The 70,495-nt window shown below is 47.3% G+C and overlaps 1 protein-coding gene and 1 pseudogene across 1 annotated transcript in view; one reads left to right on the top strand and one right to left on the bottom strand.

Annotated features, from left to right (window-relative positions):
- Positions 1 to 12,416: 12,416 nt before the first annotated feature.
- LOC149338929 (uncharacterized) lies at positions 12,417 to 29,734 on the top strand (annotated as a pseudogene).
- A 36,001-nt stretch (positions 29,735 to 65,735) lies between these two features.
- Positions 65,736 to 70,495, bottom strand: part of LOC149338927 (uncharacterized) — a 24,011-nt gene continuing 19,251 nt past the window's right edge. Inside the window, exon 2 of the mRNA XM_089547817.1 lies at positions 65,736 to 66,241. Within this exon, the coding sequence (XP_089403943.1) occupies positions 65,951 to 66,241 (291 nt within the window). The 3' untranslated portion in view covers positions 65,736 to 65,950. The remainder of the gene's footprint in view (positions 66,242 to 70,495) is intronic.

The raw sequence follows: 70,495 nt of genomic DNA, 5'->3' as shown, positions 1-70,495 counted from the left end.
AGGGCTACTATTCCCGTTGTAAGGTTTGGTTTGTTTTATGGGGTTTAACGCCCCAAAGCGACTAAGGCTATGAGAGACGCCGTAGTGGAGAGCTCCGGAAATTTCGACCACCTGGGGTTCTTTAACGTGCACCGACATCGCACAGTACACGGGCCTCTAGAATTTCTTCTCCAAAGAAATTCAACCGCCGCGGCCGGGATCGAACCCACGTCTTTGGGGTCAGCAGCCGAGCACCATAACCACTGAGCCACCGCGGCGGCAATTCCTGTTGTAAGGGTGCCTCCTAACATTGATGGGTCATCCAAGTGTCATGTAGGGGGCTTCGGCCCCACTATTTACATCATTGGCGATAAACGTTTTCACCACCACCACCTATTCGGGAGTACTCCACCACGACAACCCTTTCTCTCCTTCTTTCACTCCCACCTTCCTCCCTTAAGGCGCGGTTCGGGTGTCGACTGAAATGTCAGACAATTACGTTGACACGTTTTGGCGGGCTAGTTGGTTAAGCATCTTGAATAAACAGCGCGAACGAAGACGATTCGAAGACGATGGACGATGTCGTCCATTTTCTTGTCTTTTGTGCTCGTCTTCGTTCGCGCTCTTTATTCAAGACAGACAATTACTGCGACTTTTTGTTCCTCAAAAACCAATTTTCAATTTTCAGAACGTTATACCGCTGTCATTGTATTCTCTTACTTGCATTTTACAAATGCCTTGTAAAAACCTGCCGCAGCTTCTAGATTAACGCGTTGCAGGGCTGTCGTAATCTCGATTTTGCTTCTGCTAAATGGCTTGCACACGGCTGTTACATCTTCGTTTTAATAGCGCAGCACTCAGAGTTGCCTTAATCACGGTGTAAATTTATTTTGGTTTTGGAGGAAAAGAAATCGCGCTGTATCTGTCTCATTTCGGCGGACACTTAAACCGCGCCGTAAGGAAAGAGATTAAGGAGGAAGCGAGAGAAGGAAGGAAGAAAGAGGTGGCATAGTGGAGGGAGAGAAAACTTTATTTACACAGGAATTCGGGGCACGCCCCAGGGTCCCCGCACGACCCCACTGCACTCAAGTGTTTATGTTCCTAAGGTCCATAACACTGGCAGCACAGCCGGTGGCGATGGTCTGCACGGCCGGGTCCTCCGAGCGCAGTTCAGTTCAGTTCAGTTTTATTTCTTAAAGGCATCCTTTTCAGGGGGTGTTACATAAGGGGCGGGAATACACTTGAAACTGTAAAAAAAAACAGCAATGATTAACATTGAACATGATCTGATACACGCGCTCGAAAAACGGATGGCGAAGCGATGACGACGATGTCATATGGAAGGCCGTTCCAGTCTGAAGCTGTTCGAGAAAAGAGCGACGCAGAAAAAGTAGTAGTGTGCGATGGTGGGCGTGCAACTTGCAGTGGATGAGTGGTGCGGTGAGATATGCGTGCTGCGACTGTGATGTACGGTGCTTCATTCAGAGAAGAATAAACAAAAAGAGCGAGGCTAGCGATGCGGCGGCAAAATGAAAGGAGTGGCAATCCGGATTTCACTTTCAAAGTTGAAACACTGGTGTCGTACGAGTGTGAAGAATGAATGAACCGGACGGCATGGTTTTGAACAGATTCCAATGCAGTGATTAGATATACTTGATGTGGGTTCCAGATGGCAGATGCCTATTCTAATTTTGGTCTTACCAATTATTTGTACGCGAGCAGCTTTACCTCAGGTGGGGCAAGACGGAGGTGACGCTTCAGGAAACCTAGTGTTTTATTTGATGCTGAAATGATGTTACTGATATGAGCGCGCCATGAGAGATCAGGAGAGACGGTGATTCCCAGGTATTTATACGATTCTGTTAGCTCAATCGGTGTATTAGAAACAGAGTAATAAAAGCGATAAGGGTTACGACGACGAGAAAAAGACATGAGTTTGCATTTAGTAGGATTAAGGGACATCAACCAATTATTGCACCAATTTAATACACTGTTAAGATCTGCCTGAAGGGTGTGTTGATCATCGCGATTGTTAATGGTACGGTAAATGACACAATCATCGGCGAACATTCTAATGTTGCAGGAAACATCCATGGGCAAGTCGTTAATATATATTAAGAATAGAAGGGGACCAAGGACAGATCCTTGTGGGACACCGGATGTTACTGGGACGGACTTAGACAGGTGGCCGTTAACATAGACAGACTGAGAACGATTAGTTAGAAATTCTTCAATCCATTTTAAAATATTAGCGTGTAGGTTGAGCTGCAAAAGTTTTAGTAATAGTCGGCGGTGAGGGACCCTGTCAAAGGCTTTCGCAAAATCTAGAAAAATGGCATCGGTCTGCATGTTACGGTCGAGATTAGCATGTAAGTCATGAAGGAAGAGTGCTAGTTGGGTTTCGCATGAGAGGCCCTTGCGAAATCCGAGTTGTGAAGGATTGAAAAATTCGTTTGCGTCAAGGCAGTTGATTTGTGAGTATATGACGTGCTCCATTATTGTACACGGTACGCTAGTTAAGGAAATGGGGCGGTAATTCAAAGGTGAGTCTCTGTTACCCGATTTGTAGACAGGAACGACCTTGCCCTGTTTCCAGTCAGCTGGAATGATTCCTGAAGACAGTGACTGTGAAAAAGGAAGACATAAATAGGCTGCACAAATAGTGTTCACATTCTTCAAAAGTTTTGAATTAATTAGGTCTGTACCAGCTGCAGACGACAGTTTTATATTATGAATTATGGATGAGATGCCTTGTTCGCTAAAGGTGATAGCCGGCATGAAGGATTCCAAGTTAAAGGATGATAAGTGTGGAGGCGCGTCAAACTCGGTGGTGAAGGCAGTTGCGAATGCATTGTTAAAAGGTTGGTTGGTTTATGGGGTTTAACGTCCCAAAGCGACTAAGGCTATGAGAGACGCCGTAGTGAAGGGCTCCGGAAATTTCGACCACCTGGGGTTCTTTAACGTGCGCTGACATCGCACAGTACACGGGCCTCTAGAATTTCTCCTCCAAAAACATCTGCGAAGTCATTATCAGCAGGTTCATGCAAGTCATTCCTTAAAGTAATATGGGAACGGTGCGTAGGATTTAGGACCTGCCAAAATTGCTTTGGGTTGCTTATTAGTAGGTTTGGTAAGTCGTGGTGATAAAATGAGTGCTTGGCATCAAGAACGGAATGTAAGTATAATTTTTCGATTTCGTAATATTTTTCCCATGCGGCAGGCGTGTCGATGCGTTTGGCGGAGCGAAAAAATCGTTTCTTTTTGTTTTCTAGGCGTTTTAAGGGCCGAGTAAACCAGGGTTTATTGCGGTTAGTGTTGAAAAGTAATCGTCGGGACAAACGTATCAGTGAGACTGTTTAATTTGTTCTTGAAGATTGACCAGTTTTCATAAATTGAGCGAGTGTGAAATGCGGATTCATATTCGGGAAAAAAAGTGCTAAGATCTTCAGTTATTGCATTGTAGTTCCCTTTATCGTATAGACGTATTGTTTTTTCAGATGTCTGTTTTTTAGTAGAGTGAAATGAAAATAGAGCATGTATGACTTTGTGGTCACTGATTTCCGGAAGAAAACTGATAGATGTTAGTTTTTCGGGGCTATTGGTTAATATCAGGCCGTGTGTGGTTGCTGAGTTTTGTGTCACACGGGTTGGCTGCGACACTAATTGGGTAAGGTTAAAATTTAGACATATTTCGATAAAGTTCTTTGCCTCTGCATGGCATGTTATTTCAAAGCTAGATAAGTTCTGCCAGTCGATGTCAGGGTAGTTAAAATCAGCAAAAAGAAGGATGTAAGCATTTGAATATGTGAAAAGAAGTTTATGAATGGTATTATTGAGATGACGTGGGAAGTCAGGATTAGTCTGCGGAGGTCTATAGCAAACGCCGAGCAGTACTGTTACGGGGGCAGTGCGACAAATGAGCCATAATGATTCGATGTCGGAAGTGACGTCAACAACAGAACAAGATATATCCCTATGAATTGCAGCAAGGACACCACCCCCCGCGAATTTTTCCGATCATTTCTATAAACAATGAAATCAGGCAAATCAGTTAGGAGTTCAGCATCTGTTACATCACTTTTTAGCCAAGTTTCTGTTAATATTAGTATGTTGCTCCTGGATGACGAGATGATGTTTGATACGAGTTCACGTTTAGGAAGGAAGCTTCGGATGTTAGTGAATATTATGGAAAACGAAAGAACATTGCGGGGCGTGGTGGGTCGACGTTTTCTTGATGGTCAATGAGTAGGCAACTGCTATGCGACTTCTCTAACAGTATCAGACGATTCGTCGAAAGTGTAGCGTTTTGATCCTATATGCAGTGTTTTGAAGCGTAAAGAGTACTTGTCAGAGTGTGCTTTGGCAAATGTTAGCAATTGCTTCCATGCGTGTTGAACGGGGCGGGAAAAGTCTTCACTAATACTGTAACCGGTGTTTTTTAATTTCCGGCCATTTGATAGAAGAGCGTTTTTGTTTTTGTACGATAAGAATTTGACGATGACGGGACGAGTTCGATCGGCTGAGTGCTTGTCAAGACGATGTGCTCTTTCTATGTCGGTAGGTTCTACCTTTATACCTAGATTATTGTGACAAATATCAATAACTAGTTTTTCGAACTCAGCCCATGATTCAGTGCTATTGTCGGGGATGCCATAGAAAATAAAGTTATTCCTGCGAGATCTATTTTCTGCGTCGTCAAGGTGTGCTTCCAGTTTGTGTATCTTATTATTCATGGCTATTGCGCTTGCTTGCATTACATCCATATCTGTTCTTAAGAGATTAAGTGTTTGATAGTGTGTTTCTAGTTCAGCCATTCGTTTGTTTAAGTCTGTAATGGTTTCATCCGTCTTGCTTAGCTGGGATTCAAGCCCTGTATCTCGGAAATTAGTTGTGTCTGGCCGGCGGTTAATTTCTCTAATGCAGCCAGTGCAGCAGCCGTGTCTTCGGGACCAGGGTTAGTTTCGACGTCACCTGATAGCATTAACAAAGAATGAATTGCACAAACGCAGTCAACAGCAATGGAAATACACCACTGGGGGCTCGGGAACTGCACTAGCATATAGTTACTTGATTTTTTAGCGAAGAGGACATACGGTTTACTGACCTGCATCGCAAAAGTGAGTGGTTTAGGTGCCTGCGCCCAGGTCCTCCGTCCTCCCAGGTCTTGAGGTTCTCTAGGTCCCGCGGGGGAGGGTCCGCCGGTCAGAGGGAAATGATGTGGAGGGGTACTTTATAATTTCGACCACACGGGGATCTTTAACGTGCACTGATGTAGCACAGCACACGAACGACTTTTGCATTTCAGAAATGAAAATTGCTTTTTGAGAAAAAGAACTGGCGCAGTTTCTGTCTCATATCTCGGTGGATACCTGAACCGCGCCGTAAGGGAAGGAATGAAGGGGGAGTGAAAGAAAGAGAGAAAGAGGTGCCAAAGTGGAGGCCTTCAGAAGATTTTCGGTCACCTGGGGATCTTTAAAGTGTACTGACGTCGCACAGCACGCGGGCGCCTTTTGCGTTTCGCCTCCATCGAAAAGCGGCCGCCGCGGTCGGGTTTAAACCCTGGTACTCCGGGAGACCTAGAGCATATGGTGGCACAGTTCTGGGATAAGCTATGCCACGTCTGGAGCGCAGTCGTGTTGGAGGTGTACGCGGTTTAGCTGGCGGCGTCCGGGGGCCGTCTGCATGAGCCGCGTGTATTGGTTCACCAGGTGGGACTTGCGGAGCTCCTGGTAGGAGTTTAGCGCCCCCAGTGCCTTGAGTTTGGCATTAGAGGTAGCCACCGGGAGATACAGGGTTCGCTTAGTTGCCTAGCGGATGATGGCGTCTATTCACGCCTCGTCTTGCTTAGTAGTGCGGAGAAGCACAGCTTAAAGGATCCGGCTAGTCACGAAGGCGTAGACGAGCCGAAGCGCGTCCCTGCCCTGCAGACCGCCCCGCTTGTTGAAAACGCGGCGGATCATGCGCCCTACCTGTTCGCCTACTCTCTTGAGTTTCACAATAGTGGAGTCCGGTCTGAGTCTGTGGTGAATAAAAAGGCCCAGAATACGGAGCTCCTCCACCTATCTAAAAATATCTGCTGACAGAGAGATGTGTATTGCTGTCCTATCCTTTGGGTTCGCTGACATGCAGAAGCTCTGATTTCGCTGGAGCACATTGGAGCCCACAGTCATTAGCATACGCATCGACTATGGAAACTGCCTGCTGAAGGCGGTCCTCCATGCCCCCAAGGCACCCTTCGGTGGTCCAGATTGTAATGCCATCTGCATATAACGCGTGCTGAATGCCTTCCACCCGGGCAAGTTGTCTTGGGAGGCAGCGCGGGGGTGCGCTGCGAGCCGTCAATGAGAGTGGACGCGGTTCACGTCGGCTCCGCGAAGCGGATGTCCTACTGCCAAATCATCGATCTTCATCGCTCAACACTAGCTGAGGTGTGTCCAGCAGGTTACCAGGCACCCGTAGACACCATTTTCATCCAGGTGGGCCTGCTTTGGCGATTTTACGGGCTTGTGCCTGTCGATCACGTTGGCAAAGCTGCTAAGCTAAGGCTAGGCGACGACGCCGGGACACTGGCGCGGCACTAGGCGTGGCCACCATGAGTCCTGCACGGGGCTACGATGTGGTGGTGGAAAACATTCATTTACACATACACTACTGAAGGTTATGCATGAGCTGACCCAGAGGGGGCCAGCCCTTACAAGTACTAGGTGGAGGTTCCTAGTTGGGGACCCCAGTGGCGTCGGCCGCCGCCCGGGCTCGCGCGACCAAGGCCCGTTGGGCCTGCAGGTCAGAGAAGTCGAGCAGGGTCGCCTCACAGTCCTCCCGGGTTGGGTTGGGGTGAGGGGGGATAGCAGGGTTTTTGAATTGAAATCAGATGCAGCCAACGCAATGGCGACCTCCTCCGCGTGTGTTATGTCACGGGCTTCGAAAGTAAAACCGTTCACTGTTTTGGATTGGTGGACGACTGCGGCCGTGTACCATCCCCCATGGTGGGGGCCGGAGGCATCCACGTATAATACGCCGGGTTTCGAGCCATAGTGGCGGGCCAGGGCTTCCGCCCGCGTCAGGCGCCGGCCATTATGGTCTTCACGGTTCATGTTCGCGGGAAGAGGGCGCACGTGGAGGGCGCATCTCCACTGGGATGGAATACGTACGCGCTCTTCCATAAGAGTGGTGTGTTGGATGACCAGTCGGGCAAGGAGGCGACGACTCGACGATGTCTTCGAGAGACGTGTGAATTGGTTCGTCAAGTGCGCTTCCCGGAGCTCCCAAAATGTGTTCACCATGCCCAGCCCCAGGAGGCGATTGTTGGAGGTGTTCACAGGGAGGCCCAGAGCCCGCATAATAATTTTGCGGAGGATGACTTCGAGTGAATCCTCGTCTTGCTTCCGCAGGTGGAGGAATGGAGTCGAATATAGAATTCGACTGGTTACAAATGCATGCGCCAGCCGCAAGGCGTCCTTACATCGTAACCCCCCCTCGCTTGATAGAAACCCGGCGTACCAAGCGGCCCACCTGGTCCACCCCCCCCCCCCTCCTGACGGAGTTTGGCCAATGTTGTTTCTGACCGTCTATTTTGATGTATGAAGAGCCCCAGTAACCGGACTTCGATATTTTCAGGAACTAGGACCTGTCTCAAGAGGCAATGAAATTTTGGCCGTGCACTTTGGTGATGGGCATATGTGCACAAATTCAGACTTTTGGGTGGAGCATTGGAGGCCGCAGCGGCGAGCATAACGGTCCACTATGGTCGCCGCCTCCTGCAGGTTGGCCTAAATTTCTCCAAGGGAACCCTGTGTGGCCCACAGGGTGATGTCATCGGCGTACCGCGCATGCTGCTCACCGGCGACAGCGCCCAGCTGGGTCGGTAGGCGCATCATAGCCAAATTAAACAACAGGGGAGAGAGCACCACGCCCGGGGGTGTACCCCTGGTTCCTAAATTAAAATGGCCATGTTCTTTATCCTGGATTCGAATGCAAGATTGTCTGTCGGTTAAAAATTGCCGAATGTATCGAAAGGCGTCTCTGCCGCAGTTAGTTTGAGAGAGCTGGGTGAGAATGATCTCGTGGGTAACGTTGTCGAATTCACCCTTGAAATCCAAGGCGAGTACGACCTTGTCGTTGTGAGGGCATTCGACGGGGTCGAGGACATCCCGATTGAGTTGTAGCAGGACATCCTGTGCAGATCTGTGCGGGCGAAACCCGAACATGGTGTCTGCGAAAAGGTGTTTAGATTCCATGAACTCGGACAACCTGTCACGTACCATTGTCTCCATGAGTTTGCCCACACAGGAAGTCAGAGAGATGAGGCGGAGGTTGTCCGTGCTGATGGCCTTGCCAGCTTTAGGATTGAAGGTGACCAGGGCGGTCTTGCAGTCGATGGGGAGTGGCACTTCCCCAAGCTAGATTGAGTTAATGTAATTGAACAAAAACAGGTACGCCGGGTCGGGGAGGTTGGCTAACAATTTGACTGTAATTTTGTCCCGACCCAGAGCGGTGCCGCGTTTCATTTTTGCTAGGGCCGCCCTCAGGTCGTGGAGCTGGACCGGTTGATCCAGCTCAACGTTCTCAGAACCTGCATAAGAGCACGCCGGCCCGCGGGGGTCCTGGGTGGTGTACCAGTACTGGTCCCGGAACTTGTGCGCCAATTGAGTTGTTAGAGCGAAACAAAACTGCGCGAAGAAGACGGGACAAAAGAAAGGCACGAATACACACACACAAAGCGCAGACTCTTGACTGGCACGTTGACAGTGCGATGAGGTTAACATAGGTAGTTGCCGCTTGTCCCTTGTTCATAGGAAGAGTGGTAGAGCCCAGAGTAGAAGAAATGTATCGAAGTAAGACATGATGTTGGGCTAGTCGGTTCATGGTTAGAGCGAAACAAAACTGCGCGAAGAAGACGGGACAAAAGAAAGGCACGAATACACACACACAAAGCGCAGACTCTTGACTGGCACGTTGACAGTGCGATGAGGTTAACATAGGTAGTTGCCGCTTGTCCCTTGTTCATAGGAAGAGTGGTAGAGCCCAGAGTAGAAGAAATGTATCGAAGTAAGACATGATGTTGGGCTAGTTGGTTCATGGTTAGAGCGAAACAAAACTGCGCGAAGAAGACGGGACAAAAGAAAGGCACGAATACACACACACAAAGCGCAGACTCTTGACTGGCACGTTGACAGTGCGATGAGGTTAACATAGGTAGTTGCCGCTTGTCCCTTGTTCATAGGAAGAGTGGTAGAGCCCAGAGTAGAAGAAATTTATCGAAGTAAGACATGATGTTGGGCTAGTCGGTTCATGGTTAGAGCGAAACAAAACTGCGCGAAGAAGACGGGACAAAAGAAAGGCACGAATACACACACACAAAGCGCAGACTCTTGACTGGCACGTTGACAGTGCGATGAGGTTAACATAGGTAGTTGCCGCTTGTCCCTTGTTCATAGGAAGAGTGGTAGAGCCCAGAGTAGAAGAAATGTATCGAAGTAAGACATGATGTTGGGCTAGTCGGTTCATGGTTAGAGCGAAACAAAACTGCGCGAAGAAGACGGGACAAAAGAAAGGCACGAATACACACACACAAAGCGCAGACTCTTGACTGGCACGTTGACAGTGCGATAAGGTTAACATAGGTAGTTGCCGCTTGTCACTTGTTCATAGGAAGAGTGGTAGAGCCCAGAGTAGAAGAAATGTATCGAAGTAAGACATGATGTTGGGCTAGTCGGTTCATGGTTAGAGCGAAACAAAACTGCGCGAAGAAGACGGGACAAAAGAAAGGCACGAATACACACACACAAAGCGCAGACTCTTGACTGGCACGTTGACAGTGCGATGAGGTTAACATAGGTAGTTGCCGCTTGTCCCTTGTTCATAGGAAGAGTGGTAGAGCCCAGAGTAGAAGAAATGTATCGAAGTAAGACATGATGTTGGGCTAGTCGGTTCATGGTTAGAGCGAAACAAAACTGCGCGAAGAAGACGGGACAAAAGAAAGGCACGAATACACACACACAAAGCGCAGACTCTTGACTGGCACGTTGACAGTGCGATGAGGTTAACATAGGTAGTTGCCGCTTGTCCCTTGTTCATAGGAAGAGTGGTAGAGCCCAGAGTAGAAGAAATGTATCGAAGTAAGACATGATGTTGGGCTAGTCGGTTCATGGTTAGAGCGAAAGAAAACTGCGCGAAGAAGACGGGACAAAAGAAAGGCACGAATACACACACACAAAGCGCAGACTCTTGACTGGCACGTTGACAGTGCGATGAGGTTAACATAGGTAGTTGCCGCTTGTCCCTTGTTCATAGGAAGAGTGGTAGAGCCCGTCTTACTTACTTCTTACTTCGATACATTTCTTCTACTCTGGGCTCTACCACTCTTCCTATGAACAAGGGACAAGCGGCAACTACCTATGTTAACCTCATCGCACTGTCAACGTGCCAGTCAAGAGTCTGCGCTTTGTGTGTGTGTATTCGTGCCTTTCTTTTGTCCCGTCTTCTTCGCGCAGTTTTGTTTCGCTCTAACCATGAACCGACTAGCCCAACATCATGTCTTACTTCGATACATTTCTTCTACTCTGGGCTCTACCACTCTTCCTATGAACAAGGGACAAGCGGCAACTACCTATGTTAACCTCATCGCACTGTCAACGTGCCAGTCAAGAGTCTGCACTTTGTGTGTGTGTATTCGTGCCTTTCTTTTGTCCCGTCTTCTTCGCGCAGTTTTGTTTCGCTCTAACCATGAACCGACTAGCCCAACATCATGTCTTACTTCGATACATTTCTTCTACTCTGGGCTCTACCACTCTTCCTATGAACAAGGGACAAGCGGCAACTACCTATGTTAACCTCATCGCACTGTCAACGTGCCAGTCAAGAGTCTGCGCTTTGTGTGTGTGTATTCGTGCCTTTCTTTTGTCCCGTCTTCTTCGCGCAGTTTTGTTTCGCTCTAACCATGAACCGACTAGCCCAACATCATGTCTTACTTCGATACATTTCTTCTACTCTGGGCTCTACCACTCTTCCTATGAACAAGGGACAAGCGGCAACTACCTCTGTTAACCTCATCGCACTGTCAACGTGCCAGTCAAGAGTCTGCGCTTTGTGTGTGTGTATTCGTGCCTTTCTTTTGTCCCGTCTTCTTCGCGCAGTTTTGTTTCGCTCTAACCATGAACCGACTAGCCCAACATCATGTCTTACTTCGATACATTTCTTCTACTCTGGGCTCTACCACTCTTCCTATGAACAAGGGACAAGCGGCAACTACCTATGTTAACCTCATCGCACTGTCAACGTGCCAGTCAAGAGTCTGCGCTTTGTGTGTGTCTATTCGTGCCTTTCTTTTGTCCCGTCTTCTTCGCGCAGTTTTGTTTCACTCTAACCATGAACCGACTAGCCCAACATCATGTCTTACTTCGATACATTTCTTCTACTCTGGGCTCTACCACTCTTCCTATGAACAAGGGACAAGCGGCAACTACCTATGTTAACCTCATCGCACTGTCAACGTGCCAGTCAAGAGTCTGCGCTTTGTGTGTGTGTATTCGTGCCTTTCTTTTGTCCCGTCTTCTTCGCGCAGTTTTGTTTCGCTCTAACCATGAACCGACTAGCCCAACATCATGTCTTACTTCGATACATTTCTTCTACTCTGGGCTCTACCACTCTTCCTATGAACAAGGGACAAGCGGCAACTACCTATGTTAACCTCATCGCACTGTCAACGTGCCAGTCAAGAGTCTGCGCTTTGTGTGTCTGTATTCGTGCCTTTCTTTTGTCCCGTCTTCTTTGCGCAGTTTTGTTTCGCTCTAACCATGAACCGACTAGCCCAACATCATGTCTTACTTCGATACATTTCTTCTACTCTGGGCTCTACCACTCTTCCTATGAACAAGGGACAAGCGGCAACTACCTATGTTAACCTCATCGCACTGTCAACGTGCCAGTCAAGAGTCTGCGCTTTGTGTGTGTGTATTCGTGCCTTTCTTTTGTCCCGTCTTCTTCGCGCAGTTTTGTTTCGCTCTAACCATGAACCGACTAGCCCAACATCATGTCTTACTTCGATACATTTCTTCTACTCTGGGCTCTACCTCTCTTCCTATGAACAAGGGACAAGCGGCAACTACCTATGTTAACCTCATCGCACTGTCAACGTGCCAGTCAAGAGTCTGCGCTTTGTGTGTGTGTATTCGTGCCTTTCTTTTGTCCCGTCTTCTTCGCGCAGTTTTGTTTTGCTCTAACCATGAACCGACTAGCCCAACATCATGTCTTACTTCGATACATTTCTTCTACTCTGGGCTCTACCACTCTTCCTATGAACAAGGGACAAGCGGCAACTACCTATGTTAACCTCATCGCACTGCCAACGTGCCAGTCAAGAGTCTGCGCTTTGTGTGTGTGTATTCGTGCCTTTCTTTTGTCCCGTCTTCTTCGCGCAGTTTTGTTTCGCTCTAACCATGAACCGACTAGCCCAACATCATGTCTTAATTGAGTTGTGTTGCCCTGAAAGCTGTCACCCGGAAAGGATGCAAGTAGTGGAGCTACAGGCTACGAAGAAACCAGTCTTCGATGAAGCCACCGAATATGCTATTCGGAAGAAATTAGAAGAGCAAGAGCGAGCGTCCGCGAGGCGCGCGAGCTTGGAACGCCAGGAACGCTTGCGCGGTGGAGACGCTGCTGACGGCCACGACTCCACTTCGGCGCCAAGCAAACCGCTTCAACCGAAGCGTTGGAGACGAGAGTGGTGCCCAAGTTCGGTACTGAGGACTCTGTTGTCGTCGTAAAACCTAAGGGAGCGCTGAATTTGTCAAATTACAAGGGTGCCCATCAGATAGGAGATGCTATATATGCTGCTGCCGGCATCGAACGCAAATCAAAAGCGCCTGCAATATGGCCCGCGTGGAATCAGAACATGGTCACTGTTGAAATTCGAGACGCAGCGCTTATTCGGCGAGTCCTCGCGGTGGAGAGTCAACGGATTGGCGGCCAATTACAAACGGTGCAAGTCTACCTCAAGATGCCCGAAAATACGTGCCGTGGAGTAATTAAAGTGGCTTCTAAAGTGTCCGAAGCTGATATTGCTCAAGCTGTTTACTCGCCAGGCACTACTCCCGTGGTGTGTGTGAGGAAATTAGGAGAGTCGAACGCGGCGGTGATTACGTTCGAGGGCCGTAAAGTGCCATTCAACGTATACTACTGGGGAGAGGCTGTGCCCGTTCGTCTCTACCGGAAGACCACACCAGCTTGCACCCGCTGTGGAACAGTGGGACTTAGAGCGGGCGTTTGCCCTAATCCACGAGATAAACTCTGCCGGGCCTGTGCAAACATCATCCAAGAAGAACGGCACGAGTGCCAGCCCTGATGCCTAGTCTGCGGGGGCGGCCATCTCACGAAGTCCGCGGACTGCACCTGGAAATACAGGAATGGTTGCAAGGATGGAAGAGCGGGCTTGTTGGTAGTTCATCTTGGGGGAAAAACACAGCGGACTCCTAAGACACAGACAAAGAAAGGCAATACGATACAGCGCTGTCTTCAACTCTTGAGTTGAAGACAGCGCAGTATCGTCTTGCCTTTCTTCTTTGTCCGTGTTTTAGGACTTCGCTGTGTTTTCCCCCAACAGGAATAGTGCCGGAGCCGGGCAGCCCTTATAAAAATGGTCTATAGACTTTCTATAGACTTTTTATAGACTCTATAGACATCCTATAGACCTTTACTTTTGTCTATAGACAGTCTATAGAAAATCTATAGACTAAAGTCTATAGCTGTCTCAATTTCCTTTTGTCTATAGACTCTCAATAGACTAAAGTCTATAGCAGCCTCAATTTCTTTTAGTCTATAGACGGTCTATAGATTCTCTATAGACTTAAGTCTATAAATACCTCAATTTCCTTTTGTCTATAGACGGTCTATAGACACTCTGTAGACTAAAGTCTATAGCTGGCTCAATTTCCTTTTGTCTATAGACGGTCTATAGACTATCTATAGACGAAGGTCTATAGCTGGCTCAATTTCCTTTTGTCTATAGACGGTCTATAGACTCGATATAGACTAAGGTCTATAGCTGTCTCAATTTCCTTTCGTCTATAGACGGTCTATAGACTCCCTATAGACTTAGGTCTATAACTACCTCAATTTCTTTTCGTCTATAGACAGTCTATAGACTCGCTATAGCCTAAGGTCTATAGCTGCCTCAATTTCCTTTTGTCTATAGACTCTCTATAGACTAAAGTCTATAATTGCTTAAATTTCCTTTCGTCTATAGACGGTCTATAGACTCGATATAGACTAAGGTCTATAGCTGCCACAATTTCCTTTTGTCTATAGACGGTCTATAGACTCTCTATAGACCAAGGTCTATAGTTGCCTCAATATCTTTTTGTCTATAGACGTTCTATAGACTAAAGTCTATAGCTGGCTCAATTTTCTTCCGTCTCTAGATGGTCTATAGACTGTCTATTGACTAAGGTCTATAGCCTCAATTTGCTTTCGTCTGTAGACGGTCTATAGACTCTATAGACTACGGTCTGTAGCTGCTTCAATTTCCTTTCGTCTATAGACGGTCTATACACTCTCTATAGACTACAGTCTACAACTACCTCAGTTTCCTTTCGTCTATGCGCTGTAGACTATAGATAGTCTGCTGTCTATAGACCAGTCTATAACAATCCTAATTTTATCTAACAATGTTCGATACACTGACTTTCGACTAAGTATAGAACAATGTCAATTTTTTTTGCACTGCATGCTGCGGGGACCTGCATCTGGTGACCGCAACTATGTCGGGAGTCCTCCACCTCCTTCGCTATTATGGAAATTAAAAAAGTATTGCGTGAGGACATTACAACACCCTCCTGTATATTTTCAGGAGCCTTGACAAGCTCCTTTTCGTTATATCGTGACGTATATTGTCAATACAATTAAATATTTAATGCTAACAAGTAAGCCGCGGAAAGGCAGCCGTTCCTGAAGTAAGGGCGCCGCAAACTGTTTTACATCAATGAATACGCTGTCCCTTAGAGTAATCGCTCGACACAATTCCATTCCATCTTTCGATCGTTACTGTCCAACGCGCTGAAATCAGAAACATTTCATCAACGCTTCTACATTTCTCTTTAAAATGTCCTGAAAATAAAGGGGGAAAGACGGGTGTGAGAATTCAAGGAAGCGCCCATCCCTTAGAAACACCTCAGAATAGTCCTCTGTGCGATTAACATCTCCCATTTATACCTTTGCAGTTGTATTCACGTGAATAAGTGCACCGACGCAACAATCACAAAGCCAGTATTTTTTCGTTCCTACCCTTGCACCTGTTGCTTCGGAGCCGATGACACGCTGATGTCGAGCATATCAGTTTTCTAAACACGAACACATGCAAGAAAGACGTTATGCTATGCAACATTATAATTATTATTTGAGAATTGTACCACATACTATTCGGTGGGAGATGCGGCGCGTATACGGTCAAGCAGTTAGATTTCGGTTCTGTTTTCACGAAAACAATAAGGTTTTTAGAGGATATGCGAAGAATTTACGCTTATAAACCAGTTGCCTTCTGTGGTCTTGGATATCAGATCAAGCTGCACACGGCAAGAGTGCGAGCGATAAAAATACGACCGTGAAATGGGTTTCTGTTTCACGTTTTACCGTTTTACCGCGAGACGGTGGAAAATCATTCGGGCTGCAAACAACCCTGTGCGTGGCTGCATTGGTGGCGTCGGCGTTTTGTTCGCGGATTACGTTTTCTTCAAAATCCAGCTTCATCGTCCACTTACGGTAAGTCTATACGTTTATATTTTATTCATTTGGTCTCCTAAACCACTCTAAGCAGAGTTGTGTGTGCAGAACAGATTATGTGCGCAGTGACAAACGTTCTATCTTCGTTTCTAAGGCGGAAGCCATCGGGTTCTCGACTAATGCCACTTATCTCTGTGCCGCTGTCTTTACTAACGCGCGGAAAGGCAGTCTGTGCGATGCCCTTGATGATAAGCCGCTCCTCGCGAGCTGTCTGCTAGAGTTTTCGTGTTTCAAGGTAGATGCGCGGCCAGAAATGTCGTTTAGCCTGTGAATGACGGCCGAAATTGAACTGTGCGTTAGTTAGCGCCGTGTGAGCTCAATTTACTTCGCACCTCCGAAAAAGTACTTACATACACTCTCGTTCTGTGGTGGATTACGTTTATTTTCTAATCTTTGTGTTATCGCCTGTCTGGACCTTGGAGTGCGGTTCTTTTTGAGGTGTGCATTTCCTTGCCACGTATGGACGCTCGCTCGGTGCGCGTCGTGGAAGGCGACGTTTCAGCAAAGGTGTCTTGTAACGCTACAGACTGGAGCGCGAGACGCTTGTCAAAGTTGTAGTCAAGCGGCGCTGGAGGAATGCTTATAGTGTGATGGTATAAAATTCATTGCCGGCGCGAATGGCCGGCGTGCTCAAACACCGCGAAGAACCCACGAGCTCCATCCCGTCTCCCCTTCGTTGCACACGTACGGATTCCTCCATGTCTGTCATCAGAGCCGTTGGCCGCCCCCGCTGGCCTGCGGGCACTTACTTCATTTTGAAAGCTGGGTAAAGGCCGGCTCGACAAGAGGTGGCTTACATTTCGTTCCGAGTGGTTCGTTCATGAATCCCGCTCACGCGTGCTCAGATTTCTCTAATACGCGCGAGAGGCAAAGTATGTGTTTCTGATTTCAGACTGCTAAGTTACGAAAGCGCCGATGTAATTCGCCGCTTATTTGCGCCTAAAATTAAATTAAGCTCTCGTGTTATTATAGCTGCGCCTGTTTAAGGCGTTAATTGTTTCATTTAAATACTTCCTACTTTGAGCGCGTTCAATGCTTTCGTTGATTTTTCTAGCAGCGTTGGGTTAGGCTACCTCCATGCAAGAAACACTCCGCTTTACTGCGCTGTTGGGGCTGCACTTGAAGGAAAAACTAAGTGAATTTCAGGCGGTATTTTAACGTGACAGTAATTTGTTGTCTCAAACTCGCGACTGCTTTTGAAACGGCGCAGCTGCAGCCTCTGTGTGCTGTATGAGTTTTGTGAGCGCGGCATGGAAGCGCTGCAACCCGCTTGTTTCTAAGATCGCGCGCAGATGTACGAGTATGCTGTTCCATCTTTGTGCTTCAAGTTATAGGCGCAAATCTGTGGTGGACTGGTTGCTTCTGCCTGCCTGGTTTTGTATAGCTTGTGCCCGTTTGTGTATCGGCTTACGTACACCCGGCCAAATCTTTAGCCGCCGCGGTGGCTCAGCCGTTATGGTGCTCGGCTGCTGACCCGAAAGACGCGGGTTCGATCCCGGCCGCGGCGGCTGGAATTTCTTTGGAGGAGAAATTCTAGAGGCCCGTGTACTGTGCGATGTCAGTGCACGTTAAAGAACCCCAGGTGGTCGAAATTTCCGGAGCCCTCCACTACGGCGTCTCTCATAGCCTTAGTCGCTTTGGGACGTTAAACCCCATAAACCATAAACCAACCAAATCTTTAACTGGCTCTGGTGTTGCATCGATAAATGAACCTTGTAAAAAAGGTGCCTTTTGGCTGCACTGCTGGAATATTCATGTTGTAATTTGACACGTGAGATGGGATTTCATAGTTTCTTTTTGTTAAGATAGCGTTTGAGTGGAGTACTTGCGTGTTTCGATCAAAGTTATCAGAAATGTTCATCGTCTGCTGCTACGAACAGCCGAAACAAGCGGAATACGCAGCAATGGTTCTGGTGGCGCATTTGCACTTACTCTGGGTAAACGACTTGTCCGCCATGAATGGAGTGGTAGTTTACCCAGAGGATGAGGCCGTATGGACCAGATTCATTGCTGCGTCTGTCGCTTGTTTCAGCTGTTCGTAGTGGCAGACGAGTATTTCTGATAACGTTGATCTAATCACGCAAGTACTGCACTCAAACATTATATGAACAAAAAGGAACCATGAAATGACATTTCACTCGTCAAATTACAGCATGAATATGCCAGCAGTGTAGCTAAAAGGCACCTTTTTTACAAGGTGCATTTAACGATGCAACACCAGAGCCAGTTAAAAATTTGGCCGGGTATACCAGGCTTCACGCAGGGTATTTTGAAGTTCTTCTTCTATAGCGGTTATAAGAATAAATGCTGCAATATTCTCCTTTTTGGATCCCTGTGTAAGGTGCACTGAATCTGTATTTTATGGAGGTGGCATTCTTAACAACTCCTTGCGAGTCAATGCAGATATGTGGCACAATTGTTCGAAGTCTTCTGTTACAAATAATGTAAAAGGATTTATTGCCATACGGAAATCAGTATCAGTACTGGATTCAGAGTAGAGTGCTCCAGGGATTATGGGTCTTTGTTACAATGTTTTATGAAGACACTTATAATCTGTCGTGTATTTACTGAAATTATTGTGCCGGCCTGATAGCTCAGTGGCTATCATGTTCGTCTGGCGACCTGAAAGATGCAGGTTCGATTCCGGCTTAGGCGGTCGCATTTTAATAGAGGCAAAATGCTAAAGGCCTGTGTACTCTGCACAGTTGGCTGAAACTATTCCGCAGCCTTTCACGCAGCCTGTCGCCTTGGGTCTTTGAACCCCATAAAACCAAACCAAAAGATCAAGATTGCCTTTCTAGAATGGCATAGCCAGGATATGCCTTGCATTGTAAAGCACATGTGTAGAGATGGAATGGGAATTTTTTTTTCAGTTCCTCTGTTATTTTTTTCCTTTGTGCTGTAGGTGAACATGCCCGGATGATTGACTGCAGACAACAGGCCTCAAGAATGCTTCTGAGGAAACTAGCCGGACTGTTACTTTCAACATTTATGTTATTGTGGTGCATTCTTATGGTCCATGTATTGCATATTCCCAGCCCGGATAGCTTGGAAATAAAACTAAATTTGTAAGTATATTGATTGTGTCATTTGTGAACTCTGTCTGGTGACTTTTTTCAACGGTTGTAGACTGTCTATAGGCAGTTTATAGATAATGGTCTACCAATAGTTTAGTAGACAGAGGTCTATAGACTGTCTATAGACAATGGTCTATAGCACTGCCAGGCCACACACCTATGGAATGTCTATAGACAGTCTATAGACATATGTCTACTGGACCAGTAGACTTGTCTGTAGACTGTCTATAGACCGTAATCTACAGGAAGTCTCTGGCCATAAGTCTATAGGTCGTCTATAGTCCGTCTATAGACAAGTGTCTATAGACGGTCTATAGACAACTCTATAGGAAATGTATGACCATAAGTCTATAGATCGTCTATAGACTGTCTATAGACATGTGTCTATAGACTTCCTATAGACCTATAGACTTTCAGTAGACATTTGTCTATAGATTGTCTATAGACAAAAGTCTACTAAAAGTGTATGGCCATAAATCTATAGACTGTCTATAGACCAGTCTAAAGGATTTGTCTATAGACAGTCTATGGACTTCATAGACTAAAGTCTATAGACAGTCTATGGACTTTCTATACAAATTTTTATAAGGGAGAAGCCTGGCGGAAGGAAATCCAGCAACCAGCGTCAATCCAGAGAGGACCGAAAGAATTCAGGGCCTGGGCCGCAATCGCAGAAGGAGCGGATGGGGATCCGTCGCCGGGTCCCGCAGCGAGGACCGCAACGGGGGCGTCCCGGTAGGGGCCTGAAGGAAGCGGTTGTCCAGGTGACAAGAAATCGGGAAGAGCCGGATCGGAGGAAACCACGGGCAGCAAGGTGAGCTGGGCACAAGTTGCCGCTTCTCCGCTTCCCACGTTGGCTGTTGAGACACTTAAGGAGAAAAATAGCGGAATAAAAGAGGAACTAGTGAAGTTTAAAAGTCAGGAACTGAGAACATCGGCAGGGGGGGAAAATATGCCAGAAACGCCTGATGTACCTGCAATGGATGAGGATGCTTTCCTCCCTGCTACTCAGCAGGCACTAACTCTTGTCCCCCAGGGTGCAAAAAAGGAGGAGGAGGAGAGAAACAGTAACGCAGTGGCGACGGAGACCGATAAGGGGGCCGGTGCGAGAGAGAAAGAAGCCAGGATTGAGGCTATTATGGAGCAATGTACGCTGAACGCTCCTGAACGAGCGATGCATGCTGAAGCTCGCGTAATGCAAAATATACAGGCTGGCCTCGAAGGAACTCTACAAACTATTATTGAGAAAAACGTTCAGGCAGCTATTCAGAGGGGCATTCAGGCAGGGTAGAGCGGGTCTTAGAGTTCATCTTGGAGCCCCGTCTGATTAAGCTGCAAGCCTTTGAAATCAGAATCGATCGGAAACTTCAGGAGCTTGTGGAGTGTACGCGGACGAAGGTTTCTAAATTAACTGGCCGGGTGGATAATAGACAGCTTGTAGCTGATGATTCGCCCGTCACCGGAGTGGACGCAGCAAGCGCGATTTCCTTTAGTATTCAACATGACCCGCCCTCCTAAATTGCAGATTTTGCAGTGGAACTGCCGGGGGTTTAGAGAGAAGAAGGATTCGCTACAGCAATACGTAGATTCGTTGGATAAATTACTAGATATTATTGTACTGCAGGACTTGAATACCGAAGCCAAACTCAGACCATACAGCACGCATCAAAACAGCTCATCCATTTCCATTCTGGTGCATAAGGATTGCACGGCTGTGACAATTGAGCTGGAGTTAGTCACTGATGTGGAACGTACATTTATTCAGCTTTTACCGAACGTACGCACTAGCACAAGTGCGTATGTGTTGAACATATATAGTCGACCGAAGAACAGGGGTGCGTCTTTCGATGAGATTTTCCAAAAGGCCGCGCAATTGGCAAAAAGTACACCTCTCCTCATTGTGGGGGATTTTAACGCGTATAGTTTCTTGTGGGGATATAGTAAGGAGGATATTAAGGGCAGGAGACTCACTGCGGCCATATCGGACCTAGCACCGACGATTCTTACTGACCCGCAGCATCCCACGAGGATTGGCAACAGTGTCTCGAGAGATACATGTTCAGATCTCTCGCTGATTAAAGGAGCGAGAAACTATGATTGGCACAACACGCAGGAGACCTTAGGGAGTGACCACTGCATTCTCAAGATCAGTCTCGACTACAATAAGCATCGCAAAACGAGAGGGAATGCCCGGCTCACGGACTGGCCGTTGTTCCGACAGGCGGAAGACTCTACGCTCAACGCGCCCATTGAAAAGTACGAGGAGTGGGCTGAGTCGCTGCTGGCAGTCAAGGACCGCTTCACACGTACGCTTCAGACATCAGAAGAAGTCCCGGCCATTGACAACCACCTACTACATCTATGGGCGGCCAGAAGAAGTCTCACACGGTGGTGGAAAAGACGACAACATAACCGCAAGCTCAAGATCAAGGTCGCGAAATTAAGCTTGCAAGCAGAAGAGTATGCACTATCCCTGACCAAAAACAACTAGTTGGCCAAATGCGACTCCATGAAAGGCAACCTTAGCACCAAGGCGGCGTGGAGTCTTAGATGTTTGATAGAGCCCTCCAAGTCTCGCGGGGATCAGCCACGCAACCTCAAGAGAGCCCTACACGGCTGCGCGGGCACGGACCAGCAGCTAGTTGCAGCCCTCGCGAGCAAGTACCTCTGCACAGTGAAAGACAAGGAGCCAGTACGGGATTACGAGGGTATGGACAATCCGGACCTGGACAGAGTGTTCGAAGTCGAGGAATTACAGGCGGCGCTTATGGACATGAGGCGGGGTACGGCGCCAGGCAACAACAGGGTGACGGTGGAATTGCTGGTCAATCTCAATCGGCAAGCGCTTGAACATCTCACGCACTACATCAACGAATGCTGGAAAAGTGGACAGTTACCAAGGGCGTGGAAGACGGCTGATGTCAGCTTTATTCCCAAGCCTGGAAAGGAGGTGAACATCAATAACCTCAGGCCCATCTCGCTTACGTCGTTCGCCGGGAAATTGATGGAGAAGGTGGTACACATGCGGCTTTCGACGTATATAGAAGACCACAATATTACGCCTCACACAATTTTTGGGTTTAGGGCACACTTGTCAACCCAGGACGTGTTACTGCAGCTGAAGATGGAGGTTATCGTTCCCCTAGATCTTAAGGGGGCTTTCGACAACGTGAAGCATTCCAAGATTCTAGACAATCTACAGGGAAAGCGGAAAGCGTACCTTTAATTACATCAAGGCTTTCTCGCAAGATCAACAAGCGCACATCGGGATTGGTGACACGAGGTCCGAGGCGATACCCATGGGCACCAGGGGGACGCCTCAGGGAGCAGTCCTTTCTCCACTGCTCTTCAACGTTGCCCTCATGCACCTGCCAGAACAGCTTAATGCCATAAGGGGAATCCGCCACGCCCTCTCGCGGATGACATATCCGTATGGGCAACAGAGGGAAACTTGGGACAGATGGAGGAGGCCCTCCAAGAGGCTGCCAGTACGGTTCAAGAGTGTGCAGAAGAATGTGGACTGCGCTGTTCCCGGGACAAGTCGGAGCTCCTCGTCCTGCGAGGGAAGGGGGATACTGACGCTGGAAATCTCGGTCCATGATACACCTATTCCCGAGGTGGAAGCAAAACGGATTTTGGGGCTGCTCATTAACAACGAGGGTGTGAACGCAGCAGTGATCACCAAGCTCCAAACGGTGTGCGAACAAGTCATCCGTGTGATATCTCGGATCACAAACAAGAAAAACGGCATGCAAGAACAGGATACTCTTAGACTAATACAGGCCTTTGTGATCGGCAGGATAGTGTACGTGGCCCCGTACCTTCGTATGAGAAAGACCGATCTAAACCACCTGGACGTTATCACTCGAACGGCTTATAAGAAGGCAATCGGCCTACCCATGAAAGCATCTACGGAGCATCTGCTAAAACTAGGGGTACACAATACGGCTGATGAATTCATTAGCGCCCATCTTACAAGCCAGGTAATTCGACTGGCCACAGCTACGACCGGCCGCAGGGTCTTAGAAGATTTAAACATTAGCTTTCCGCAGCAAGTGGCTGGGAGACAAGATATACCTAAAGAGTGGAAGAGCAAATTCCTTACGCTTCCGCTTCCCAGAAGCTTGCACCCGGAGCATCATCATGCTAGACGAGGGGCGAGGAGCAAGAAGATGAACGAGTGCTACTAAACAGAAGAAGGAGCCTTCTTCGTGGACGCTGCGGGTCCTGTACAAAGAATATCAACAATCTCAGTGGTGCACCAAATGCAACTCGTGGACGGGCTTTCAGTTCTACACAGGCTATGGAGGAAGTAGCGACAGCCCTAGCCGCCACGCACTCCGCATCGAAATACATAGTTACAGATTCCCAGGCGGCTTATAGAAACTATACGCGTGGCAGAATCACGCCGCTAGCCTGTAACATTCTTAGTCAATGTAGGACTTCAGCTGAACGGAAGGAATTAATATGGGTACCAGGTCACCAGGGAGTTGAAGGAAACGACCGCGCACACGTTGCGGCCCGAGCTTTTCTTCCCCGGAATCCTTCTAAGTCCTGCCTTACTGATTCAGGCTCCCCCTCTCCGTTAACAACATATTCAGAAATATTACAACTCTTGCGCCTTGAAAGGCAGACACTCCCGAGGCCCGCTAAGGGTCTTAGTAAATCAGAAGAATGTCACCTTCCCAGGCTAGAAACTATGTCTTTCAATAATCCATCTACACTTCACGCCATTGAGCCCGAGTCCTTTTCGGCACAGTGCAAATTTGTGGCCAGAAGGCAAACTTATACCATATGGTATGGGCTTGTCAGAAAAATGACAGCATTGACATCATAAACCAGCCAACGCGGGAGGGCTGGGAGGTGGTCCTGTCCAGATCGGACCTCAAGGAACAACGAGCAATTGTAGCCAGGGCACGGGTAGCGGCTTTTACCAACGTCGTCCCGGACTAGGGACCCGATCAGTCTTCCCTTCAACTCAGGCATTGTGGCTTTAAATACACCTTTATCATCATCATCTTAGGAGGCGGATCATAGCTATGTAAAATAGGAGCGGTGATAACACCGCTCCCTGAGGGGTACCCCGTGTTCCCAACCTCATGTGCAGCCCGTCAGTTGTTGTTGTTTCGACTGAGAGAATGATGAAAAGGAAAATGCTCGGGCCTGCCAACTGGCTCAAGCCGAGCCACCACCGCTGCCACGTGCTGATAGAGGAGAGTTAAAAGATCAGAGGAAAGAGAAAATTCAGGGGGGCACTTTGTTGACCTAAAGTGCGGTGAGGCGAAAGCCTTAAGCACAGTGTTGCTGCTTGTGTCACTAATGTGTGTTCAAGATGTTAAGCTTCGCCTCTAAGAGGGAAACGCGACAGCGTCTTTCAACGCTGCAAGGGGGTCCACAGAACGCAATCGCTCGTTCGGCTCTACGCCTTGCTCGTCGGTAAATTGCTTTTTACGGAAAGGAAATGTATCTGTCTCTCATATCTCGGTGGACACCTAAACCTCGCCGTAACGGGATGGGAGGAAGATGGGAGTGAACGAAGACACTGTATTCACTAGACGCGCCTCTGTTCATTCCAAACCATCGAGCTAGCATGGCGGAGTTCGAACTGCTTAATTTGTAAACAGCCTGAAACAATAGACCATGTTTTTTTGCATTGCTGGGAAGGGAAGGAAGGGAAAACTTTATTTACACTAATGGTTTTTCCTGCGGTTTGGGGGCATCTTCAGAGACGTCTTGGTTCTACCCCCAGGAGCCTTCTCTGTCGAAGTCGTCCGCCTCTAATCAGTGGTCGGTTGCCCTCAGTCCAGGGCTCCGCTGGCCACTGCCGCCCGTTGAGCTCGCTGTACCAGACCTTGTTGGTCTTCGCAGCGGTCGCTGGACAGCAGAGTCTCCCACTGCTCCGCACTCGGATTTTGTATTTTGGGGACCACGTCTATGTTTTGGCAGGCCCATGTGATGTGGTATAGTGTAGGTTTTTCGTCGCACCAGGGACATTTGTTCGTGTATATCGTAGGGTGCATTTTGTTTAGTATATGTAGGTTTGGGAAAGAGCCTGTTTGTAATTGTCTCCAAGTGACAGCTTCCTCTCTGCTGAGAGATTTGTGCGGAGGGGGATATCGCATTCTTCTGCCTCTATAGTTTTGTAGTATGGCCGAGTATTCCCTGGGTGCTGGCGCGAGTTCCGCGGTCTCGTCGGAAGCTCGGAAAGTAATGTATCCTCGAAGGGATACATTACTTTATTTTATTTATTTTTGGGACGTGTTACAAAGGACCATAAAGAAAAAGCTACCACTTGACGCGCACAGAATTCGCTATTTAAGCACTGATAATGAGGATGGGGCACCTTTTGATCTCATAATGCTCTTGGGCCTCCACTGTATATGGCGCTCCAGAATGGCAGGCTACCATTGTGACAAAGACGCACGACCGGCCCGAATTTATTTTCGGGAAAGCATGGACTGGTTTCTTGCAATCCAAAAAGCAGCTGCGGAGCCTCCCGAGTGGCTCTCAAGACTAGAGCCGTTGTGTATGTTGCGAGAATTTTAAGCTGACGAAGCCAGTCTCGTGCTGGCTGACCACGACAGTGTCGTATGTATATAGCGTTATGTGTATTTTTGTTGTGCAGTGTCATGAGCCAAAGCCAGGCAATAAAGAAAAAAAAAAAGCTAGCATGGCGGAGTGGTAGCGTGCTCGTCTCGCACTCCGGAGACCGGGGTTCGATTCCCGAGCTCGGCGAATTTCCTACTCAGTTTTATTTATTTATATGGTCTGGCTAGAAAGGTTAATTACGCTAATTGGTTGATTACGCAATTTACTAAACTCAGTCACACTTAGTTGAAGCATCACTATACGATCCCTTTAATTGGATGCACGGTTAGTAGCCAAAGTACAATTGGCCCCGTTGGAAATTCGCGCGCTGTGACGTGACGACCGTTTCGACCAATTGAAAAGCGTGACATTTCTGTCGACAGCTCCTGCTTACAACGATGAGGCATTAAAGGCTTCCGCCTTAAAAATGAAAAGACGCGCGTCGCAGCAACAACCGCGTCCGCGGAAGCGGACGCTAGCTGAATAACAGCTAAGCGGCCGCAGCCGCGCTTCCTCACCACCTCCGCGTCAGCGCGCAGTGGGCATCCCCAACCCTGCTGAAAGAAAGAAAAACGTTCTATGATGCAATAACCTAATAGAGGCTTCCTCACAGAATTTCATACAATTTGTATGATATATCACAAAATTTGTATCATAATCTGTGACATCTCTATGATGACTATGATTTCACAGGAACGTATGACATTTGTATGATAATTTTCTATGATTTGTATGATAAGTCTATCATAAACTCATACAAACTGTACGAGTTTATTGCATCATACAACTTTTTTCAGTAGGGAAGGTTACCGAGGTCGGTAACCCCTAGTATATGGCAGCGGGCACGATGGAAGGGAAATCTTCCTGGGCATTGGACAATCTCTAAGCTGCTCCTACCACAAAATTTTAAACTGTGTTTGAGTAAAAGAGGCCATTTTCTTTATTTAAGTGGTGTGAAAACCTTCTTAAATTTTCCACTACAAGATTTACGGAATGTTTAGAAAGCAGTGCCAGCTTTCTTTCTCAACTCGCAAGAAAGAATTACCAAGCAAAAAAATGTCAGCCCTCATGGGCGAAACCAGAGGAAACTATTTGCGTTTTAATTGATTCAAGCAGGTCCGTTCCCGCAAAGGGCCGGGTCTGTTTGCGGTTTCGAAATAGTTTGGTACGGCGGGCTAGGAAGCACGTGCAATTAAGGGGAAAGCCTTTAATGCCTCATACTGTCGTGACCAAGTCGTGTTAGCAAAGGTGTCCGCGTTTCGGATGCATGCCTTATATGGACATACGCCAATCAGTAGCCAATTGATTCTTAATCGGGTGGAATCGAAAGACATCGGAACATGATATAAAGCGATTTCATGATTATGTTATTGTACTTAATGACTAAATGATTAATTGGTAATTAGTTGTGGTTAAGAAGTGGCATGTGGGACTGTGCACTGCGCCTGTACCTAATTAATAAGTGTACTAGTTAATGTCACGTTAACTATCACTAACCATACATTAACTAGTATCACGAAACGTGCAAGTCATGCTTAACTATCGTGAACCATCATTAATAGTTAGGCATTTCACAGACATTGTGACGAACATTCTGGAGAGTTCCATCACTTGACAGGTGAGTGAGAGGACATGATAGATGGCATTAGAGCAATAATAAAGACCAATTAGCCTAATTAACCTATCTATTCCGAACACATACATAAATAAAACCGAGTACGAAATTGGTTGATTTGGGGAATCGAATCAGGGTCACCGGAGTGCGAGACGAGCACGTTAACCACTCCGCCATGCCAGCTCGATGGTTCCGAATAAACAAAGGCGCGTCTAGCTAATACGGCGCCTTCGTTCACTCCAATCTTCCTCCCTTCCCTTACGACGAGGTTCAGGTGTCCACCGAGATATGCGAGGAGAAATATTTCCTTTCCTCAAAAACCAATTTACCGATGAGCAAGGCCTCGAGCCGAATGGGCGATGGCGTTCCAAGACGCTGTCGCGTTCCACTCTTAGAGGCGAAGCTTAACATCTTAACCACACATCAGACACAAGCAGCAACACTGCGCTTGAGGCTTCCGCCTCACCGCACTTTTGGTCAACAAAGTTTGGTTTGGTTTTATGGGGTTTAACGTCCCAAAGCGACTAAGGCTATGAGAGACGCCGTAGTGGAGGGCTCCGGAAATTTCGACCACCTGGGGTTCTTTAACGTGCACTGACATCGCACGTTAAAGAACCCCAGGTGGTCGAAATTACGCACGGACCATCGGACTGCCTTGTTCCCCAGAAAAGTCCGAACTCTTCCTCATCCGGCCTAAGAACCACCGCTGCCCCCGCTCCCCCATTGCCATTGAACTGAATGGTGACCAGTACCTGAGGTTGGCACCCTCCGTGTATTGGGCCTGCACACCCAGAACGATGGCAAAAACACCACCACCCTCAAGAAACTCAAGCAGGTTGTAGGCGCGATATCGCGCCTCATCCGCAGGGTTTCGGGACATCATGGAGGCCAGAAGGCGCGCGACCTATGTCGCCTCATTCATGCCTTTGTCCTCAGCCGTGTGTTGTACACTACCCCACACTTAAAACTTTCCAAACATGACATAAACTTTTTGGATGCTTTGATTCGCAAAGCATTCAAGGTAGCACTTCATCTTCCCCTTAACACACCCACAGACAGATTACTTGGCCTGAGCCTCCACAACACGATCGGTGAACTGGTGGAGGCCCATCGACAGGCCCAATACATCAAGCTCACACGAACCTCCACAAGTCGGTATATCCTGGACTTCCTCGGAATCAGAATACCGGCCAACGACCCAACTCTCCTCGCCATCCCACGACCCCTTCACCAGGAGCTCCTCATCAGGCCGCTCCCGAGGAATATGCACCCGTCCCACCATGAGGCCGACTCCATGTCCTTGCTTTTCGCATACTGGACTCGCCCGATGCACCCCCACCCTGCCAAGTGGAGCTGATATGGGTGCCTGCGCACTCCGGGAATCCCGTAAACGAGGCCGCCAACTTTTTAGCCCGAGGTTCTTTAACCCGGGCTCAGGTTAGCGGTATCTCCGGCGATGCGTGCAGGCTGGGTTAGTAATTGAGTAAGATTAAAATTTAAGCACACGTCCACAAACTCCTGTGATACATTCTGTATAAAAATAGGCTGATAAAGGTTATTCCAATCTATGTCAGGATAGTTAAAATCTCCAAAAGTGTTGTTGAGTGCGGATGCTTTAAACTTCCTGGCTGAATTCTTCAAGCTTTTTTAAATTTCCCTCCAGTACATCTAAACGCTTCTCTGCAACCGTCTTTTTGATTTTGATTGGATTTCTGCTCAATTTTGAAAGCCTTGACACCAGCTGCTAAATCATTATGAGTTTCTGAATTTTGCACAGGGCGAATACGAACGTTTTTAACAACTGTAAATCGACTTTCATCTGTTCGGCGGGACCAGCGGGTATAGTCTCTATGCCAGTGAGCGTATACCAGCGCTTTCTGGGGGCGCAGAGCTGCTCTCAGCATCACCAGCGGTTAAGAACAAGAAGGTCATGAAAAAGCGTTCACAAATAACTTCACTCAGCACTCGTCGACAAGAGAACAGTAGTAGGCAGACTCTGTTACTTGTGTCAATATATAAAGAAAGGCTTGTGGAAACCTTGGAAAAGGGAAGCAGTTCAATGCTTGTTCGAAAATGCAGTTCACGTGTGGATTGAAGTGGTAGACGTTGAGCTGGCTGCTTAAATACTTGGTTGCAGGGGATGCTGCTGTCGATCTGGGTGATTGCTTGAAATAGTGTTTATCCACGCCAAAACTGTCCAGGATAGGCGTGAATTCAGGAAGCAAAACCAGCACACCATCAGTACCGCAGCCGTAATAGTGATCCAGTGTCGGCGGTGAGTCGGTCACGATGGCCAGCGTGTCACGCCGAAGGATGTGGTTGATAAACAAGGCATGAGAAATTCAAGCAGAGCCTACATTGCGAAAGGGAAGCGGCTCATTGCTTGTTCGGAAGTGCTGTCCTCGTGTCTACTCATGAGTACTTTCCCTTAATTTGCTCTTATTTGCTACTTTTGCCTTTCTTACTCTGAATAATGCTGCACTGTAAGAGGAAGCCAGGACCTCTCAAGCTGTCTATACAGCTTTTTCCCTGGCTGTCCTCGCAACACCCAGTTGCGGAAATAAACCTTCAACCTTCAATTCTTTTCTGCTTTTTTTTGCCACCATTTAAGCTATTTTCTATGTCCTGAACATTAATATTTTGATTTCTGTGGCAGTTCGTGCAATTTTCTCATTCTGCTTGCAGTTTACCAGAGTTCTAGTCTTATCTTCATTTTCTGAACTGCGGATGTGTTAATTTTTATTTCATTATTCCTTAAAAACTAAATGTAATAGCAAGCTCACCGTGTCCTTTTTGATATCTAGGTGCACAGTTTCAGAATCTAGAGGAAGATGTCGAATGTTTTCTACTCTTTTTCCGCATGCTATACAAGTATCATCTCCAAGTTGCTACTTGGTTGAATACTTCTTGGCTCAAACGCAGCCTCCCGCTACGCGCATTGATAAATATTGCCATCGCATTTTTATCGGGCGGTAGCGAGTAGCAACTAGCCCAGTAAATAAACTTCTTAATTGTTTTATTTTTTTTTGTAACTCTTGCCTCGTTTTTATTCTTTGAATCATTTCCGTTCGTTTTTCTTTCGCTGGCACTCAAGGCTATTTTTCCTGATGTAAGCTACATTACTTCAATTTCGGTGACGTTTGGTGCATTTTCTCCATTCTGGCTTCGCACCACCAATACTCCAATTTTGTCTTCCTGGTATCTACAGTTATTCTGTTAATTTTGATTTCACTATCCCTAAAACTCCAACATCCTGGAAGGCTTAGTACACTCTGTCCGACGTCCGGTTGTATCCCTCTATAGTCTCCAAAACAATTTTAATGTTTTCTGCACTGCTGCCGCATACTACACAAGTATCATATCCCTGCCCGTACTACCTTCTATATTGTCTGGCTCTATGGCAACCTTATGTAGCTTTAAATACAAGGATAATACCTTTTGAATCATTATACAGCATTTCCTTCCGGATTTCATTCTTACTTCCTGTGTACTCAAGCAATGGTTCTTTTGACCGTATTTTTTGGCTTCACTTAGCCGTATCGGTTTCGTAGACTATTTCTGATGTTCATTAATGGCCTGTTGCCTACGTAACTTGTCGTAAGCTCTCTAGTCCTTTTCCTCCAACCCATTTCCACGTTTTTGCTGTAAAAATACCTGAAGACTATGGATGCGCACCTCTTCTCCCTTTTCCTTAGTCTTTCCTCAAGCGATATTTTGCTCTGAGTCTCCTTCGCTTTAAAGGACGACCAATCCATATCCCCCTGTACAGCGTTGCAGGTCTTCTCACAGCGCCTCGCACACACTCTCCGCCATATATCTTGTGCCAAACAGACTAAATTAGATGGGGAAAGATGTGCTCCGCTGCTAAAGTGATCTAGAAACAGCGCTGACCATAACACTTGTAAAGCGAAAAGAATATAGTAACTCACCCTTACTTCGGAGACCCGTTATTTTGTTCCAAAATTTTGGTCTTCTTTGAGGTAGCTTTCGAAAAACAGCCTGATCACTTTCCCCTTTTTAAAGGGATTAATGTCGCAATGAGAATGCGCGATTATAAAGCCTCAAGCAACCCTATTTATTATGCGAAAATGCCTCTATTGACACTTTCGCGGGCGTCTTGTTTCATCACGCAACTATTCTACAATAATATGCGAATACATTACTTGGAGATGATATGCGTTCTGCATCTTTGAAGATAGACACAAGTCTGTACTGCGCCCCGCAGTGAACTAAAGGGCTAAAAAATATCTGAAAGCGAAATTTGCGTGATAATAGTTCAAAAAGAATATGATAATAGTCAGGGAATATGAACGAATTAAAAGCTAAATACGCTCAACACGTTTCCTTTACATGAATGGTATTACTTCTTCATTGTATTTCCCTTTGTTTTGCTTACGTTTCGTACAAAGGCTTAATGTCTGCGCACCCGACGTTTCGATGGAAATGCGCTATAGTATCGCCTAGACGAGGTTCTCATTTCAAATGAGGCAGAAAATGCCACGCCCTTTTCGCATCCCCTGATTACCCTCTTTGAAGCACGCACCAGCGAAAGCTGTGCCACGATCCTTCCGTCCCGCTCTTAACAAAAGCACACAGCTTGAAACTCTCATTGACCAAAGCTGCCTGAACCATGTTACTACACTCAACACATTCCCGGGGGGCACCTTCTACAAAGCACATTTTGGAGCAGTTGGATGAAGTCCGCATAGGCCACGAGATGAGCATGCGACGGTTCGGTTAAAGCACACGACGCTCACGCTCTAATCTCGAGAGGTAAAACTTCTCTTTGGAAACAGTACGAACCGAAACGCAGTTTCACCTTGACAAGGAATCGCTAACCTCTTGCTTCCAGGGTTATGCTCCAACGTGCGAAGCCGTAAAGCTAAAAACACCAGCTCGCGCACGCAAAAGACTTAGCTTGTATGCACGTTTATTCATTTATGCATACTGCTGCCCCTACAGCGGCTATCGCAGGATTGTACGTGCACAAAACCTCGCAGATTAAAACTAGACTGTAATACATGGCAGAAAAAATTAACATACCAAATTTGAAAAAATAAGTAACGCGACACTAATTGTGTGCGTGGGGAACAGTAAGTAAAGAAATAAAGAGATTACCACTTATTTATGGCATAGATAGATCACTGCAGTGGGTGTGAACGCACTGCATCGCGCAATGTATTCTAATTGTGAATGGTACGCGCAAAAAACTTGTATTAAACACATTAGTGCGAGCAAAGTAAGCTGAGAGTTCGAGATTGTGATAACTTCTCGTAGACAATGGTGCGGCACTGGTGATGTGCATGTCACTTGAGAGTCGTTAGTGCGAATGAAGGGCACAGTGCAAAACTTTTAGTCATTCCAGTTGCCGGCGTGTGGCGAGGGTGAACAATCACAGTGATACTTACAACACATGAAGCGAACTATCTCTTTTGGATGGCCTCAATTTTCTTAATGCCTGCTACTTAGTAAGAATTCCGCACAAATCAACCATAGTAAAGAATTGAAGAGATTAGGAATTATTAATAACAACGTTTAATTAGTAGCCTGGGTTAATGTTCGTCTCATATATCCTAACTTTTTACGGCTCGGTTACAAATGGAGTCAACATGTTTAGACTATTACAAGTTGCCGGTGAAAATACCTACGTACTGATCTAAGGACACCATTTGCAGGGGTATATTATGAAAACAGTAATAAAAAATCTATAAGGAGGAACTGCTACCTTAAGTCTGAACAATTTTTTTGCCGAAATTAATATTATTCACCACCTTTAAAGCCTTCTGGAGAAGGTAGAAAATGAATCCGTAATGAGAGAAAGATCACCTGAAGAGTGAGTGATTACATACAAAACTTAAATCATCCGCATACGTGCGGGTGTTCGAGGTGATTTTAAAAGCAGATCACTAATATACAATGGAAATAATAAAAGTCCTAAAACCGAGCCTTGTGGCACACCAGATAGTACAGGGGCGACAAAAAGGTGGGCTGAGCTGCAGGTAATTAACTGTAAAGGTTCAGCGACGAAATTAGAGATACAGGTCACTGAAAGTGAATTATACCATATCACATTTAATCTGAACATTCAGTTACAATGAATCGCGGTGTCAAAAGCCTGTTAAAAATTAGCGAAAAGCGCGTCAATTTGGTCCCCACAGTCCAGACTATGAGCAACGTCATGCACGAATTCCGGTAATTAGGCAGTTGTGCTAAAACCTCGCCTAAAGACATATGAACATTAAATAAAACAATATTCGCTTCAAGAAATTTCGTGCTTTGTGTGAGTGATATGGTCAAGCATTTTACATAATCACTTACTTCCTGACTTACTTACAGCCTGACTTAAAGGCAAAACTTTTGCTAGTCCGCAGGATTTATGTACAATACCATAAGTAAGATATTTAATAAATATAGCATGTAGATAACGAGATTTCATAACTGATACCTAACGAGAGATGCACTGGGGATTCCATCAGGCCCACTTGATTTCTCAACATGTAAGTTCACTATCATGTTTAGTACAACCTTCAAGGAAACTTGCACATCATAAATTGAAGATAAGGGAGTGTAGTAGAACGATGGAAGAGTTAAATTATCATGCTGAAAAACAGACTGAAAGAAAGCGCTAAAAACGTCTGAAATGGTCTTGGCGTCCTGTATTAGTTGGTCTTCAGCAATAGATTTATTCGACGGAGTATCGTTTGGAAGGATCAGGGGCCAGATTTTGGGTGGCTTGCTGATCAGTGTGTTTTTCAATTGAACACAAAAATAAAAATATGTTGCAGAAGTATTCAGAGCACGGAACTCTCCTTTCGCTTTGCACAGCCAGGCAATGATTTCAGCTTTAATAGGGGATCTCGATAGCCTTAACCTTTTTATCCATTGTGACAGATGAGAAACATCCCTGTTAATTCAGGAAGCATTAAAGTTTTTCTTCTTTGTTTTAACAGGAACAGGATGAATAATGCATGTTTTAACAGTGTTCTAAAACAACTAAAGTATTAACGCTAAACATTTCACTAGGTATTAAACATTTATCGAAACGATGAGCAAGACAGTAAATAAGAGACACATCGTCGGCGATATTGAAATCTGGAAAGGACTAGAAGACATATCGCGGCTGGTGATTAGAACGAGTAATCGAAACTAAGACTGCTTTATGACCAGAGATATCGTGTATTATTTCACATTTCTGACTTTTCGCTGTGAGATCGGAGCTGAGAAAAATCTAGGTCTAGCACTGCATTATTTCGAGTTGCACCATCGACATTTTGTGGAAGACAGATGGTTGTAGAAATATTCAATACCTCAGTACAAATAAGAATGTCCTCTCCAGAAGGACTCAGAGACGGCCAGTGAATACTAGGGGCAATAAAAGCTCCCATGCACATCAAGCAAGAGGCAGCAGAGTTGTGTTCAAACATGAAGTGATAAGTTGTTTTCAAACATGAAGTGATAGAGATTAAGCAATTTGTCGATACGAGAGGCGAGTGGGAGATAAAAGCCACAAATATAACTGTAACTCTTGGAAACCATGATTATGCACCAAACACATTCCGTATCTAGGGAATATTTCATCGGATAAGCAGAGCTACGCCGCTCCTTCGCCTGTTTGCCAATCTGCCCGAAATGCAGAATGACCAGGAGGAGCGAATTCACAGTCGTAGATGCGTTGTGTTGTGTGTTGTGCTGTGTTGGGTTTTATGGCACATAGGCAACTGTGGCCATCATGCGCCACACACAAGGTATTGTAAAAGTTTATTTTTGAATATTAGAGATATGTAAAAAGTCATCCTTGGTGTAAAGGCCTTCAGACATTAATATTACCTTTTGAACATGTACACAAATTTTAAAAATGGCTACTAGTAAAAGCTTTAAACGGGGCTGGGAAACCTCAGTAGCTATCCTTGGCTGGACAAGGACACTGAGACTCCCAATCAACCAAAATTAAAAACCTCAGCCTTCTTCTCAGGCGTGAGAAAGTGGCTGAGGTGTATTAGAATTAAAACAGACCTGTGGGTAAAAATTTCGAGGCACTTAAAAATCCAGTTTCTTTAAGAAAGCTGAAAACACATGATATATCAACAATTGAATCATCTCCTAAAAGCAGTGCGGGATGAAAAGGGATGTATTCGTTATAAAATAGAGCAAAGTACTTTTTCCTTAGTTTTTCCAATTTCATACAAGTGAATAAAATATGGTTAATTGTAACTTCAACTCCGCATTCTTCGCAAAAAGGTTGCTCTTTTTTTGACAGTAGGAAATTGTGTGTCAGATGCGTGTGTCCTATACGAAGACGACAAATAATGATTTCTTTGAAGCGTTCTTGGTGGGTGCAAGATTTCCATTCGCCTAAAACTGGTTTTACAAAGTGTAGTTTGTTGTTTGATTCATTGTCCCAAGCGGACTGCCATTTTTTCCTTATTTCACAATGTACCGAGTTCATGCAATCTTTAAAGGGAATGTCTACTTTCTTTATTTGTTTGCTACGAGCCTGTGCAGCGCAGAGGTCTGCTCTCTCGTTGCCTTTAATTCCGACGTGACTCGGCACCCAGCAAAGTTTTTTGTTTTTTCCTTGAGCTATGGCTTTTGTTACGTTGTGTATTATGTTACCGAGCATCAGAGTAATTGCATTTCTAGAGTGGAGAGCTGTAAGTAAACTAAGGGAGTCCGTGTAAATAGTACTGTTTCTGAGGTTTTCATTTACTATTTTTTTTACGGCCAAGCATACAGCGTAACATTCGGCTGTGAAAATTGATGCACACTGTGGAAGTCTGATTATTTCATTCTCATGCCCTCGTACTACCGCACTTCCTACGTAGGTGGCTGTTTTTGAACCGTCCGTATAAAAATCCGCAAAACCATTGTATTTTTCCTCCAGTGCAAGAAATTCTTGTACTATATGTTGTTGCAGGGTTTGCTTTTTGTGAAACTGTGTGAGAGTGAAATCGCATATTGCAGGGAAGTTGTACCATGGAGGTAGTGGCTCTCGTCTGAGCGCAATGTTAGGTAATGTGTTCAGTACACCGACTCTCGCACATCTCTTCAAAACGCAAGAGGAGTGGTCTGGTAGTTTGTGGTTTATTATTAAAAAGTGTTCTGGATGGACACTTTGTAACTATTTCATAACAGATATGTTTTGGGAGGGAACGGATTTTTAGGACGTATGAGCTTGTAAGTATGCTTCTTCTATCTGTAAGAGATGGTTCATTTGTTTCAACGTAGAGGCTATTAATGGGTGACGTCCTGTAAGCGCCAGTTGCAAGACGTAAACCTAAATTGTGCACTGGGTCCAGTCGTTTCAAGTACGATGGCCTTGCTGAACCATATACTATACTACCATAGTCTAATGAGGATCGTACCACAGAGCGATAAATTTTTAGAAGCCCTGCCCTGTCAGAACCCCAGTGTTTATGTGGAAGGACTTTGAGTATGTTCAGTGATCGGGAAGTTTTCTTTTTTAGTGTGTTAATATGAGGCAGGAAAGTGAGGTTTTTATCAAATGTTATGCCTAGGAATTTATGTTTATTTTCTACTAGTAAATCTATTTCGTTAAGGTGTAGGGTGGGGTCTGCCTGTAAGCCTCGTTTGAGTGAAAACAGAATGGCCACTGTTTTCTGTGGAGAAAATCTGAAACCATTTCTGTCTGCCCATGTTGTCAGTTTATTTATTGTTAGCTGTATTTGTCTTTCACATGTTGATATGTTGGAGGATGTGTAAGCTATCTGGAGGTCGTCTACATAAAGTGAATACATAACAGACCTTGGTATTATTTTGTTAAGAGAATTCATTTTTACAATAAAAAGAGTTGTGCTTAAAATACACCCTTGAGGCACTCCATTTTCCTGAATAAAATCCCTCGAAAGGGTCGAGCCTAGACGGACATTAAATGAGCGGTTAGATAAAAAGTCTTTAATGGAGTTCAGCATTCTGCCATGGATGCCAAGTTCAGCTAAGTCCTGAAGAACTCCGAACCTCCAGGTAGTATCATATGCTTTTTCTAAATCAAAAAAGACTGCAAGACAGTGTTGTTTGTGTATAAAAGCTTCTCTGACTGTATTTTCGAGACGGACTAGGTGATCTGTAGTGGAGCATCCCTTTTTAAAACCACACTGATGGATATCAAGAAGTTCACAGGATTGAAGAACAAAGGTTAGTCTTATATTTAGGACACTTTCGAAGGTTTTGGCGAGGCAACTGGTCAGGGCTATGGGTCTATAACTGCTAGGAGAGGTTGGGGGTTTACTAGGTTTAAGAAACGGTACAATAATAGCTTTTTTCCAGGCCTCAGGTATTTTGCCTGATATCCAAACTATGTTGAAGAACCTTAAAAGTGCCTCTACGGCAGGTTGAGATAGATGTGCCAGCATTTCGTAGTGGATTTGGTCGGGTCCTGGAGCAGTTTTTTTACCAGCAGACAGTACTGTATTTATTTCTTGGAGGGTAGTCACACTGTTATATTTTTGGTTTGCGCCTCCACTAGTTGGAAGTCTGTCTTTCGGCTGTGTTTTTGTGTTTTAAAAAAGACTGTGTATAGTGTGATGAACTTGAAACTGTAGCGAAATGTTCTCCCAGTATGTCTGCCTGTTCCCCTATGCTTGTTTGTGTGCCAGGTGTTGTTAAAAAAGGAATTGTGAAGGGTGAAAAGTTTCCATTTAATTTGCGAACCTGCTCCCACATTTTTTTAGATGTCATCTGACTGTTACTGGATGAAACATAACCCTGCCATGGTGCTTTCTCGGCACACCGACGGACGTACCGAGCTTTGGCTCTTGCCTTCTTAAAATTAACGAGATTTTCATGTGTCGGATACCTGCGGAATTTACCCCAAGCTCTGTTTTGTTGTTTTTTGGCTTCCTTACAGTCCTTTGTCCACCATACTTTATGGTTTTGTCGCGCCACTCCTGACGACTGAGGAATAGCTGTGAGTGCGGCAGTTATGATACAATTAGTGAACTCTTCGTTTATCTGGTCGATGGTGAGATTTTCTAAAACTATATCGTCTAAAGTTGCCTTTGCTTTAAAAAGTGACCAGTCGCCGAGGTGAAGTTTCCAGCGCCGCGGTTTTGTTGGGATTATTTCTGGTGAGGAAGTTAAAGTGATTAGTATAGGGAGGTGGTCACTGCCCTATGGGTTGTCAATGACATCCCATTTAAAATCATTAAAAACAGAAGGTGAGCTAAAAGACAAATCTAAAAAGGTCATTTCCCCGAGGCAGGGGAGCAGTAGGTGGCTTTTCCTGTATTTAAAAGACATACGTTGTTTGTGAGGATAAAATCTTCGATTTTTTGACCCCTAGAGTCACAGTGCTCGCTTCCCCAAAAAGGGGAGTGAACGTTAAAGTCCCCAACTACTAGATACGGTTCTGGAAGTTCATTGATAAGTTCTTGTAAATCGTGGACTGTTAATGTAGAATGTGGAGGAATATATACAGAACAGAGAGAAATTGTTTTATGGCTGACGACACTGACCGCAACGGCTTCAAGTTTTGTTCTGAGTTTTATTTCTCGAGCAGGAATGCCGCTTTGTACGATAATCGCGACGACTCCAGAGAGTCTATTTGCCTGCTCACGATCTCGTCTAAAAGTTTTATAATGATTCAGGATGTTCATATGTTGTGGATCTAGATTGGTTTCCTGGAGACATAAGGCTACGGGTGACATTGACCCTAAAATGTTTTTTATGTCATCGTAATTTCTCAATATTCCTCTACAGTTCCACTGAACTAGAAAAGCCATGTTTATGTTTTGGGGTAGGAGCAACGGAAGGTTTACTTGTGTTCTGGGGCCGTTATGGCTGCCTTTTTTTCGCTCAAGAGAGCTGTTCCACCGCTGTAGGGCAGGCGGGCTGGGAGTTTGGTCCATCACCTCGGAAGAGGTGCTGGACGACCGCGAAGAAGCCGCGGGTGTGTGGGTGTCAGGCCTCCCCCGACGGGGGGAAGTCCTGCGGGATGCTGACTTGTGGGCCGGCACTCCCTGGCTTGTAGTTGGCAGAGCAGCTTTCGCTGTCTCAGCCTGGGGCGTGGATGGCACTGCCACAGGCGCGGTGGAAGTGGCCGCGGCAGGTGCCGGAGCGCTGTGTGGTGCTACGCCCCAGCGCACCAGATCAGCGAAGTTTGGTTTTGCTGTGAAGGAGAATGAATTAGTAAGCGCAAAACGCCTCCTCGCTTCTTTGAATGAAATGTTTTCTTTAGTCTTAATGGTGATGATTTCTTTCTCCTTTTTCCAGGACGGACACGCCCTGGAGTATGCAGCGTGATCTCCTTCACAATTCGCGCAGCGTAGGGCTGCGTCGCATTCCTCAGAAGGGTGGTCCTTCGAAGCGCACTTCGCGCAGGTTTTGCGGCCGCGGCAACTCTGTGAGCCGTGGCCAAACTTCTGACAGTTGAAACAGCGGCGGGGATTCGGTATGTAGTGTCTGATGGTGATTTTCAGGTATCCAACATCGATTGTTTCGGGCAAACTGCTGGTGTTAAACGTGAGGACCATGTGTTTGGTGTCTATTTCTTTGTTGTCTTTGCGGATTTTGATTGTGTGCACGTCAATTACATTTTGATCAGAAAGTCCTTCAAGCATTTCGGTTTCTGTTAGATGGATGAAGTCAGCTTCTGAGATAACGCCTTTAACTGTGTTAAGAGATCGGTGGGGAGTCACGGAGACAGAGATGTCCCCTATGGAAGCAATGTTTGAGAGTTTCGAGCATTGGATGCTCTCACGGAGTTCGAGGAGTAGGTCGCCGCTGGACATTTTGGATACCTTGTAGCCAGGCCCCAAGGTATCTGTTAGGCATTTGGTAACAAGAAATGGGGATATTATTCGGGCTTGCTTTTCGTCACTGTTGCTGTGTATCACATGAAACTTAGTGAATGTCGGTTTCTTTTTCGTAAAAAAGTCTGCTGCTTCGTTCCGCACTCTTTTGAGAGAGCGATCTAGTTTTGAAAGGGGGGGAGCCATAAAAAAATTTGGTTTTTCGGTAATGGTGGCAGCCACCCACCATGGAGTCCAACAAGGGGACGCGACAGGAACTTGAAGGCAAGTCCTGCCCACGCCAGCTGTACACCTTAACTATAACCTAATATGACTCAACTCAGGGTAGTTGGTCACACACGGTTAACCCTCGCCGCCAGGAAAAAGAGGAAAAAACGAAGAAAAGAGGAGGAGACAGGAGAGTTGTAAGAAAGAGAGGAAAGTGAAAGATAGAGGGGAGGATAGGAAAAGGCGACTGCCGATTTCCCCTGGTCGGGTCAGGCCGGAGGTGCCGTCTACAAGAAGCTGGGGCCAAAGTGGTGTGTTGCCTCCGCCGAGGGGCCTTAAGGGTCCAAACGCTCGGCATCGGCTCAACCACCAGGATCCCCTTTTCCCCGGACACGGCGATGCCACGCACGGCTAAGCGCGGATGCTCGGGTCTGTGGTGACGCATTGTTCACCATCATCCCCCTGCGGGGATGTCCCTGCGGATGCTCGGGTTAACCCCGTGGTGTCGCCACTCACCAACGTCTGCATGCTGCAGACGCCTCCCTGCGGGGGAGTCGTAGATGCCATCATGCAGCCGAGTTTCAGTGATGCAAACAACATGAAATGAGTAAACAGGAATGAACGAAAGTAGAATGCGAAATTTATTGACGACGCTTCGTGCGTTAACGATCAAGAGGGCTAGACGACGCTTCGCACATTCTTATGCGCATGAGCGCCCTGCTCTGCTGGAGACTTTCCGGAAATAAAATATCAAGTTGTGTTCCAGCACTGTCCATGTGTATTTCTTCGGCGTGTGAACGCGTCCTGTTTTGCTGGTCTCTTTGTAACATGCACCAACTGGCCCAACAAGCTGCGCTTCTTGAAATCGTGCGTGAACGTTCAAGAGGGCCAGATTTTCCGCACAACTACAAGCGAGTAATTCAGCACGGCGGGTGGGCGTAAAGGACTTCGATGAAGTTGACGGATCGGCTGTTGGCGAAGATGATGGATACACATCTTGCATTTCATCTCGCAATTCATCTTGAGATCGAAGCCTTCTCTTTAATGACGCAATACGCCAGCTCTACCCGCCGTTCCACCCCTCCCTAGATAACAAACAAGCAGCACACTGGCGCAGATTACAGACACACAATCTCCCGTCACCCCTTACCCTAGCCCACTATCATCCCTCCTTCCCCACTCCTGCATGCGCCCTATGCCCAGAACCCTTCGCCTCTTCCCTCCACATCCTTTCCCTCTGCCCGGCGGACCTCCCCCGCGGGACCTAGAGAACCTCAAGACCTGGGAGGACTGGGAGACACTGCTGCGCTCGGAGGACCCGGTCGTGCAGGCCATCGCCACCGGCCGGGCTGCCAGTGTTATGGACCTTAGGAACATAAACACTTGAGTGCAGTGGGGTCGTACGGGGACCCTGGGGTGTTCCCCGAATTCCTCTTACTATAAACTTTTCTCTCTCTCTCTCTCTGTTTTGCACCCGTGCACTGCTGTAGTCTCTGAACTTGGACTGATACAAAAGCTCCAGAAGAGGACAAATACGGGCTGGTTGGTATATGTTTGAAGAATTGAATAAAACAGCGCTCTTTCCAATAGCCCAATTCCCTGATATTCCTGGTTTTCCACGCTTATTTATGATCGTAGACACCACACCAATTAGCTGCACCTTTCCTACTCTCTTCTATTTCTATATCGTACTCTCCACTACGTCTCTTCCGTCAACTGCATCGAGTAATGCGAAATAATTACTGGTCCCATTAGCAGAAAGCAGCACTGTCGACAACACACACAGACTCAATTTCACTAAGGCACACACTGCCAGTGGAGCTGCTCATCTCTCCTCGTGTATGCGATTCAGGCCTCTACATGGAACGCTTGAATGTGACAGCTATTTCAAGCAAGCGTGTTAATTTTTTCGATAATTTTAGGGCTTTTCGTATGGTGCATATAGAATATGGCGAACAACGGCAGCGAAGGAGGATGGCAACACCAACTGTGAAAGGCTGCAGACGCAGTACCAGCATATGCATAGGAATGCTGCCTAAAATGCTACCCGAATAAATCAGAATTCCATATATTAAAGAAAGAAAAAACTGCAACCCAATCGAGGTGGGGCTTAACGGAACTAGTATTCAGGAAGTCCCACGGGCAGACACTCTTCGGATAGCTATCACAAACACAACAACAATCAAGAAGTAATAAGACAACTACCAGAGACGACCGAAAAAGTAGCAAGAATGACCGGCCGACTCACCAGCAGGAGAAGAGGCATGAAAGAGGACACCTTGCAGCTAAAACAGGCTTTCACAAGAAACACAACTGCATACGTCGCGCCGTACCTAGATTGAAAAAAATTACCGACGATTACGTTACTTCCTAATGCAAAATTTGAGCGCAGCAAATAAGCTGTTTCATCTTTTCGATAGTGAGTCAACCCCAGCTGCGGAGTTGGTTTCAGGGACAACGCCGCCGATGCCGACACAAACAATATGATACCCTCGCTTCCGCAGCGCTAAGAACCAGGTCTAGCCGTGGGAAGGTGGTCACGTATTCGTCGGACGTGCCGGGGCCTACGTGAAATAACCGGCGCGTCGGCAACTGCAGAGCACCCTATCCGCCACACAAGAACAGGGGGGGGGGGGGACCCTTTCCTCCTCTTTCTGCATGGCGGCGACGGTGTTCTATGCAGTCACGTTATCTTGACTCTCTAGCGGCGTCAGCGGCATCCAGCGGTATCAGTCGGTCGCTGCTAGCGCTGGGGGGATGAAAGGGGGGCGGAGCTGGTTACGAGGCCGACGACAACGCCGACGACGACGCGAAACCCAGGAACGGACGCCAAAGAGCTGCGCTCTAAAAAGGAGACAAAGAGAAAATCAACGCCTTGATACGTAAGACATAGAAGAGAGCTCGTCCTCGGCAATCCATTCAGCTCGTCAACAGAATGACTACTGAAGCTGAGAATCAACAACAACACTTTGGATGATGGATGAAATAACCGATGCCCACCTAACATCGCAGAAAAGTCGCCTAGCCAACAGTAAGAAAGGCAGAGCTGTGTAAGACACGCTCAAACTGCCATACATATGCACAACGCAAGACCGACATGAAGCCGCCAAAGAGCTGAACACCTTTAGATAGATAGATAGATAGATCTTTATTTAGACAACAAGGTCTCGGATGCAGGGGCAAAAGGCAGATGCACTCTGCCTGACGGGGCCCAAGCACCCGACACAATGCTCAGGACGAGCGGCAAAAGAAGCAAGAGCTTCATACACTCTCATTACAAAAACAACACATAATTATACAAGGTAAAAGTAGGAGGAAGGTGCATACTTTTGCAATGACATAATTAAAGTAAATATTTACAAGGCACATCACAAAGTAGACCCCATAACAAGTAACATGCACCTGGTACATCACACAGGAATAAAGCCCAGAGATCAAGTCAGAGAAAAAAAATAGCAGAACAACAGAAACACGCTACACAAAAACACGGTAGGGCTGGTTGGAGGCAGCATGACGACAGCAGTTACAGATTCGGATAGCAACCTCAGAAAGAGTGCATCAGTCAGGTGCAGAGCCGCAAGCCACGCTGAGGAGGCAAACACTGCGCTCGCAATAAACACTAAGAAAAAATAGAATTTAAACATGGATTCGCAAGGAGCGCAGTAACTACGTCAGAGTCAGGATAGGTCAAATAGCCATCAGGATCCTGAAGAACATAAAGGAAGCCGGAAAGCAAGCAAAGCTCATATGGACACCAGCGCATCAGTGCATAGAGGGGAAAGAAGGCGCACACGACGCAGCCAGAGTACTCCCGCCCCGGGCACTCCAAGATACGGAGAAGCCCTACTACTTAAACATGCTGACCACAGACTCGGAACTTCCACAACACTATAGGCTAGACAGGAGGGATTACGCGCCATCGGATGAAGAACTAGACACCGAGAAGGAAATGAGACAGAGAAAAAGAAAAAGAAACGCATACCCAGGCCCAAAAAGATTTCGCACAATGTACCCAAAAGACTGTGGTCACAATACACACACTATGGTATAGAGGTGGCATGGGCCTGCCTAAGCAACACAGCAAATGAAAGGATAAAAGAACAGAGATTGAGCGGTGGGAGGAAATGCTGTTCAGCTCCGACTCGAAAGTTCAGCACGAGAGGACCGAGAGGGCAAGAGCGGCTGCAACGTCCAGTGAATTCCCGGAAAAGGAGGACCGACCATCAATATTGTTTTCTGATTGTTTTCATCTTTGTCATCTCATTACTGACGCCATGCGTCTGAATGAGTGGTCTGTTCCCGTTTCCGGCAAAAAACGTACCCGTCATTCGATGTACAATTATGGATTCCGCTAATATTGGCTCATGGAGTATCACTCAGGTTATTATAATAATCCCACCTCGGCTTAGAGGGCGAATGTCAATTACACCCGTCCAGCAGACCCCCTTTTCAGCTAAGTGCTTTTCATCATTATCATCGTCATCAACACGTTTGTTTGACAAGTCACCTCCTGCGGCTGGTTTCCTAATTGACACATAGACCGCGAAGGAAGAAGAGGAGTGGCCTGGTTATGCTTCGCTCAACCCGGTGTCGCGGCTATCGGACGTGCTAGGACCAGCTGTTCAACTTCTGCACCCCACTACTGCGCATTTTCCTTCCTTCCGGATCGGACGGGGCAGCACAGGAACATGGTAGCTGGTCCCGCTGCCCTCCCGCCCTTTGAGGCACCGGCGAACGTCTACGACGAAGACGAGGAGCACATCGAGGACGCTCAGAGGCCGCGAAAAGCCTTGGGAGAGCCGTTGGTTCGTAGTACATTTTCGACAGCGCTCCCTCGCATCACCCGCTCATCTTAAGCCAGTCGCTGTGACTAGGCAATATCTGCGCTCAGCTCCTGAGCGCTTCCATTCTGTGCCGCTGCTGCCGTATAATTGCGGAGAAATGAAAACAATTCACGTGCTTGATTCTAGCCCACTTCAGATTGACCCAAGTGATCAAAAGTAATTTGCCGTACACGTTGCAACGGCAGGAGTAGATATGGCAAAAAAAATGATTTGATGTTTCATGACATTAACAAGGCGCGTGGACATGTCTCGTAAGGAGGCTGACTCTGTAAATCGGTTCTCGGGATATTTGTGCCATCGTGTTTGAGGCAAAAACAGCAACATGGTTCTTAGGATATTGGCTCGGTAATTAACTTCTGATCTCGCCGTGCTTCTTTTCTCCGTAAGGTGGTGCGTTTGATAAATGTTCTTTTGAAATATTTTGCATTCTGCTAATCTCGCGTTCCTACGGCGATAAAGCAACAGGTAAGGGTCACTATAACCTGTCATGAAGTCCCCTAAAACAGCAAGAAAGGAGGAGCTTTTTATAAACCGAGGCAGGCGCTTTTAAGAGAACTCAAGGTGCTCTGCAATTTGGTTTCCAGAAATGTTTCGATAGCATAGGCCAACATTTAAAGAACCACTTTCAAAAATTTTGACAAGTACGGTGATCGAAATGGAACCCTTTCCAGGAGCAAACTGTACGTTTCCATACTGTGTTTTTTTTTTTTTAAGAGAGAGCCATCCTTTTGAATCCCTACACCACCAGCAAATGCGGGGAAATTGTTCCACACAAACAGCGAACTGTGCGCATGGGGCGTGCAAGCTTAGTGCGAATGCAACATCCATTGGTAATGTGTTACAATACTTACGTAGCCCAATTCCATCTGCATACGCTCTTGTACCACAGCATGCACTTCATTTTTCTTTGTACGTTTTTGCAAGACGTACACTCATTGCCATCTGTGTAGTGGTCATTGTTAGGAATGACCGCAACGCATGCGTGAATATCAGTTTTCGTCTTTAATCAGTTATGTTTCAAGTAATGACCACGGTACAAACGCACAAGGCCGTGCTGAAAAATTGGCGTTTAGACTAACTCTTATTTTATGATTTCTTAAAAGTATATATAATAATCGTCCTAGAAATATGTGTGTGGAATCAGAAGTATGTGAAAAAATCAAACCTGAAAATTTTCATACTACTTCGAAGATATCAGTGATGAGAAGGCGAAAATTGAGCGATTCAATGCAGTGTGAGATTGTCGTCGTCGACTTGTGACTTTCATTAACGGCTGCGATTTGCTTGGTCTTAGCCCTGCTTCTATGTACTAATTTTGTGTACTTGACCGTCCAGTGACGTATATACAGTGGAAACATTATTTTTAAGTTCTTATACACAGCTTAGGTGCAGAAAAGGGCTAAATTCATTCAGTAAACGGCACCCCCTACATTTTGTTCTCTGGCCAAACTTCACAAGCCAAAGCATCTCCTTCTCTTATGTGCTATAATACTTTCGCTTAAGTTGTTGCCTAAGGCACCGGCTTCTTTACATCACAGGGCAGGCCCTACCCAAGCATGCGCATCATCGTCGGCGTGGGCCTGCTGGTCATCTCGCTGGCCGGGCTGCTCAGCTTCATCACCACCAGGGCCCTTAAGTCGCAGAGCGAGACCACCACAGTCTCCACGACAAAACCGCCGTGGTACATTGATGTCCGCACCAAGAAGGCGACGAATCCCACCAGCAAACAACCCAATGTTTCACTGGAGGACGACCGCGCTACAGAGTCGGCAGTGGACTGCACACACTGCAACAATTCCTCGCTGACGCCCATCACAGACAGTGACTGAAGAAGCGGCCTCCGTTTGAAAGCAAACCCTGCGAGAGAACGTGCCACTCTATGTGCAAGGACGCATATACCTTATGTAGTATGGAATAACCATATTCTTCATTTTATGGTTCTCTATTAAGCTAATAAGAACATTCCTTCATTTATTGTTCTCTATCGCTGCTCCTTTCCATCGCCGCTGCATCCTGATTGCTGCTGCGTTCGATTGTTTACCATGACGTAGTTTGGCTGGTACAAGCCCCCGTTGCCGAGTTTACATGCAGAAAAACGGCAAGAACACAACTTTAAGAACCCAACGGTCCTGAGCCCAGCAATCCGGACCCAGGGCATCAGCGTGCCTGTCGTACTGTTCCTTGGTACCCATCGGTATTGCTTCGGGTATTGCTTCGTAAACTCACTATCTATAAACATAAATAAAACAAAAGTCGTGCTTTTTAGGCCAAGAAACAAAACAGTATGCGATAGCGACATTTCACTTCGGATTGGGTCTGTGCCTTTAGAAGTTGTCCCTGTCGTAAAAAGCCTTGGAGTATATTTTGAGAAGCATTTATCGTGGTCAACACATGTCGATAAAACAGCGGACAAGCTGTCAAAAATAACTGGTGTGTTAAGTAAACTGCGCTATTTTCTGCCACAAAAAGTGAAACTAATTCTTTATAATTCCATGTTTGCTTCCGTTTTAAACTACTGTTTCACGGTATGGGGAACTACCACACTATCAAACTTAAACAGGTTACATGTAATCCAAAAACGAGCCATAAGAAGCATTGCAAGCATCCCCCGCGACGTTACGACAAAACCCCTTTTTAATGCCTTCCACATAACTCCAATACACGATCTATATAATGTCAACTTAATAAAACGATATAGGAGAAGTAATACCTACCGTAATTTTCTTGAAACCTTGTCTCAACTAACACCTAGAGAACACACTCATGCCATAAGAAACCGCGATAAATGGTTCATTCCCCAAATACGTACTAACTATGGACGTCAAATGCTCAGCTACCACTTACCATTATTGCTAAATGCTTTGTGTTAGTCTTACAAACCAGTGTTTTTGCATCTTATTTCTTTTGCTGTTTTTGTCTGTTTTTATCTCTTGTTTATCTATTTTTTCCGAGTCAGTTGTGTCTCGCTTATTTTTCCTCAAACGCAATTGTTTTGTTAGTTGCTGCCAATATATGCATCAAACAAACCTTGAAACCTTGTACGGGGGCGCAGGCGCGCAATCAAGCTCCAGTGAGAGCTTTTTGTCTGCGCCCCTAACATCTGGATGATGTAAATAAAGATCTGATTTGATTTGATTTGATTTGATTTGAAATAAAATCCGATGAACTGTCACAAAATCGTTCTCCAACACTACGTATTTCATTACGCTCCAGAGCCTTTACCGAAGCTTCTCAGACAAGGACAAGTGAGCGCTCCTGGTGATGGTGGTCACAACTGTTTAATGAACAAAAGGAGAGTTTTCAGGCCAGAAATGGCCCTTTACATAGGTCGAGTCCTTAGTCCGGGACCCCGCTGGAGGAAGCCGCTACTGGCGCCCGTTGGAAAAGAGTCCTTTGAGACTCCAACCCCGAGCAGTTGAGGAGGGCTGCCTCACATGCCTCTCGGGAAGGTGAAGGATTGGAGGGAAGGAAAGGATTCTTCTTACAAGCCCAGACCATGTGGAAGGTATCGAATAGTTCCCCACAGTGAGGGCAGCGCCCACCAATTTTGGGGTCGAAATTTTTCGCTATTGCAGGACACAGCAGAGTGTTGGTGTGCAGCCGTCACAGTGTTCGCTCATCGGCTTTACTCAGGCCCTTAGCAGGGACCGGGAAAAGCCGATGGCGTTCGCAATAGTCGTCCAGAATTTCCCTGAACCGCAGAAGCGGTTGCAGAATCTCTGAGCCGGAAAAGCCTGGATGAGGTGGCCGGTAGGTAAGCGCTCGGGCAGCCGCGTCCGCAGCCTCATTATCTCTAACGCAGTAATGGCCCGGAGTCCAAACTATGCGTTTGGGCGAAGGGTCCGATTCCCTTACTGCGCGCTTTAATTTTCTTCACAAAGATTTTGTCACAGCCTGTTTAACACACATCGCTGTTAAATAGAACATGATAAGAGAGTTGTACTTTTTTTTTGGCAGTGACCGGAAGGCTACAGCCGTAGATTGTGTCATTCTTCCAAAAGGTTCGGCTGCATAACGGTGGGCCTGGCTACTTTGCGCGTTGCTTTTTCTTTGCAGTACCACGGCACCTTTATTCTGCCGCTGATGCAGCTCGCTCCGTATATGGAAGTTTCTTTTAACTGGACGTGCCTAAGAAATTACAGTCAAACTTCGATAATACGAACTCGGTTAATTCGAAATCTTGGATAACTCGAATTTCCGTGGTTCTACAATTTCTAATGTGAATTTGACCTAATAATTGGAAGGAGCCGCGTGTACTAGCCCACTTAATTCGAAGACCTGGGTTGCTATGCGGGACTCGCCACTCCCGATTTTGCCGCAATGCCGCTAACCGGCGCAGCGACGGACTCTCAGAGCCGGAGATAGCGCCGCAGAGCAAAGCCGATGCTTGATATGCCAAGCGCCCCAGGCCCAGTACTGCTAGCAAAAAAAAAAAAAAAAATATTGGTAGATGCACTGCAGATTGCTTACGCGTCCCTGGCTGCATTGTTTGCGCGTAATCTTTGTACATGCATTAAAGTTCTTTTCTACGAGTTTCTGCATATGACACCACCTACCACCTGAGACTCTGTACAGCGAACGGTTCCATCACAGTTTTGATACGAAAGTTTGGGGAGGCGCGCTATTGAAGGTGCCTACGTCGTCAGTTCGAATGCCTGTCGCAAGCTAGCTTCCAACTTGAGTAGTACATGTAAGGTACAACGAGAAATCGTATGACACCACTCGGAACGCTGTAAAACAAACGGTTGCGTCGCAATTTTGGGGCGAATGTCGCCACATTGAGGTCGGTCAGTGTTTGGTTCGGTTAATGGGGTTTAACATCCCAAAGCGACTCAGGCTATGAGGGACGCCGTAGTGAAGGCCTTCGGAAATTTCGACCGCCTGGAGTTCTATAACGTGCACTGACATCGCACAGTACATGGGCCTCAAGAATTTCGCCTCCATCGAAATTCGACCACCGCGGTCGGGGTCGAACCAGCGTCTTTCGGGCCAGCAGCCGAGCACCATAACCACTGAGACACCGCGGCGGTTTGTCCGTCTGTGGGGATTTACAGTGTCCCAGCTGACGTGGACCAAGATTTATAAAAAAACTAAGCGCTCTTCAGAACTGAAATAGCGTTGATGTTATTAGGGTTTACCTAAAGTTACAGTACTTTTTTTTCGCTCATCCTATTTGAATAATTAGTCGAGACGAACAAATTAATTTTTAAATATAGCTTCAAACGTTCAGGCGTCAATAGGAAAGCTCTACAAATATTGTCCAACCCAGACACTTCCAACGAGATAGACTTAGCGTGGCCGTTTTTATTCAGGAAAAGAGAAAGCCTGTGGAGTCTAAAAGATACCACGTGACAGCGCGCTCTGTGTGCCCGGATGCGCCGCGATTACAGCGCTCTCATCCGTGCTTTGTAAAAAACATCACTCGCTTCGCACCTTTCGTGCTCAAGACAGGGCTTCACGTTGCGCTTGGCTCCAAAATAAGCGCCAGTGGGAACGGGCGGCAGTTGAAAGAAAGCACGGCTCCCGTTTCTGCGGCGATTACTGCGCTCTCACGCTAGCAGAATGCATGCGAAGGAGCGATGAGAATCTCATGAGTTTGAATTTGGGAGCAAGATCCCAAGAAGCAAAGACGCATGTAACAAGCCTGATAATGTCGTATGAATAACGCTGAAGAACAGAGGCCGCCCAAATCCACTAGCGCTTATTTTGGAACCAAGCGCAACGCGAAGCCCTGTCTTGAGCACGAAAGGTGCGAAGCGACTGATGTTTTTTACAAAGCACGGATGAGACCGCTGTAATCGCAGCGCATCCGGGCGCATGGAGCGCGCTTTCACGTGGTATTTTTTCAACTCCGCGGGCTTTCGTTTTTCCCGAATAAAAACGGCCACGCTAAGTCTATCTCGTTGGAAGTGCCTGGGTTGGGCAATATTTCTGGAGCTCCACAACTTTCCTATTGACGTCTGAACGTTTCAAGCTATATTTAAAAAGTAAATTTATTTATCTCGACTAATTATTCAAATAGGACTAGCGAAACAAATGGTACTGTAACTTTAGATAAGCCCTAACAACATCCACGCGATTTCAGTTCTGAAGAACGCTTAGTTTTTTTATAACTCTTGGTCCAAGTTAGCTGGGACACTTTGTACATAGGCAAACGACACGTATGGGAGTGTCCCAAGTAACGCTGCTCGGCTTGCTGTGTGCGTCATATGGTCGCTTGATAATGTCATCCAATTTTTTTTTGCCATCGCTTAGGCTTTCTGTATCATCTGCATGTACACAAACGAACACGCCCCTGCTTTTCTAGCAATGAGATTAGTAAGGCTTTCGCACGAAAGCCAGTCGGTCTTAATGGTTGCGGCCTTAATGGTTGCGGTATGGAATGCAAATGTTGTGTAATGAAATTCCAAGACTGTTAAATAATCTTAATAAAGGCCATACAATGCATGAACATATTAGAAACCTTGACGTCTTGTACAGTTGATTTTATTTATGGTATATGAATTATGATGAATGCAGTTAATGTGTATATGTGTGTGTGAAAGTGGTGTGTATTATGTCGACATTTTTTTACACGGCAATGAAAAATTGCCACTCTCTGGTTTGTGAAATTTGCATGTTATTACACTATTTATACAGTTGTCATGTGTTTTGGTAATAATTGTTATCTAATTACTCTAATGGCTTTACAAAACATGCAATTCCTGATGTTTCGCGCATGCACTGTGTCTGCCCTTGTCCATATGTAATAGGGGGTGCGAGCTTGTCAAGCTGCCCGTAAGGCAGCTTTTTTCTCTCGCCCCCTCATGTCCTTTCAGTACATGAAATAAATGAAGTGAAGTTCAGCGAAGTGCGAGCCTGCAATGCAGAAGATATGCTTCACTGCAACGGAGCCATGGATACCGATGAATACCGAGTCGCGGCTAGTGTTCTGATTGTCGTGGCTTGATATGGATGGATGGAGTGTTCTCGGCGCTTCGCCAAGGCAGCGTCGAGCGGAGGCGCTGGCATCGAAGCCCACGACACGTCCCTATAGTAGCGTACTGTATGAGCGTAGAGGACGAGTCACGCCTTTCCTTCTCAAAACCTGCTCTCTCCCTCAAAAAGCGGCCTGGAGTCGACTTTTTTAGGGAAAGGGCAGGCCTTGAGAAGGAAAGTTGTGACTCGCACTCTACTCTCTTCCTAAAAAGTTGACTACAGTCGACTTCCGCCGTATTCATGTAAACGGGGCTTCTATGATAGGTAGCGAACCACTGGAAGTACTAAAGGAATACGTCTGCTTAGGGCAGGTAGTGACCGCAGATCCGAACCATGAGAATGAAATCACAGAGAGAATAAGAATGGGTTAAAGTCCTTTTTGCAGGTACTGTTAGATTATGAATGGCAGCTTACCAGTAACACTCAGGAGAAAATAGTATAACGTCTAAATCTTGAGGACAATACAGCAAGCACTGGAAAGGAAACTTTTAGATGTTATGCTAAGAGACAGGAAGACAGCAGAGTGGATCAGAGTAGGTCAGGAAACAAACACGAGTTGATAAAGTCCGAGCTGAAATCCCGAAGAACTGGAAAGTGCAGGGTGTGTAATCCGAAAGCAGGATGGTTCCTGGTAACGTAATAGATTTCAAGAGAAGGCAAGTCGAGCAGGGGGCAGCAAAACTCAGGTGCGTGGATTAGTAAACCAAGTTTGCCGGAATGCTTGTCAACTGGCACAGGACAGTAATAATTGGAGAGATACAGGAAAGGTGTTTGAACTGCAGATGGCGTAGTTAAGCTGACGATGATGACATGACCCGCTACGCCCAAACGAAAGCCTTGACCCGTGGTAGTACCGCTGAGGTTGCTAAATTATTCGTTGTAAACATGTTCGTCCGACAAGTTGCACCGGGAAGTTATCATGGACAGAGGAACTACGTTTACTGCCAACCTTACCCAAGCAATCTTGGAGTACAAAGAAACAACCCACCGGAAGACAACTGCACACCACCAACAAGCTAACTGGATCAGCCACAAACAAAACGATTATCTATGTATCAGCAATGTATGTCGACGCAGAACACAAGACTGGGGTTGTCTTCACCTTTATTACTGCACAGTAGACCAGCCAGATGCTTTCTCGGCTCGTCCACGGCAAGGAGGCTATGACCACGCTGGACGCAATAGTGCCGACCGTCCCCTACGAACACCATGCCACGTACTAATGGGGTCTGACCCCTCCTCCAAGTTCCGAGCCGTGACGCATTGCGTACAGGCGCCATCTGGCGATGTACTCGTGGTTTTGAGTGCGCCGGTCTTCATATCAGAAGTGCATCGTCGGGTGGCGTCCGTATGTAGTGCATCACGGCTCGCAACGTGGAGGGGGGGCAGTTACTTTTGACCCCGAGAGTGCACACCTTCAGCACGCAGAACCCAGTTGGCTTGCCCGGCTACGAATGGAAGACCAACAGCACACAAACAACCGACCCTAGAACTGACGGCGATTCGACGCAGAATACAAGCTAGCTGACAGAGTGCGGGTGCTGATGTTATGAGCTATTGAGGACTTCGTGAAAACTGTTACCTGTTAACTGTTAAGGATCGACCTCCTTCCTAGCTGCCTTTACTGCATACGTCTGTCTCCCGTAATTTTTATGTTCTGGCTAAGGGAGAACAGGATGGATGCTGGTGTGTGACTGTGTATGACGGGTTGCGGGCTGCGACCTGGTTAACTCGGGTCTGAAGCCTGTCAGAATGGGCGTGCTTCTATGCGCAATAAAGGAAAAAGAAGACCCTGTGTAGCATATCCGTTGCGTGCCCATGCACCTGGCACGCAGAAAACCTGGGTTCAAACCCCAATGCCGGCGAATTTATTTTTCATTTGGAACTTCTGGAAATATTTCTGTCAGGCTTCTGAGGCCCTGCTGTCAATACTAGGTCACGGCGATGCCTTTTCGACCGGACGATCTGTATACTCTATCGCGTAGGAAGCGGTCATCTAGTCTTCTAACAAAGAGGAAAGGCAGCAAGAGTTCACTTCACCAACTTGATTTCCGCAGGATATTGTTGTGTCATATTGCCGGAGGTTCGGTGTCGTTGTGCGTGTGCCATTCCCATCAGTATTTCACGAATTCGTGCTACTTTCCCTCACCGCACCATGCGTATGGGCTGGCGAAGGTATAAAGTCCACAGGTTTATATAAGGGTATACCTTGTATCAGACTTTGTACAAAATTTCATATGCAAATATTCTGGGCAGACGCCAGCTGTGCAGAAACCCCTTTTCAAGAAGCCAATAAAGTTTCCCTTTGTGACGTAATTATTTTCATTCATAACCTATTGTGTGTTCGTTTTTTTTGCAGTGTAACAATAAGCAGTTGCACTAAGCACTCTTTTGCTTGTTTCAACCAACTGTAGATTGTCAATTAGTTTTTGAGGAAAGGAAATGGCGCAGTATCTGCCTCACATATCTCGGTGGACACCTGAACCGCGCCGTAAGGAAGGGAGGAAGGTGGGAGTAAAAGAAGAACGAGAGAAAGAGGTGTCATAGCAGAGGTCTTAAGAATAATTTCAACCACTTGGCCTCGGTACACGAGTGCCTTACCACTGAGCTACCGCGGTGGGTGCTTCTTTATTAAAAATTGGACGACGCTTAAGCTTCGACTTTAGGAGTAGAACGTGACAGCGAGTTGGAGCGCTGCCAGGGAGTCCACAGAACGCCAGCGCCCGTACGGCGAGACGCCTTGCCCGTTGGAAACGTCTTTGAACGCAACGCAATTTTGACGCAAGGAAATAGCGGTCACCTCTCGGTGGACACCCACAGCTCCGGGAGAGAGAGAAAAACTTTATTTTGACAGGAATTCGGGGCACGCCCCAGGGTCTCCGCATGACCCCACTGCACTCAAGTGTTTATGTTCCTAAGGTCCATAACACTGGCAGCCCGGCCGGTCGCGATGGTCTGCACGGCCGGGTCCTCCGAGAGCAGCAGGATCTCCCAGTCCTCCCGTGTCTTGAGGTTCTCTAGGTCCCGCGGGGGAGGGTCCGCCGGGCAGAGGGAAAGTATGTGGAGGGAAGAGGCGAAGGATTCTGGGCATAGGGCGCATGCCGGAGTGGGGAAGGAGGGATGATAGTGGGCTAGGGTAAAAGGTGAGGGGAGAGAGTGTGTCTGTAGTCTGCGCCAGAGTGTTGCTTGTTTATTATCTAGGGAAGAGTGGGGCGGGGGGTAGAGCTCGCGTGAGGCTCTGTAGGCCTGCGTCAGCTCGCTGAATGAGTGCATGCGCTCCTTCGTGAATTCCCGATGACGGGACCACACAACAGTGGACCTGTTGGCGAACCTACCGGCCTCAGCCTACTTTCATTTATTAGAATACATGAACCGCATCTGAGGCGGGCGTCCACTCCCTCCCGAATGGAAAAGTCTCTTGTGACGTTTATCCCTAAAACAGGTAAGGCCGTCAATACGTGAGGCCCATATCACTGACCTTTTGTGCGAGCACGCTTATAGAGACGATGGTACGGGATCGCCTCTCTCCACTTGTAGAACAAGGGCTTCTTTGCACTCGCCATGTTCGCGTCTCGCCCCCACATGTCTGCACAGGACGTCCTCTTCCAGCTACACAGGGATGTAATACGACCCACAACTACGCAACACAATGCCAAAACCATCCTCGCCCTTGATCTGAAAGGGGCTTTCGACAATGTTAAACACGGTAGCACCCTGGCCAACTTGTGTTCTACCGATTGTGGGGCTAGGATCTACGCGTATGTAAGAGATTTCTTGACTAATCGCCAGGCCTTTCTTCGGATTGAGGACGAGGAATATGGCCCTTACATGATGGGAACATGGGGTACCCTCAGGGAGCGGTGTTACCACCGCTCCTGTTCAGGATGCGCCTCCCAAGCCAACTGGCCCGGGTGGAAGGCATTCAACATGCGTTATATGCAGATGACATTACAATCTGGACCACCTAGGGGAGCCTTGGGGCAATGAACGGCCACCTTCAGCAGACCGCTTCCATAGTCGATGCGTATGCTATATGGTGACTGTGGGCTCCAATGTGCTCCAGCGAAATCAGAGCTTCGGCATGTCAGAGCGAACCCAAAGGATAGGACAGCAATACACATCTCTCTGTCAGGAGGTCCTATTAGAGAGGTGGAGGAGCTCCGTATTCTGGGCCTTTTCATTCACCACAGACTCACACCGCACTCCACTATAGTGAAACTCGAGAGAGTAGGAGAACAGGTAGGTCGCATGATCCTCCGCGTTTCCAACAAGCGGGGTAGTCTGCTGGGCAGGGACGCGCTTCGGCTTGTCTATGCCTTCGTGACTAGCCGGATCCTCTACGCCGTGCCATACCTCCGCACTACTAAGCAAGACGAGGCACGAATAGACGCTATCATCCGCAAGGCAACTAAGCGAGCCCTGGATCTCCCGGTGGCTACCTCTAATGCCAAACTCAAGGCATTGGGGGTGCTAAACTCCTACTAGGAGCTGTGGAAGGCCCACCTGTGAACCAATACACGCGGCCCATGCAGACGGACCCCGGACGCCGCCTGCTAACCGCTTACACATCCAACACGACTGCACTCCAGAGGAGGCGGAGCGTATCCCAGAACTGTGGCGCCATATGCTCTGGGTCTCCCCGCTCCCCCATAACATGGACACCGACATGCATGAAAACAGACGACAAGCGCGGGCTCGGGCTCTTGAGAGACAACACGGCTTCCGACCCGGTGTATATTATGTAGACATAGCAGGGCCATCGCCCACGGGATTTTACACGCCCGTTGTAGTTCACCAGGAAATGCACCTTGATGGACTCTGCCCCGGATTCAATGCGAGCCGAGGAAGAAGCGATAGCGCTTGCTGCCGTCCACGCCAATCCGAGAATCATCATCAGGGACTCCCGAAAAGCACGTGATAATTACTTGGCAGGGGAGATCTCCCCCTTAGCGGCTTGTATTCTAAGACGGACTGCCATTGATCCAACACCGAAAAGAATCATTTGGGCTCCCGGCCACCAGAGCTTACGAGGTAATGAGGCCGCCGACGCGGCTGCCCCTGCGCTTACTCACCTGGCTCCTCATCCCAGCTCACTAACCAGCCGCTGCTGCGGTTCAGGGAAATAATAACATATTATAGCGACAACCACAGCCTTTTCCAGGCCCCTGCAAAGGGGCTGAGTAAGACGGAGGAGCGAATTTGAAGGCGCCTGCAGACAGGTACTCTACTCTGGCCTGCATTCATCAAACATTATGATACTAACACGGATGGGCGATGCGCGCACTGCGGGGAGACCTGTGATATCTTTCACATGATGTGGGCATGCACTCAAAATCCCCACCTAACCCATCGCCTTCCCGAGAGGGATGGGAGACGGCCCTCCTCAGGTGCTCCTCGCTTGAGTACCAAAGGGCTCTGGTGAAACGGGCAAGAGACGAGGCCTCGTCATGCGGTGTCCCGAACTAGGGACGCCGACCATGTAGCGGGGCCACTCTGTGGCTCCCAAACTCTATTTCACCAAATAAAAGTTTTCACCACCACCACCGCGCCGCACCGAAAGGAAGGAAGGAAGGAAGGGGAAAAATGGAAGAATAAAGACAGAAAGAGGAGCTATACTGAAGGAAATTAAAGCTGGACTTGAGGTAGGAAATGACGCAGTAACTGTCTCACATATCTAGGACACCTGCAGCCCCCAATTATAGGCCGCCGGTCCGAATTTCCGCCGCAAGCTAGGCTCGAATTTAACTAGTTTCGCAGAAGGCAATATTTTAGAGGCTCGTGTACTGTACAACGTCAGTGCACGTTAAAGTACACCAGGTAGTTGAAATTTCCGGAGACCATCCCTTCTGAGCCCGCCGGCCAGAAATTGCTGGTGGATCAGGCTTTACGTGAAGCACAAGCCCGTGGACTCTTGGACCAGTAGCGGACCACCCTGGAAGATTTTTTTTTGTGTAATAAAGTTGTTTCCATCCATCCATCCTGCGGCGTCTCTAATAGACCGACTCGCTTTGGGACGTTAAACCCCATAAACCATAAATCAGTGAAGAGTAAGTTTATGCTTCACGAAACGCTGAATCCTATGATACTATCCGAAATAGTCTGCGGCAAACGCATGGCATGATACGATTTTTTTCCTACGCACTGTGCCGACAGCCACTACTACGACGCCGACGGATTTTGGACCGAACGAGCTGTATATGCTGTCGCGTAATATTTATATTGGTTTGGTTTATGGGGTTTAACGTCCCAAAGCGACTAAGGCTATGAGAGACGCCGTAGTGGAGGGCTCCGGAAATTTCGACCACCTGGGATTTATGGTTTAATGGGTCGCCGGTTCGAATTCCTGCCGAGAGCAAGGCTCTAACTTAACTGGTAAGTTTATGCTGCACGAAACGCTGAGTCGTATGACAGTATCCGGAACAATCTGCGGAAAACGGTTGGCATGGTACGATTATTTCCGAAGCGCGGTGCTCACAACTACTACGGCGCGCCGGCTTTTCGACCGAACGAGCTGTATACGCAGACACGTAAAATTTATTGGAAACCATGATCGCTTTATGCTTCGCCCCTTAACCATAAGCAAAGCCCCAATAGGGGTCGTTGAGGGTAAATGAATGGCAACTTTACCATGACACTTTATCGGCTTGTTTCACCTCAATTGAACGCCTAGCTCGCTAAGGAAAAGCACCTGAGGTAGAAGACCTAGAGAGAGATAAAACTAGCACACGAGGTCGGATCCGAACTCTGCACGAAAGAGGACTGCCATTTCTCGCCCGGCTCGTCGCCCGCGTACTGCACCAGCTGTGGCAGCATCTCCTCTTGGGCCAATTTCGTCAACAAATGCTCAGTACATCTCCCCGATCCCTTGGCACACTCACGTCTTTCACCTCTCCTCTGTCTGCAAGAGGCGGCGATTGTGGCTCAGCCCGAGCCAGTGGGCAGGCCCGTGCACTTTCCTTTTCATCCTTGATGTTGCAACTCAAAAAAGGATGGAAAGGAAAGTGCACGGGCCTGCCCACTGGCTCAGCCCGAGCCAGTGGGCAGGCCCGTGCACTTTCCTTTTCATCCATTTTTCAGTTGCAACATCTCAGCCTTATTGACGCCGTAGGGAAGAGGTCCGGAAATTTCGACCACTTGATACACGTTAAAAAACCCAGGTGGTGGAAATTTCCGGAAGCCTTCACTACGGCGTCTCTTATAGCCTGAGTCGCACTGGGACGTTAAATTCCCATGACTAAACCATTAACGCGTTAGCTTTAGAAATATGTGAACGAAAACCTGCTAAGTAAGGAATATCCAGCAAAAGAAGTTTGTTGTTCGTGTCATTGTGTTCGTGTGTGAAGGGTGTGTGTGGGGGCAATGCGCATTTGCTGGACAGGTTTCCGGCGATGCCGTCACATATCTGTCCCTAGTTAGATCGGCAGAGCTCCTCAGAGTGTTGTTGGAAATTTGTGCCTGCAGCGCGGCCAGCCGCTTTTAAGTGTCCTGTTATGTTTGTTGCCTTCCCAGCGTTCGAGGAGGCTGTGATAAGTGCCCCCAGAGGTGGGCTAGGCGCGTGTCCAAGGGAAGGGTTTCGGTGGTTGTTTCAATGTGTCCCTTGTGGTGAGCGTCATGCTTGAGTGATTCCATCCATGCGTCAATGTCTGCGATGGGAATGTCTGGGAAGGCGGTGCGTGCAGCGCGAAGGGCATCCCAGTAAATGAGTTTGTGTGTTGTATTAGCGTGACGGGGTGGTTTCTACAGGACAGTGATTTGTATAACGTCATGAGCACTGCCCAGTATATGCTGTGTTCTGTTTCAGGTAAAACCGTGGATGTAGCGGCTCAGCGCCAGGTCCGGATTGGTGTCTATGCTCACACTGTTGCCGATCCGTGCAGGCGTCATAAACTTCTTGTGAACAGTAAGCTGTAGGTTCTGCACGAGCAGCCAGTGCCTGCGACATCGATGTGTCGTGGTTGTGTATCCCCAGTCAGTAAGTGCGCTGACTGTCCCCACCGATAAGTAGGAGATGTTTCCCTGGTAGATGTAGTTTTCGCAGTAGTGATTCTAGCGGGGCGATCTTTTGGGACGGTGGGTGGTATATGCTTGCTATAAAGATTGAAGGAAGTGCATGTGTGTGATGTATAGTTCTGTGAGCACTGATCACGCAGGGTGTCTCAGACGAGATGTGATGAGTTTTGTAGGTGAGGCTGCGGTAAATGAGTGTGGACGCCCTGGGTGTGTTAGTGGTATCTTAATGTGTAGATGTGTAGCTGGGGAGGGTTGCCCGGTGTGCAGTCTCCTGTAGAAGTAGTATGTGGCGCGTGGGTGTGATGGTAGCAAGGAGAAGTTGCAGAGGCGCGCGCTTTGCCCGGAAACCGCGGCAGTTCCAAGTTAAGATGCGGAGAGAGTGCTCCACCCCGCTATATTGGATAGTGGGGGGATTGAGGAGGGTAGTAAGACGGGTGTCAATTGGTATGTGTTGCTCAGGAAAGGTGGTCTGTGCTTGCGGAGACAGGATGGGGGGGAGTGGAAGGGATTTGAAGTCGGTGAAGCGATGGGTAAGCTTAGGTTCCATGAGATCCAGCATCTTGGTAAGCATAGCGTCCATGCGCTGCTCAAGTTTTTCAGTCAGGGGGGTGGCGAGGTGATTGAATCTGGCCTCGAGGCGGGCGTCCAAGTCTTTTTAGTTTGTGGTCAAATTTTGCTTCGAGTGCTGGTAATTTAGCGTCTATTTTGGGGGGCACGGGAGGGGGTGTGGCGTCTGAGATGCGCTGCGTCTTTGCAGGGGAGGGTGCTCGAATTGTCTGTGGATGATGAGGTCGGATTAATGAGAGAGGGTGCGGGTTGATGAAACCTACGCATGATTGCATTTGGCCAAACGCTTCATAAAACTTGAGATCAAAAATCAACAAACTAAAAATTACTCTGAAAGCGGGACATTTAATCGCCCATTGCGTGTGACAAAGCAATAGCATAGCTGAAGCCCATAGACACCCATGCCATAGGAGCTATAGTGTGACCCACAGCCACAAACGCCCATTCATGTGCTGTTTCACGGTTCGACTCCTAACGTATGGTTGCCGCTAGTTGCGACTAGCATGTCTGTACTAGATTTTTTTGCAGATTCGAACGCAATCAGTCCCATACTTGTGTGACAATAGGGGGCCAACGAGATTTGCCCTGAAAACCACCGCCACGTCGAGTGCGACAGTGACACAACGCCAGGAAAACGCTTCAACGGCCTCTGTATGCTACCTCATAATAAAAAACTGAAAAATATGACAAGCAAACTTCCTCCCCGCGTGTGCAACTACCAGCTTCTCATGCAGTAACGCTATCTGGGGCAGCTGCTCAGAAAGCGAGTCACGAACACCTGGCTCAGGCGCCAATTAGAGTGAATGCACGAAGAGGGAGCCACGAGTCATTGCGCTCATGAAATCGGAGCCGAATTGCTAACGCATTCCCCTCCAAATGGATAAAGTTGATCGCCCATGCTTCGACTACGGCGACATCGAAGAGCTATGGCACATAGTCGATGATAAAAACATGAAATTGGTTTTTGAGGAAACGAAATGACGCAATAACTGACACATATCCTCGGTACACACCCGAACCCTGCCGTAATAGATGGAATAAAGGAGGGAGTGAAAGAAAGAAGGAAGAAAGGCGCAGTAGTGAAGGCCTGCGGAATAATTTCGACCACCTGGGGATCATTTCACACGCTGACATCGCACAGCACGCGGGCGACGTTTGCGTTTCTCCTCCATCGAAACGCGGCCGCCGTGGCCGGGTTCGAACCAGGGTACTCCAGCTCGGTAGACGGGCGCCTTAACCACTGAGCTACCGCAGCGGGTGGGAAAGCAGCTTGTGAGAATCAGGTAAACGCAGATTTGTTGAAGAACGGAGGAAAGATTGTGCTTGCAAAACTAGCCACCCTGAATACGCAATACCTTATGACCTCTACCGTACCAGAAGCATGGAAGACTGCTAATATTATCTTAATTCTTAAGAAAGGAAACGTAAGGACTTGAATTACAAACCGATCAGCTTACTGTCCGTTGCCTACAAAGTAATTACTAAGGCAATCGCTAATAGAGTCCGGACAATCAACCAAATAATCAGGCAGGCTTTCGTAAATTATACTCGACGACGGCGTCCCTCATAGCCTTAGTCGCTTTGGTACGTTAAACCCCATAAACCAAACCAAACCAATAGACCATATTCACACTATCAGTCATGTGATAGACAAATGCGCAGAATTTAACCGACCCCTATATATAGCCTTCATTTATTACTAGAGTTAATAGACAATACTTAAGTAACTTATGTGCGATTCACTGATGACATTGCGTTGCCAAGTCACTGAGGACATGAACTCCAATGCATGATTTATGAGTTAGGCAGAGCAGAACGGTGGATCTAAAAACTAACATGCAGAAAACCAAAGTAATGTTCAACAGTCTAGTAAGGGAAGAACAGTTCGCAGTTGATAGCAAGGCGTGGAAGGAGTAAGGGAATACGTCTACTTAGGACAGCTAGTGATCGCTGATCCGGATCATGAGATGGAAACGACCAGAAGGATAAGAATGGGGTGGAGCATATATGGCAGATTCTCTGAGATCATGAATGGCAGTTTACCAACCTTCCTCAAGAGAAAAGTATACAGCAGCGGCATCTTACCGGTACTCAACTATGGGGCAGAAACGTGGATGCTCACGAAGAGGTTTGGTTTCGTTTCGTTTCATTTATGGGGTTTAACGTCCCAAAGCGACTCAGGTTATGAGGGACGCCGTAGTGAAGGGCTCCGAAAATTTCGGCCACCTGAGGTTCTTTACATGCACTGACATCGCACAGCACACGGGCCTCTAGAATTTCGCCTCCATAGAAATCCAACCGCCGCGGCCGGGATCGAACCCGCGTCTTGCGGGTCAGCAGACGAGCACAATAACCACTGAGCCACCACGGGGAGCGTTCAGCTTAATGGTTCACTGAAGAGAAATCTGAACTCGTCTTTTTACCGTTGGAACTCGATCAACACGTTTCGAGCACTCTTAGAAACTCCGAAGCATTGTCCTGTAGAGCCGATCTTCATTATTTAAATCTGATTAGACGTCCCGGCTGCCGCCTTTTTTGAGCCCAACCGCAGACGGTAGGAGGAGTCATCTAACGCGTGGAGTGCCTTTCACGTAGTCGCGTGCTTTCGCCGATCTCTACGTATCACTCCGTAGATGGCAGAGCGGCAAACCGCCACGTGACTGCTTGAAAGGTTGGCTGACTCCTCCTGCCGTCAGTGGTTGAGCTAAAAAAAAGTGGGAGCAAAGACGTTTAATCCGATATATATTACGGAAATCGGCCACACAGAACAATAATTCGAAGTTTCCAAGAATGCTCGGAACGTGCAGATCGAGTCACTGCGGTAAAAAAAAAACGAGTCCAGATTCATATTCAGTGCACCTTTAAGCATAGAAAAAGGATAAGTAAAGAACAACGCAGCGAGCTATGGAAAGAAAAATTCAGGGAGCACTTTGGCTCTCTAAAGTGCTGCAAGGCGATAGCGTTTCCTGGCGCAGTTTTTTTTTAATTATTTTTCATACTTTTTTTTAATATTTTATTTTTATTTTTGTTTATTTTCTTTTCGTTTTTATTTTTACTGGCTTTCTTAATTTTTATTTTTATTTCATTTATTTCATTTATGAAACCACGTACATTTGCGCCTTTATTTATGCTCAAATCCGGAGCCTTCGTGGCGGAGTGGTAGCGTCTGAATTTGTGCACATACGCCCCAACTCAAAGTGCACAACCAAAATTGCCCTTTCCCTACTTAGCGGACCGATACCTGAACACGAGGAGATCCGGGTACTGGGGCTTTTCATTCATCATAGGCGCAAGATAGACACTACCCTAAACAAGCTACGTAAGGTGGGGGACCAGGTGGGTCGGATGCTCCGCCGGGTGTCCAATAAAAGGGGCGGACTACTATGCAAAGATGCCCTGCGGCTGGCCAATGCATTCGTGACCAGCCGGATTTTATATTCGGCTCCCTACCTCCACCTACGCAAATGCGATGAGAATGCCTTAGAAGTAGTTCTCCGCAAGATTTATAAGAGAGCGCTCGACCTCCCCATAACGACGTCCAACAAGCGTCTCCTCGGTCTGGGGATGACCAACACCTTTGGGGAGTTACGAGAAGCTCATCTTAACAATCAATACTTGCGCCTAAGCAAAACACCTGCGGGGAGCCGCCTTCTGACCCGCTTACACATATCCTATGCAACACATACAGAAGAACGGGTCCGCATCCCTGAAGCCTGGCGCTTTGCACTCCAGGTGCGACCCCTTCCGAAGAACATGACTGCAGACACCCATGATGGTCGCCGTCTCGCGCGGGCGGAGGCTATTTCTCAACAATATGGCCATAAGCCAGGTGTCTTCTATGTGGATGCGGCCGGCCCACACCATGGGGGTTGGTACACGGCGGCCATCATCCACCAAAACACTACAGTTCAGGGCCTTACTTTCCGTGCCCCAAACATTACATTTGCGGAAGAGATCGCCACTGCACTGGCCGCCGCAGATCAAGAGTCACGAGTCATTATTACGGACTCCAGGGGCGCCTGCCGCAATATTGAGCAAGGGTATATTCCAGACCGTGCTTTCAAAATTCTCCACGCATGCGAATACACAGGGTTTCCGACCCATCGTACCATCGTGTGGGCTCCGGCTCATGCGGGTCTTGAGGGGAACGAGGCAGCCGACGCTGCCGCCCGCGCGCTTACTCACCGGGCGTCGCCTCATCCGCAGCCTGATCCGGAATTCAATTTCAATCCGGCCATCACCTTTAAAGAGATCACCTCTCTATCAAAATTTTCATGGTCTCTATCCCCCTCCCAGTAAAGGCCTCACCAGAGTGGAGGAGCGCTGGCTTCTCCGCCTCTATACCAATACTGTACTGTGCCCGGCAGTACTTAAGCACTTCAATTCTTCTTTCTCGGGCGCGTGACCACACTGTGAGGAGGAGTTTTCGGACACCTACCACATGGTGTGGGCATGCCCTTCCAATCCTGCCTACCCACCCCACCTCCACCCCACTCGAGAGGACTGGGAAGCTGCCCTGCGCGGCTGCTCCGAACTCCATGCCCAACAGGCATTGGTAGCTAGAGCCTGGGCCGCTGCGGAAGCTACAGGGATCCCGGACTAGGGATCCCTCCTAGTGTTTGTAAGGGGCGGGCCCTTCCGGCTCGCCCCATCGACCTCTCACTGTAAATAGGAATAAAAGTTTTCCTCTTCCTCCTCCTCTTCCACTTCAAATGCCTAAGGCTTTGGTTCTATTCCCAGCCTCGGCAGTTTTTTTAAGTAGTGACGCCGAAACGCGGACACATCTGCCGACACGGCTTCTAACGACAGTACCAGGCATTAAAGGCTTTCGCCTTAAAACTGATAGGTGTAACGTTAAGAGAACGGAAGAGGGCGGAGTGGATGAGTGAACAAACGCGGTTAATGACATCCTAGTCGAAATCAAGAGGAAGAAATGGGCTTCGGCAGGGCATGCAATGCGAAGCCAAGATAACCGTTGGTCCTTGAGGATAACCGAGCGGATTCCAAGAGTCGGCAAGCGTAGGAGGGGGCCGGCAGAAAGTTAGGGGGGCGGATGAGATTAAGAAGATTGCGGGGATTCGGTGGTCGAAACTGGCAAAAGAGACGGTTAATTGCAGAGGCAGGGGAGAGGCCTTTGCCCTTCAGTGGGCGTAGTCAGGCTGACGATGATGATGACTCCGGCTGAGTAGACGAACGCCGTAACCACTGAGCCACCGCAGCGGGTATTAGCCGATGATCGAACAGTATTTTCGGCGACTGATGAAAACACGTTTATTGTACTATTGGTTCCGCCGACATTCAATGCGGTGGCTGTTGAGAGAAATCAACGACGACCTCGAATGTCTAGTCACAACAGCAACATAATTGCTTCAAGGCACTCAGCTGGAGTTCTCCACGTGTAAAAAAATACGCCTGAATTCAAAAGTAAGAAAATATGCATACGAAATTTATGGACATAAAACGACAATCGCCAAAAAAGACGGTAACATGAAAAAAAAAACTCGAACGGTCAAGCGCCATCCCCCAACGAAGAAGGGACTGCGCTCAACTCGTCTCTGGTGCGGACGACACGGCGTCGTCGCCTCCCTGGCCGCTGCTCAAGCCTTCATCTTCGGCTGCGCCAGCGTCTGAGTCTTCGGCGTCGACACTCTTATTATTATCGCCGCCGGTGACGTGGACGAACGGCGGCAACGGCGCGCGGGAGCTGGAGGGCAGGCTCGGCGACGTGTTCTCCTTGTCCTTGCCCAGCGCGTAGAAGGTGACCACCGCGGAGATCGTGATGACCACCAGCGCCACGCCGAAGATGAGGCCCAGGCTGGGGCCGGAGGCGCCCATCTGCAGCAGAAGGAGTCCAGTAGAAAACATAAACTCAACAGACTCCACAACATCTCAGCATCCTCTACTGCCGTTCGGTATTACAGAAACTCCTACCAAGGCACTCGCATCACTGCAGCCGGCACAGTGAGCACGCACCTGTTCTATGGCGCGGTATCGATGCATATTTAGTGGTTGACAGCTGTGCTTTGCAGTAGTTCATAGCGCAGCACACTCACCAGTTAAATACACCGCTGACGTAACAGCACCTTATCTAATCCACATATTTAATGCTTGCCTGTCGTCAGGCTTGTTCTCGTGTGGCATGTAATTCGCAAGAGTTTCCGTTATCTTTTGGTTGGTTCGTTTTATGGGTTTTAACGTCCCAAAGCGACTAAGGCTATGAGAGACGCCGTAGTGGAGGGCTCCGGAAATTTCGACCACCTGGGGTTCTTTAACGTTCACTGAGACAGAGATTATCTATAAAACTACCGTACAATTTGTATTCTTGCCCTCTTTTCGAAAGGATCTTAGTTCCCGTCTTCCATTCCAGTTCTCAATTCCTAATTCTTAGTTCCTATTTCAGTCCATATGCTGTAATAAAATTCTCAGTTACGAATTTTGGCGTGCTTGCATTGGTAACTACAACGCTCGAAACAGAGATGTGTTATGCGAGTAATTGGAAGAGTCCCTTGTTATTAAACATGGCTGAAATGTTTACAAAATTTTAAATTATCCATATAGAGCTTTTATACTATGAAAGGTTGCCCCGGTATTGCAAGTCAGAAATTGATAAACACGGCAATTCATTAGGCAAACTAGCGGGGCTTACAAACAATCCTTTATATTGTGTACAGAACACGGAAAAAACAGACAGTTGATATATTCCGCACAAATTACGGGAAACTAAAGTTAAAGTGCCGCTTATTGACACCTATCCTGAATGAAGTGTCCGACCAGGATAGCACAGATTTCAATGATAAATCGTTCTGATTTATGCAGTAAATTTCTGTAACCTAACAAAAATCAACATTGCAATATAGTTGGCTCTCGGCCTGCTTCGTGTAAAGTGTACAGTTTCAGCGATGATGTTTGTTTTTTCCACCTTCATCCTATTTTTTTCTGAATGTCAAGCATATTTTGTAAACCACATTTTTTATGTCCCATAACCTGAAATTGTCTGTTATTTCCACGAGGTTTTTCTTTCTTTTTGCGAGAGCACTACTATACCGCACCGCCACGCCGGATCACTGCTTCAGGTTTATGGGGGTAAAACATTCGAAAAAAAGGCTCAGACAATGAGGTGCGCCTCAGTGAAGGGCTCCGGAAATCTTCACCAACAGGGGATCATTAATGTGCACTGACACCGCACAGTACACGGGCCTCTAGGATTCCGCCTCCATCAAAATTCGACCGTCGCCTTAAAGTGACTTCCAAATGTAGGCTTTACCATATACGCTGATGATATAACTGTACGGGCCGCAAAGAGTTCCCCTCGGCCAAAAAGAAACCCCCCTACAATCAGCAGCCCGAATCGTCGAGGACTTCGCCTCTCAAAGCGGACTCCACTGCGCCCCGGGGAAATCGGAGGTCATACGAGTACATCGGCATAGATACGTCTTTCCAGGTTGCATCAAATTTATGATCGAGCGTCAAGCCATCAGGGAAGTTAACCTGATCGCATTCTTGGTCTTCGGATACAGAGCAACCTCCGTGTCACCCACACAAGCACTGGTACTTAGACGAATCACATAGGGACTACGCTTTCACACGCTAACAGAGGGCAAGGAACGGCAAGTTGACACCATCATAAAGGGTATATTAAAAGACGGTCCTCAACCTTCGTACAAACACCTCGACGGAGCGTCTGGCCACCCTAGGAATATTAACGCGATAGGGTTAAGGGCCCCCGTGTCGCACAGAAGCCGAAGTCGTCGTCGGCGGCGTTGGCGTTGGCCGTGAGCGAAAGAACCCAGAAGCATTAATAAATACGAGTAAAAGCGAGTGGGAAATTGGTCCAGATGGGGAATCTAACCAAGGCCTCCAAAGTGCGAGACGAGCACGCTAACCACTCCGCCACGCCAGATCGATGGTTTGGAATGAACAAAGGCGCGTAGCGCTACCCGGCCCCTTGTAAGGGTCTGGATTGCGCTGACGAGCGCCTCCTCATCAAAATTCTTACTAACACTGTACTGTGCCCGGCGGTGCTTAAACATTTCAATACATCCTTTGATGGCGCGTGCCAGTTCTGTGGGGAGGTGGCTGACACCTTCCACATGGTTTGGGCGTGTCAGTCAAACCCATCTATCCCCCCCAACCCCAACCCCACCAGAGAGGACTGGGAGGCGGCCCTGCTCGGCTGTCAAGACCTAAAAAGCCGGCTTTGGTTCAACGGACGCGGGCGGCGTTGCTTGCCAATGGGGCACCGGAATAGGGGCTCCACCCAGTATTGTAAGGGGAAAGGGCCAATAGGGTCCTACCCCAATCACCTTTCTGTAAAAAACTTAATTTCCCATAAATGTTTTTCACCACCACCACCACCTAGCTAATACGGCGCCTTCGTTCACTCCCATCTTCCTCCCTTCCTTTACAGCGAGGTTCAGGTGTCCACGTTGATATGCGAGACAGATACATTTCCTTTCCTCAAAAACCAATTTCCCATCGAGCAATTCGTGGGCGATGGCGTTCTGTGGACTCTGTGGCAGCGTTTCAAGACGCTGTCGCGTTCCACTCTTAGAGGCGAAGCTTAAAGGGTCAGTCTACTGAATTTTATCGACCATATTTTCTTTGCGGCAACCGATAGCTCTTTACTCAAATTACCATTTAGCCAGCTGTGGTGCCAAGGAGTGCGGTAGAACATTTTAAAATAGAATTTATTAATGTGGGAACACATCTGTATGAGATGGTAGTCTCATCTGGCAACCATCTGAATTTCCGCCGCGCGGCGACAAACATGGCGGCGCCCGTCGAAGCCGGACCTCTCGCTTCGGACTGAATTCTCGTTGTTGCTGCCTTTTTCAGTGCGTTCACTGGCCATAAATGGGACGCCTGTCTTTCGCTTCGTCTCATCTCGCCTATAAGGAAGCATATAAGAGATAAATTTGCTTTATTTTAATAACTAGAGTGACGATTCTGCCGCTCCTAGGCTTAAATGGGGAGTCGGTTTGTTTACAGCAATGGTTCCCGTCCTGACGACCAGATGGCGCCACTATAGGCTGAGTTTATTTTTGCGTCTCTGCTAGCATACGCTGAACTAAAAGTGGGAATGTGCCTGCGTTTTGCGTACGTGTAACTATAAATATTCATGTGATTTACAGAAAAAGCGAGCGGTACGCCTTCTACAGTTTACTAGAACAAAACGTGCGTTTCTGTGACATTGGGTCATACAAATGGTACGTAGTATATTCACTTATGCTTCTACAAAAAAAAGACTACCACTTTCTTGAACAAAATGAACGTTTGGGGTCGCCACCATGCATTTTTACTCGACTTTTAACGCCGAAATAAAATATAAATTCCTGCCTAAACCGAGCGCAGATCCCTTGTTATTGATGTTATAGGGGGCCAACTACCAGAATATGCCATTTTTTATACACTCATCTCGGTGAGTAGACTGACCCTTTGACACCTTAACCACACATCAGTGACACAAGCAGCAACACTGCGCTTAAGGCTTTTGATTCACCGCACTTTAGGTCAACAAAGTGCCCCCTTAATTTTTTAAACTGTGTTTAAGTGAAAGGGAGTATTTCCTTTAAGTTGTATGAAAACGTTTTTTAAATGTTCCAATAAAAGATTCATGTGAAGCTCGACAGCTCGCAGCGGGCATCCCTAAGGCATAGCTACCGAGGTCGGTAACCACTAGGATATGGCGGTTTGCACGACGGGAGGGATGTCTTCCTGAGCACTGGACAATGTCAGCTGCTCCTACCACAAAATTTTAAACTGTGTTTAAGTGAAAGAGACTATTTTCTTTACTTAAATGGTATGAAAACCTTTTTAGATGTTCCACTAGAAGACTTACGGAATGTTTAAAAAGCAGCGCCAGCTTTCTTTCTCGACGCGCAAGAACTTATTAACAAGCAAAAAAATTTCAGCACTCATGGGCTATACCAGCGGAACTCTTTGCGCATTAATTGACAGCAAGCAGGTACGTTCCCGGAAAAGCCGGGTCTGTACGCCGTTTGTTAACAGTCTGGTCCTGTACTCTTGGAGGGCCTCATGCACTAGGAAGCCTGTATAATTGGCGAAACCTTTCATCCCTCATGCTGTCGT

The sequence above is a fragment of the Amblyomma mixtum genome, chromosome 6 (assembly GCF_055824585.1).
Source record: "Amblyomma mixtum isolate Tamu chromosome 6, ASM5582458v1, whole genome shotgun sequence".
Taxonomy (NCBI): Eukaryota; Metazoa; Arthropoda; class Arachnida; order Ixodida; family Ixodidae; genus Amblyomma; species Amblyomma mixtum.
The sequence above is the reverse complement of the archived record's forward strand: the minus strand, read 5'-3'. Positions and strand labels throughout refer to the sequence as shown.